Here is a 72,089-nt window from a genome sequence, read left to right as displayed (position 1 = left end):
CTTGGACCGTAGCTTGAGCTAGCAATAAAGGGGCCTTGCATTTGTGCCCTCGCGTCCAATCTAGTCAATGTGCGAGCGAAACTCCCTTCCCAGGACATAACACCTTCTGGCTCTGTGCTCAGGGTTCATTCCTAGCAGTGTTTATAGGATCATAAGGGATGCCAGGGATTAAACCGGGTTTGAGTGGCACCCTCCCTGATGTGCTCTCACTTTGGTCCCAGAAGAGTTACCTGAGTCATAGACAGAGCCTAACAAAAATTAATTGTGACTGTGAAAAAATAGGGTGGTTGCTAAAGTAAAAATACAGAGGCTGGGAGATATTGATGAGAGTCATCATTTTAGTACTATGAGAACTGGAACACTGCTGCTGGTTCATGTGGTGAGACATTGAAATGGAAAGGGTTCTTGCAAGTACGTGAGTCTGGAAATGTTTATATGATAATGGTCATCTGGCCATAAAATCCTATTAATTATGGAAATAGTTCTCAATATTAATATTAATTAATTAATTAATATTATTAATTAATTATATTAATATTCTAATATTAAGAACTATTTCATAGTTCTAATTTCCTAGAGTTGTCTCAAAAAGTATTTCCTCACTATTTTAAAATATCTTAAACTTGATGGTAATTATGATTAATTTTTTAAAAATATATCTGTTAGATAGCCAAATACTGGAAATCATGTCTTCAAATTAAAAACACTTTCTCTTTCGGGGCCAGAAAGTTAGGGCTTAAGATGCTTGTCTTGTATGTGGCTGACCCAAGTTTGATCTCCAGCAACACACATGTCCCAGAGCACCACCAGCAGTGACCCCTGAGCACAGAGCTACAGTGAACTCTGAGCACTGCTAACTGTTACCCACGCCTCCCTTCCCTCACCATCTAGAAGAACAAAAAATTGTGTCCTCCACTTACGAATCCATGATGTTTTCAAATAGATCTTTTATCATTTCTAATTTAGTCAATTAAAAATGATAATTAGACTTAAGATTTGTGCTTCCTCATTTTACTGGAACTCAAGATGAAAGATGCAGGGATATTAATGGCTAAGGAATGTGTCTATGTATGAAAATCTCTACAAGATATACTTAATAACCTAGAACTTCCAGTGATTTATATTTTGGATGGTTGAACACATAGAGACAAACAATATTTTATGTGATCCAGAAACATAAGTAGAAAGAAACTGAGGACACTTTGATGATTCTTACAGTAAACATTTGTTAAGTATAGTATCTTTCTCATTTTTTAGATAAGAAAATAAACAAAATCAGACACATATAGTACTCTATTCCTGTAACAGCCCTGATGGTTTTGCATGCCTCCTGTACATCAGAGGCTACTGAGTAGACATACAGTCAGGATATATAAGCAGAAGATATTGATTTTTCAGATTAATCCATCAGCATATTAGAGTCATAGGAGTAGAGAAGATAAGCAAAGTGTGTTGAAGAAAGTGAGAACCCCACAGGCTTCTCTCATAATATAAACATTGAAATAGGAAGGAAAGGAAAGCTCTTGAGAGAAATGCCACCCTAAAAGGGTGGCAAATGATGTTGGTGTAATCAGTTATGTAACAAGAAAATGTCTTAGATATTTATTGGTAGTTCTAGGAATCAAAACAATGACTTCACACAAGGTTCTACTATTACTTATTCTGAAGTAAAAATATATTTTATAATAAAAAACAAGTAAACATAAATACTAAAATATTCAAAAAGAAAAAAGATGGCTAGAGCGATAGCACAGCGGTAGGGCGTTTGCCTTGCACACAGCCAACATGGCCGACCCGAGTTCGATTCCTCCGCCCCTATCGGAGAGCCCGGTAAGCTACCGAGAGTATCTTGCCCACACGGTAGAGCCTGGCAAGCTCCCCGTGACGTATTCGATATGCCAAACACAGTCACAACAAAGTCTCCAATGGAGACGTTACTGGGCCCGCTTGAGCAAATCCATGAACAACGGGAGGGCCTTTACCTTTTACCTTTATGCTATCCTTAGTCATTTGTATTAAAAATGCTTTGTAGATCATTATTTTCCTGAAAGGAAATGTGGAGAGATTTAGTATGTCTGGGAGAAGTTGGAAAACCATAAGACAATAGATTTTATTTATCAATTGTTCAGGATTTTGTCACTTGAAACTACAGTCCATGACAGAATAATAAAATAGCTGTTTTAATAGCAATTAATGAGAAGTTAGACGTTAGACATCTGTCTATCCTCCAGTGCCCAATTCTAAAATTTTCCTTTTACGTTTTCATTTCAGTTTGGTATGGTATACAGATAGAAGCATCCCTTTAACCACCATGGGGAGAGATGACTATAATAGTAGCAAGGATAGTGCTTCTTTCAATCCCTATATTTTACATGTATATGAAGTCTTAAAATAGTTGTTTTTCTTTCTGAGTTATTTAGTTCTGACTCATCCTGGTTATTGCAATGAATAAACATTTTATCTTTTATTAGCAGGACATCATTGCATTACATATTATGTCACTTTCAATCTAATTATTTATCAATAGAATTTGCTAATTGTGTCAATATTTATTGGAATAGTTAGAACTTTGTTTTAATGTTTTGTGTTGTTTTTTGATGCAAACAATATTCAGGGAGAGATGTGGTATCTCTAGTGAGGAACTGGGGTGCAAGCACTTGTATATTTGGTAAAGATCCATCATACATTATTGATGATTGTTATTGGACATGAAAATTGATAATCACAGTTAAATAATTAATACTCAATCCCCACTATTATTTACAAGTTCTTGATTTTTTGTTTTATTCATATACTTATTCATTATTCAAAGGTGTGCATTGCATGTTTAATATTTATAATAGAATTAACCTACTAATTTTATTATTTTAACTCATAATAATTTTATTTCTGTTACTCAATTATTTTATTGCTTATTAATTTATGATTGTGGGTTGTATGAAAAAAGCAGGGTGCCAGGTGTATTATGGTCAGAGATGTTCATTGTGTTTTACGTACACTAGGGTTACTATAAGTGGAACCTTGGAGTCAAGTGTACTAATATCCCCTGAAAGCATCTACAGCCAAAAAGAATCACCCATCACAGAATCAGAAAGATTCTGACAGGCCTTTCTAATTTTGTGAGGCAAGAACCTCAATCACTTGACTCAACGAATTTATAAAAGAGAACATAAAACAGCCACTACGCAAGATAATGGAAAACTTGAAAGACTTTAAGACCATCATGGACAATAACAAAATACCAGGCAGATTTGACAAATCAACATAAGGCTTTTTAATAAAAGAAAAATATGGCCAACAAAAACCTTCAACGTAAAGGTAAAATAGCAATCAAGTTTAGCTGATGAGACAACAGTGAGTTGAATGTAAACTAGGAGACACGTGGCAGATTACAGTGGAGAGAGAAAAGTGAAAATATGACAAAAGTTAGGGGGATTAGGGAGGTTAAAGTGCTTCTCCCCATTCTCTTCAATTTACTTTTTTTCTTGTTATCATGGTCACACACTTTTGGAAATAATGCTGACACCCTTTGTTGTGGAGCTCTCACAAGGGTTCACACTCTCTTATGGTATGAGCATTCCTGTGGTGTTGCTCACAGTAATCCCAGGGGACTGCACACTTTGGGACAGCTCTGAGAATTTCAAATGACTCTGCTGCCAGAATCACACTCAATTGGGATTGAAGGGGTGGAACTGACAGACTCATGCTCTGTGGCTCTCTGCCTGAGCCATCACTGGGTACTTTTAATGTGCTTTGTTAAGTTGGGACTCCATACAATTTTTCTTCTTAATACACTATTAGAAAGCAGGGTTGGGGTACGGGGGGAGATCTTTTTCCTTTACCTAAATTATCTTGAGATTGAGGTTGCTGTAAGGTAAGGGCATGAGCCTGTAAGAAAATCTGTTGGAGCACTAGAATTACTAGCAAGTAGGATCAAAGGTGAGGAGATTTTTCTGGAAAGCTTGTGGTTAGGACAATATGAGAACACTGTGGTATCCAAATTGTAAATGGAATTTAATTGTCCTGTTTTGTTTCAGTATTTTGTTTGGCACAATATGGTTTATAACACTGTTAATGTTTGTGGGTTTTGTGTACAAAATTGCGGCTAACACCACCAAAGGACCAAAGACCCTCCACTACTATGCTTGTCACTCCTAGTCTATCCCATCTTATCTCATCTGCTGCCCCTATGTTGATACCTCAGTTCTGTTATCAGAGTCCAAGGGGTTTTTTTTCTTTCACTGGCCCTTGTCTATTCTCTTATTATTTATATAGTACATATGAATGAGGTTATTGGCATATTTTCCTTCTCCCTCTGATTTACTTCACTTACCATGACAACCTTAGTTACATCAAACGTCAAAAGACAAGGTTTCATCTTATAGCTGGATAGTATTTTATTGTGTTTGTCATTGATTGCCTCGAGCAGGCCCCAGGAACGTCTCCTTCGTCCTAGCCCTGAGATTTTAAAAAGTGTCATATTCAAGACTCTTTTGGGGTTAGGAGAATAAGACCCATCATTGTTACTGGTATTTGGCATATTGGGTACGCCACGGGGAGTTTGCCAGACTCTGCCGTGTGGGCAGGTAACATTAGGTAGCCTGCCAGGTTGCCCAAAGTAAGAATGAGATAATAAGATATGGCGTGACCACATTTGCTTCCAGGAGCTGGGTTTTTATAATCTCTGGGTCTTGGCTGTTGATGGGATTACACAGCGGCAGGGGGCCAGTTGGTAGGTGTGATCCCTGCCTATTGGAGGATGGAGCATCTGGGTGGAGGATGCTCAGCTCCGATATGAGCAGGCTTGAAGATCTCAGCCCCAGGACCCGCATGCCTTTGTTTCTCTGCCGCAACCTTCATGCTTATGGAGAGTGGTCTCAGAATGGTGGTGGCTGGTTCTGGGGGTCTTCAGCTGCTGGAGCTCTGCTGGGGGCAAGGAGGGAAACTCAACCCAGCCCCTGCAAGGAGCCCTGGCGAGGACAGTCAGGCGCGGGGGCAGGAGACTCTTATTGTGTATATTTCCTTTTCTATTCATTTGCTCCTGGGACTCGGATTGCTTCCACATCTTTGCTACATGAATAGTCTTGGAATGAAAACAGGTATACATATTTCTTCTCGATATGGTGTTCTTGATATAGATACCAAGGAATGGAATTTCTGAGAAGATGAAAGTTTTATTCTTAATTTTTGAGAAGTTTCCTGTTGTTTTTCAAAGAGACTGAATTTCGTGATAATCCCAACAGGGAGTGAGGTTTCCTTTTTCATTGTATCCTGACTAAGGCTCATTGTTTCTGGCCATTCTCACTGGTGTGAGGTAATATGTCATTGTCATTTTGATTTGCATTTCCCTAATAATCAGTGATGTTGAATACTTTTTTAATATACCTGCAGACCAGCTGTATGTCTTCTTTGAGGAACTGTTAGCTCAGCTCTTCTCCCCAATTTTGTTAGGGTTGTTTGTTTTCATTGTGGTTCAGTAAATTTATATTTACAGGATATAATATGAGATATGTTACCAATATAGCAAATGTATTGTGTGTAATTTTTCTCCTCATATTCCTTATTGTATTCTTATTCAAGCCAATGTTTCTATAACAGTGTCAAATAGTTTAATTTGATATAGCCCTATTTGGGTTTTACCTTTTATTTTTGCCAATATAATTGAATCACTTGAAGACACCTTTGAAATTAATAATAATATGAATGATTCCTGTGTATATTTTCCTGGATCTATTTTATGGACTCTTGACTGTTATTAAGGTCTTTAATACATTCTGAATTGACTTTGTGTAGGTGTGATAAGAATCCAGTTTCCCTTGGGGATGGGGACGGAGTGGCTAACTATTTTTTCCACCATCTGTTGCAGAGATTTTACTTCCTTCAGTAAATTAATTTTTTTTAATTTTTTAAAGAATAATAGTTAAATGATGATGAAACTTGCCATGGAGCTTATTGTAAACAGAGAATCTCTCTGTGACACTTGTCAGACTTCTAGGTAAGTATATTAAGTCGATTTCAAATGTTTACTTACATTATGTAGATCATGTGGTGGGAGAGAATATGGATGTTATACTGATATGCTTGCTTTTTGCTGTTTAAATATTCCTTTGGGTGAGCATGATAAAACTTTATTTGGAGCAAGTTTACCCTTGGGCATGCTACCAACTGAGAATTATCCAACTCCTTCACATCGCTTAGAATCACAGCCTAATGTCAGAAAGAAAATCATAAGTCTTTTTAGAGCTGACCTATACTTTCAATCAATATAGTACAAGGATCTCATCAAAATGTCCTTTTAGAAATGATATCAATTACTGGTTAACAGAGGAAGAGAAAAGATTGAATGGACAAGTCTGAGGACTGGTTCTGTTATCCAGTAATAACGTAGTCACAAAATAGGTCTCGGCTCTTCTTGGAAGTCATCAGTCCACAAAGGTCTTCAATCAATCTTTCTTATAATAAAATAGGGATGGGGAAACAATTTAAAATTTTATAAGAGCCTGGTAAACTTATAGCTTTGTAGATTGTGACAAAACTGTTTTCTCTCTTCCTCTTCAGATCTGCTAATCTGAATTTAGAATTTACCAAGTTGCTGGGTAAACAAGAATGTGGGTCTAAGATGATTTCCTCTTAAAGGAATTTAGTTTAGAAATAGGGATCAAGGGAGTGGAAGGGGAATCTTAATTTTACAAACATGGACTTGAAAATCAGTACTTAGATTTGACATGTCTGGATTCTTTTCCTGGCACTAGCACTTCTCCAGGAAAGTTGAGGGACGTTTAAAATGAAGCTAACTGGTTAATCTAGGGCTAGCTGTGCACTTTCTTTGATAGAGCTCAGATGAAAAAACATCCCACGGTAGGATCTAGCTACTTAGGTGTAGGAGACTGTAAACCAGGACAATAGAAACTGGGCCTGGACTATGGAGTGGGGATTCATGGATTTTGCTCCTTTGATAAAGCTTATGCTCCCCATGCATAAGGTCCTGGCTTCCATTTTAGGTACCAAAAAATAGAAAGGAAATATAAAAACTTCTTAGGGCTGGGGATGTACCATGCTTGGTGTGGTACATACCTCACATGTATGTGTGAGGACCTGATTTGACCTTGACAGTACATGACCCCAACCACCTCCTTTTTAAATTTTTTTAAATTTTTTTTTTCTTTTTGGGTCATATCCGGCAATGCTCAGGGGTTACTCCTGGCTCTGTACTCAGGAATTACTCCTGGCAGTTCTCAGGGGACTATATAGGATGCTGGGAATCGAAACCACGTTGGCTATGTGCAAGGCAAACGCCCTACCCAATGTGCTATCGCTCCAGCCCCACCACCTCCTTTTTAAAAAGAAAAAAAAAAAAAGACTTGGGTAAAAACATGGTAGTGTTTATAACAAGTTAAAGCTTCAGGAATCCAGGGAGAAAACTGAAATTATTTCAAGGAAATAAACAAAAGGAAAGTGTTTCACTGACTAAATTACATAGAAGGACAAGTACTTTACAGAGTGAAAATGCAGATTTTTTTTTTTTTTTTTGCTTATTATTGCTGTTGGCGAAGCTTATTTAGAAGAGATGATTTAAACTTTTTTCTTTCCAGTTCTCCTTCACAACACAGAGGAAGCCCTGGGCTCAAGCACAAGAAGGTTACCAAAAAAAAGAGTTTTATCCTAATGGATAATGAACAGTTTCATTTCCATACAGGTCAGCAAGAAGGAGGAAAAGGGTAAATTTGGAAAGCATTATTTTCCGAGTTTTCTTTCAGTAGAAGCCCTTGTTTATTGAGTTTGCTGCTTTTTAAAATTTTAACTTTTTATAACAGTGTAGTCTTTTAAATGCTTGGAACTTAGACTTTTTTGCTGTTTAATTTATGAAGATTACATAGGACTTTGGTTCGTTTAAAATACACTCAGACTTTTTCATAAAATATCTAGTAAATAGTATCATATCTTCCTGTACTTCATCACCTAAAAATTGGTTTGTTCTGCTCCATTATCTCTTGCACTCACAGGTTAAATTTGAAATATATACATGTATGTATAAATATATGTTTGTATCCACACACATTAACTCTAGAATACATTTTGGAGAAATTATTTTTATACTTCTTAGATTATTATATCTATCCAAAAATGGACCTCTTTCTACCATCTTGCCATGTGGAATAATATGCTATACTTGCATGCCTCAAAAATCATCTTTCTAGGGCTGGAGCAATAACACAGCTGGGAAGGCATTTGCCTTGCATGCGGCTAACCCGGGTTCAATTCCCAGCATCCCACATGCTCCCCCAAGCATGGCCAGGAGTTATTTCTGAGTGCAGAGCCAGGAGAATACCCTGAGCATCACTCAGTATCACCAACTGTCTGTCACACTGTCCTCCTGTTATTCATCAATTGCTCTAGCTGATAGCACAGCAGGTAGGGTGTTTACCTTGCATGCGACCGACCCTGGTTCAATTCCCTCGTCCCACTCAGAGAGCCTGGAAAGCTACCGAGAGTATCCTGCCCGCACAGCAGAGCCTGGCAAGCTCCCCGTAGCCTGGCAAGCTCCCCGTGGCATATTTGGTATGCCAAAAACAGTAACAACAAGTGTCACAATGGAGAAGATGCTGCTGCCCTCTCGAGCAAATCAGTGAACAATGAGAGGACAGTGCTATAGAATGTAACCCAAAAATTCAAAAATAAATAAAATTTCTTTTAAAAATCATCTTTCTAGTTATAAATACATAGCATAATCTAAAAATAAGTGCCATCCAGTGTATTCAAAATCACATTTGGTTGGGAGGGATTATATCCAGAATGTGATTTGGGCATACTATTTTACCATTATCTATAAATAAGGTCATTATCTTAAATAAGGTCACACAACAGAAGATTTGTGTGTATTACTCGAAAATCCTATTAATAATTGTAACACACTGAAAGTGTAATAATGAATGGACAGTGAGTGAGGAGCTATAATAAAAATCCAGAAGAGGGGCTGGAGAGATAGCACAGCGGGTAGGGCATTTGCCTTGCACGCGGCCGACCCGGGTTCGATTCCCAGCATCCCATATGGTCCCCTGAGCACCACCAGGACTAACTCCTGAGTGCAGAGCCAGGAGTAACCCCTGTGCATCGACAGGTGTGACCCAAAAAGCAAAAAAAAAAAAAATCCAGAAGAAATTATCTAGATTCTCAGGGTAGAAGAAACACACATATTTTGATTAACCCAAAATCAAGTAAACCTAAAATATATTTTTAACACTAGTTTTAGTTTATAGTGTTTCAGGCATATAGGTAGGGGGCCGTAGGAAAGTGAAATATATTTTATTTTTCTTTTGGGAAACAATAAAACTTCAAAAGTGATTTCCCAGCCCTGAAGTAGCCCACAGTCATGAAAAAGACTTCCCTTTTTTTCAAATCCTAAACTCTTTTGAGAGTTTCCACCCAGAGGCGGAATTCCAAACTGTACTACAAAGCAGTAATAATTAAAACAGCATGGTACTGGAACAAAGGCAGAACTGCAGACCAATGGAACAGGGTTGAATACACTGACATCTCCCCTCAATCATATGCTCATCTAATCTTTGATAAAGGTGCAAGTAATGTGAAGTGGAGTAAGGAAAGCCTCTTTAATAAATTGTGTTGGCATCACTGGACGGCTACATGCAAAAAAATAGGCTCAGAACTCTGCCTAACACCATGTACAAAAGTAAGATCAAAATGGATTAAAGACCTCAACATCAGACCAGAAACCATAAGGTACATTGAAGATAAAGTTGGCAAAACCCTCCATGACATTGAAGCTAATGGTATCTTCAAAGATGCCACGCCACTGGCCGAGCAAGTGAAAACAGAGATAGATAAATGGGACTATCTTAAACTAAGAAGCTTCTGCACCTCCAAAGAAACAGTGACCAAAATACAAAGACAGTCTACAGAATGGGAAAGGATATTCACCGAATACACATCTGACAAGGGGTTGATATCCAGGATATACAAAATACTGGTTAAACTCCACAAGAAGAAAACATCCAACCCCATCCAAAAATGGGGCAATAAAATGAACAGAAACTTTCTCAAAGAAGAAATCCGAATGGCAAAAAAGCACATGAGAAAATGCTCTGCATCATTAATCATCAGGGAGATGCAGATCAAAACCACAATGAGATACCATCTCACACCTCAGAGACTGGCCCACATTCAAAAGAACAAAAGCAACCTATGCTGGCGTGGATGTGGCGAGAAAGGGGCACTCCTTCACTGTTGGTGGGAATGTCCACTGGTTCAGCCCTTCTGGACAACAGTATGGACGATTCTCAAAAAATTAGAAATTGAGCTCCCATTTGACCCAGCAATACCACTCCTGGGAATATATCCAGAGAGGCAAAAATGTATAGTCGAAGTGACATCTGCACTTGTTTGTTCATTGCAGCACTCTTTACAATAGCCAGAAACTGGAAGAAACCTGAATGTCCAAGAACAGATGACTGGTTAAAGAAACTTTGGTACATCTACACAATGGAGTACTATGTAGCTGTTAGAAAAGATGAAGTCATGAAATTTACATACAAGTGGTACAATATGGAAAGTATCATGCTAAGCGAAATGAGTCAGAAAGAGAGGGATAGACATAGAAAGATTGCATTCATCTGGGGGATATAAAGTAACAAAGTATGAGATTAATACCCAAGAATAGCTGAGATCAGCACAGGGAGGATTACTCCATAACTTAGAGGCCAGCCGGGTATCCTAGAGGAAAGGGCAGTTCAGATAGATAAGGGAGCACCAAATAAAGGATGTTTGGAGGATCCTCCCAGGACGGGAGATGCATGTCGAAAGTAGACTATGGACTGAACATGTTTGCCACTCAATGCCTCTTTTGCAGACCACAACACCCAAAAGGAGAGAGAGAACACAGAGGATTGCCCTGCCACAGAGACAGGGGAGGATAGGGGCATGGGGGTGGGGGGATATTATCCATGGTGGTGGAAAATGGGCACTGTTGGAGGGATGGATATCTGATCATTGTATAATCGAAACCCAAGCACAAAAAATTGTAAATCTACAACTGTAAAAAAAAAATGCTGACCTCTTAATTCTGTACATGAAGCTATCCACTAAAATATATGTATATTAAGTGTGAAAAAAAAAATAAAAACAGGAAAAATATAAAATAAAAATAAAAATAAAAATAGAAAGCCCCAGGCTTATACAGACATTATAAAATACAGGAAAAAGAAAAGCAATGAGTACTTATATTGAGCAACTGAACAAAGTCTATATTTACTCCTACATTTTAAAGTTAAATGGACTTTACTGTTAAAAAAAAAAAGAAAGAAATACTCCTTCACCTACCTTTGTTTAAAAGGTGTATAAGGAGAAGGGCTTCTGCTTTTCTCTGGAATCCTTCTTTAGGAGAACCCTCCCATAATCTGGAAGCTTCCCTCCATTTCTTTTCCTTTCTTTCAATAAACTCTTTTATGAATTTGGTAAAAAAAAATAATTTTTTTAAAACAAAATCCACACTAATTGTGGATACTCATAAGGCCTAGAAACAATACTGAACCTACTCATTCTTGAAGATGGTACCAATGAGATGGTGGTTCCCAAATGTCATTTCCCTCTAGAAGAGACCAGGGCTCCTTGCAGAAATGGCTGGTGCAGGGTCTGGGGCCACAGACCAATGAGACAGACCTTGTTACACTGAAAAGCCTGGATGTCTGCGGGGCTGGCTCTAAAGGTTCTACAGTCCACAGAGTAGAAAGGCCGCTGGGCGGCTCCACAGTTCCCGGAGAATGCACCAGTTCCCCAAAAGAGCAGAGCTTACGCGGCCACACAACATCTCCGTATATACAAAGTGATCAATGGAAAGTAAATCATGCAACGTTTCTCCCTGAAAATCAGGCTTAACTCTTATACAAACCACAACACCCAATAGGAGAGAGAAAACAAAAGGGAATGCCCTGCCACAAAGGCAGAGTGGGATGGGGAGGGTGCGGGTGGGAGGGATACTGCGATCCGTGGTGGTGGGAAATGGGCACTGGTGGAGGGATGGGTATTCAAAATAAATAAATTAATTAATTAAAAAAAATAAAGGTTCTACAGTCACCCTGCAGAGGCTCTTGGTGACAGGCACGGCTCATTTTAGCACTGACAGAGAGACACGAAATGAAATACTTTCTTTCATGAGCATAATACTTCTTTAAAAAAATTTCATGAGCATCTCTGAGTTTGTCATGAGACTGAAAGAAATTCTTATGTATTGGTGACCTGGGGGTAAACACAAAATAATTCAATATTTTGGAAACGAGGTTTAGAAAAAGGAGGAAGAAATCAAGCTTGGCCTTCTCGAAGTCATCTAAGCCAACAGCTGACGAAGAGGAATTGTGTCTATAGAAGTTATTTGAACTTCTGAATAGAAGAAACACTAGAATTTCAAAGCTACTGTTTCTCAGCCATGAATGAATCAATGAACTTAGGGCTGGGCAGTGTTCATGGAAGATTGCTAGGCAGACAGGGATGTGGAAGTAAGTCACTGTAAAGCACTCAACAAACAGAATATATATATTCCCCTCTGGGGAATATATATATGTGTGTGTGTATGTATATTATTTTGGGCTGGAGTGCTAGCACAGCAGGCAGGGCGTTTGCTTTGCATGCGGCCAACCCCACTGACCCAGGTTCGATTCCTCCACCCCTCTTGGAGAGCCTGGCAAGCTACCGAGAGTATTTCGCCCGCACGGCAATGCCTGGCAAGCTACCCGTGACATATTCAATATGTCAAACACAGTAACAAGTGTCACAATGGAGATGTTACTGGGCCTGCTCGAGCAAAAAGATGAATAACGGGAGGACAATGACAGTGATGTATATGTTATATATATGACATAACTTCACTTAATCACTTAAGTGAAGGGAGCCCGGAATATGGCGAACGGTAGTTCATGAAGCAAAACAAAGAAAGAAACGCCAAGGATGGCAGGTCGCTCAGGAGAGGCACCACCCTCCCTCTGCTGAGCAGACCACAGTCACTCACCTGACATGCAGCGGGATCTCGGGGATATTCTTAGAGACCTTGAACCGGCCCGTGTCCCCGTAGGTGTCGGTGAAGTACACTCCAGCCACGCAAGTCACCTGGTTCCCAGGGAACGCGGACAGCACCTGGTGGACACCGTGCTGGCTTGCCCAGTACCAGGCCTGGCCCCCGATGAGCAAGCCCCTTCCGCGCTTCACAAACTGCACCAGCTCCTCACTCAGGCCGTCGCTGCAGGCGTCCATGCAGTAAACCCCCAGGGCCGCTCCTGGTTCCGACTCCAGCTGAGCCTGGGTACCAGCACCCTGAAGGATGCTGGTGAGCGCTTCCAGGGACGGGTGCACGCCCACGGGAGCGCCGGGCGTGGGACAGAGCCAATCCACGGCATTGCGGAGGAAAGGGGACAGGCTGGCGGCCACCAGGTAGACCTCGTGGGCCACCACCACCAGGCGTCCACGGCCGTACGTGGAGGCAGCGATGATCACCTGGCCCTTGTCGTTCACCATCACCGGGAAGGCGGCCTCGCCGATGAGCAGCAGCTCGCAGGGGACGGGGTCTTTGGGGACATCCTAGTGGGTTACACCGTGCATGAGAGCCTCGAAAGCAGCGGCAGGAGTTGTCGTCGCTGCCATGGCTGGAGCAGCTGCAGGAGAGCAGGGAAGAGACTCAGAGACCACAAAGAACAATTACAACACGCCCAGCACTGGTCGGGTCCCTAGTGCACAAGGAACACCCCAGGCCACGCCCCCTTTCACATGGCAATGTGCGAGTCATAGCTTGTATGTGCTGTTAACTACAAAACCACAGGACCAGAGCGATAGCACAGTGGAGAGGGTGTTTGCCTTACATGCAGCCAACCCGGGTTCGATCTCCAGCATCCCATATGGTCCCCCAAGCACCGGCAAGAGTAATTCCTGAATGCAGAGCCAGGAGTAACCCCTGAGCATCACTGGGTGTGCCCCCAAAAGGAACCTAGCAAACAGACAAAATCAATAAAAGCACACGACCCCCTACTGTTTTCAGGGGATTTCCCCTCCCCCCCTTTTTTTGCATTTTGGGTCACACCCAGCGATGCACAGGGGACAGTCCTGGATCTGCACTCAGGAATTATCCCTGGCAGTGCTCAGGGGACCAGATGGGATGCTGGGAATCAAACCTGGGTCGGCCGCGTGCAAGCTGAACACCCTACCTGCTGTGCTATCACTCCAGCCCCATCCTCCCTTTTTCTTACTGTGAATGACTTTGCCTGACCTCCCTGGACGTGATCGTAGCCCCTTATCTAAGATGTCCTTGCTGCCCAGGAGTCCCGGTGTCATTGCCACCACAATTGAAGTGTATCCGCAGTGTTACTGAGGCATAATACTGAGTGTGAATCCAAAGAGCGAGTTTGCAGAAACGCGCCATAAAGCTGTTTGGGAGACCACCACTCATGGATGATGCTCTCTGACCCCTTTGCTGTCTGGACTTAGCCCTCTGGGGAATAAAGGTTCCTTTGTGAGGCTCAAAAGCAGGCTCCTCAGAAGCCATGACAGGATGCAGCTAACATCAAATCACAACTAGGCCCCAGTTCCTGTTTCCCCGAAGCAGGACTCGCAGTTTCTGGTAAACTCCCAGTTGAGTAATTCACCTAGATAAGAAACTGGGCAGTTGGATCTGGTCAGTCATGAGGGGTGGCCGCACCCTTCTTGCAAAGAACCCCAAACCGTTACTGGTGCCTATTGTCTAAGTGCTGATCACTGTTGTAATAGGCCAATGTTAAAAATAGACCAGCATATAAACCGCTTCTTGACTGAACCCTATATAAGCTGCTTGTGATTCAGAGTCGGGGTCCTTGTCAAGACTCCACTGTGTCGGATGAGACTTGGACCCTAGCTCGGGCTAGCGCTGGCTCGGGCTAGTGATAAAGTTCCATTGCTTTTGCATTATCATCTGTGGAACTGGGTCTCTCTGTAATTGGGGATCTGAAACTTGGGCACAACACCTTGTTCTCTTGCCACAGACTTCGTCAAGGTGTGCTGGATGGAGCAATCTTCCGGTATAACACACGGACCTAAACTTTCAGGAAGGGAAGGACCCTCTGTAAGGAGGCCGATGGATGGGCTCGTGATATGTGGCAATTCATGCTTGCAGGAGTGAATATCAAGTCGAGACTGGCTATAGAAAAAAACAGTCTTAGTTGGGCGACACCTAAGGGAGGTCCTCTCTGAGAAAGGGTCACAACCGCTACCACCTGCTCAAGCTGAGTGAGACCTTCAAGGCTCAGGGGAGGACAACCAGGCCCAGGGCCAGGTCCAGGGGCCTGGACACAGATGCTGAGCACAGAATAAGCCCTGACCATGACCCCAGAGACTCAGAAACAAATCTTGAAATCCAGCGGCTTCTGGCAGAAGTGAGTGTGGACCCCGCAGTAGGTTATTGTTGCCGGGCCACTCCAGGGGTGAAAAGGTGCTGTTCCTACGCCTGCTCCCCCTAGGCGGCTCCGTGGCTGCCATTCTCCAGAGGCCACTGGACAGTCAGGTTTAGGCCCTCAGTGATGAGACACGGGGCCTCATGGGATGGGGGTGGAGCTGGCCCTTTCCTCCCCATCCCAATGAGGCCCAGAGTTGCCGCCCATGAATGGCCTTTCTGGCTCCTGATCGAGCTCCTTAACAGCCATGATCCCAGAGACTCAGTAACAAATCTCAGAACCCAGCAGGTTTTGGCAGAAATCCCTCCAGATTCAATTGTTGAAATTTCGGAATTTCAAAATCGCGCGGCCACTACTGCAGCCACCCCACATCATATGTTATTCTTAACCAGCAATAGAAAACAAATTGTCTACTGTTCCTTTTTCAGCAGATCTGAGTGTTGGGGTAAAATCCCAAATAATAATGGTGGGTCTGGTGTCAAAATACTGAATGTGATCAAAATAGAGAGAGAGAGTAATGTGGAAATCACCTGCCCTACAGGTAGGGGGAAGGTGTGGGATGGGGGCATACTGGGGTTTTTGGGGGTGGAGAATGAGCACTGGTGAAGGTACGGGTGTTTCATTCTATGAACGAGACTTAAACCCAAAAGCTTTGTAACTGCTCTCATGGTGATTCAATAAATAATATTATAAAAAATGAATATTATAAAAAGTAAGTTGGAGTTCATGCCCAATTCAATCAGCCTAATCAGTGGCTGAATAAATAGCAGTACTCCTACATAAAAAAAAAAAAAAATAAGCCCTGAGCACCTCCAGGTGTGTAATCCAAAACCAAGGTAAAATGATTAAATAACAACAATAAATCCAGATCCTATGCTTTCTCTCCCTGAAGGAAGGATAACACGAAGCTTGCCATAATCATGTGGCCGGACCCCATGTCAGCCTGTTTCACTTGGGGCTGGGTGAAACCCCTCCATGCCCCAAGGGACCCAGCCCAGGCAGCCAAAAACCTCCAGAACTCAATTGCCACAATGTTCAAAGCTGCTCTCCACATGCTTAGGCCAAGATTCATCCATGAGTGAACCTATTCCTGGACCACATGTTCCAGGAATATATTTTTTTACATATATATAGATATTTACACACACATATACATATATGTAAAGCAAACAAAGGCTCAACCTGTAACAACATGTTAGTGATCTCTTATAGAAGGTCTTAATGGGCCCTGTTGAAATAGAACAATCTTCACACTCTTTCCTCTAAGGATACTTTTACTCACAGGTGTTTAATAACAAACAATCCAAAATATTTTATTTCAGTTCTGCTTTGGGGCAGGGATTGGGGTTCTGGATGGAAACATCCGAAATATGGTGGTGGAATGGTGTAATGGTGGTGGGACTGGCGTTTGAATATTAAATGTAATCAAATATTGTGGACTATCTTATGAAAAAAAACAACCTAAAATACCCTTTCTCCACTTCTTCCTTAGTAACTGCTCCTGGGAACTAGCCTTCAGAAGCGGGCTTATTCTGGAGGGGGTTAAGGGATGGAGGAGGGTGGGACAAGTGTCTGGAACTCGCAGGCAGGGCCCAGCCAACGCCTGGCTGCCAGGGTTTGATTCCTCTGAACAAGAAGCGACGCTGGCCTTTCACACGACTGCCCGTGCAGCTGGTCTGCAGCCGCTGGAAATGCCCTCTGTTTCCCAGGGCTGTGCCTGTCCAGGGGGCTGTCTCTTGGCCCGGGTGTGTCCTGAGCTTAACTATTCTGTGTGTCTAACGCTGACCTCTCTGCCCTGGGTGAACCCAGGGTGTAGGCCCGGTGGGCCCCTCTGCAGAAACAAAAGAATGTGCATCTCAGGTGCTGGCTTTGGAGGCTCAAAGGCTGCCTCCTAAGACTCTCCCTGGGTGGGTGGGCGCTGGAGCAGCTGTGGGTCTGGCTGTGCCCTTTCCTTCTTCCCTAAGGGGCAAAGCGTCAGTGGCCAGTGCGATAGCACAGCGGGTAGGGCATTTGCCTTGCACGCGGCCATCCCGGGGTTTGATTCTCAGCATCCCATATGGTCCCCTGAGCATCGCCAGGAGTAATTCCTGAGTGCATGAGCCAGGAGTAAACTCTGTACATCGCCGGGTGTGACCCCCTCAAAAAGAGGGGGGTACAAAGTGGTGCAGGACGGTGGGTTTGGGCACCCCATGAAACCCCCTACCCCAAGGCCGGCCTCTGAGTGAGCCCCTCTATGTTGGGTGCTCACCTCCATCCACAGATCACCCCCAGGTGGCAGCTGTACTGTGGGGGTGAGCTGACATCCACAGAGGGGATCAAGGTTACCTCCAGGGAGGAGGTGAACGCCCGTCACCCAGGGTGGCAAAAAGCCCCCTCCTGCCTTCCTCATCCTCCCCAGGTCTCACTCTGGGGGTGTAAGTGTGGGTTCCCTGCCCCACTAAACTACCTGCACTTCAGGCCCATCAAGGACAGAGACCGCTGTCCTCTCAGGGGTCTGCTCCCTCCAGCCTCCGGAAACCCACCCACTGTGACAGCCCACCAAACACCACTGGGGGCAGTTCATATTTAGTCGGGGAAGGACCCAGTCTGGCTTTAAACCCAGGGTCTAGCCCCACCCACAAACGAGAGAGTAGACCACTGCAGTCTTCCCTTGGGGTTTCCAAACTCCCAGCCGGCCTGTCCCTCCATCCCTGCGCTATCTGGACTTCCAACATAATGCCCCCAATTCCTCCCCACCACTTTCAGGGGCTTGGGGGAACACAGCTGGCGGCAATATGGAATGCAGGTTGGCAGCAGGCAAGGCAAGCGCCCGACCAGCTATACTACCTCTCCCAGCCCTAATGCAACTCTCCTTATCCCTTTAAAAACTAATTTTATTGAGGCATCCCATATGGTCCCCACTGCCCCCCAACCCCAGCCGGCCAGGAGTGACTCTTGTGCACAGAGTCAGCCCTGAGAACTGCCGGGTGTGTGACCCCAAATCAAAGGAAAATAAAACGCATTAAAAAAAAAAACCTAGAAAATTCCTTTTCCCAACTTCTGCCTTAGCAGTTCCCGGGAAACTGCCCAGGAGCGGGCTGAAGTGGAGGAAAGGGGAAGCGCGCTGGGTGAGCCAGGCTATGGGCTTTGGGTTTTTTGCTCCACGTCGCACTCAACACCCCCGAGGCCAGGGAACGCCTCAGGCACTCGGACCTCTTGGGCGTTACAGGAAAAACCACGCGAAGCCCAGACGCGCCTCCCTCCCAGGGCGCCTCCTCGCTCCTCTGCTCGGACCCTCGTGCGCGCACACCTGGGAACCGGATCCCAGGAGCGAAAGCGTCTAGGGAAAAACGCACGAAAGGAAACGGAGAAACCCCGAAGAAATGCACCAAAGGGACCCGAAAGGAAACGCAGAGCCGGATCCCTCCAGCTGGGGCCTCCCGCCCGCCCTCGGCGTCCCGGGGCGCAGCTGCGCGTAGGTGCGCGGGGTCCCCCCTGCCCCCCGGGCGCGCCCGCGGCAAACACTCACGCTCGGATTCCGGGTGCGCCCGGCCGGTTCCGGGAGCCGCGGCCTGTGCCGGGTGCTGCCCGCGGGACCGTGGGGCGGGGCGGGGCGGGCCTGCGCGCGGCTCCTCCCCGGGCAGCGTCGCGCCTCCTGTCCCTGCGGTCCCTCACCTCCCTGCCGTCCCTGCCGGTCCTCCCATCCCTGTCCCTGCCGGTCCTTCCATCCCTGCCGTCCCTGCCGGTCCTCCCATCCCTGCCATCCCCGCCGGTCCTCCCATCCCTGTCCCTGGTGGTCCCAACATCCCTGCTGTCGCTGCTGGTCCTCCCATCTCTGTCTCTGCTGATCCTCCCATCCCTGATCCTGCTGATCCTCCCATTCTTGTCCCTGCTGGTCCTCCCATCCCTGCTGGTCCTTCTGTTCCTACTGTCCCTGGTGGTCCTAACATCCCTACGGTCCCTGCCGGTGCTCCCATCCCTGTCCCTGCCGGTTCTCCCATCCCTGCCGTCCCTGCTGGCCCTCCCCCCTTGACCCTCTTCTCTCTGCCCGCTCTGCCTTCCCTCCTCTCCCCGCTGGCCCTGTCCCTAAGTCGCCACCGGAATCTGGGTGTCCGCACCCTCCGAGGATCCCGGGGGAGACGGTGCCCAGGCGCTGCGATTCCGCGGGCAGGAGCGAACTCGACGTCCCCGGGAAACCGGGCGTGCGGCCACCGGCTCCTGTCCCCGGGAGCCCAGTGCGCGGGGACCCGCTGGGACTCGGTCCTACCCGGTGCTTCACCGCCGTCCGCGCTCCTGCGGCGCTGGCTGCCCCCCAGCGGCGAAGACCGGCCTGGCACAAGGCTCGACTGAGAAGGATGAGTGTTCCTAAGGATTAATTAAAAATTGCTAAGGGGACTTTGGGGTACAGCCTCTGTCTTGAGCCCTTCTTCAGCCAGATTCCGAGGGGCTTTGGTTGACGCGCTCAGAACTAAAACATTTTCTTCTACAGCCAGGAACAAGAGCTTTAAAAAGTTGCATGCAGGGAGTACCAAGCTTCCTTTCCCAACATCCCTCCCCACCGTGTCTCCATTGCCCTTTCTTAGTTCTAAAACTCCAGTTTAGAACATTTAGGTGAGGCACTGCCTGCAAGATTCAGGAGAAAATGTCATTACCGAATTTCACAGGTCAATGGGCATGGTCTTAAACCAAGAACACTAATCCCTACTTTTTGCATTGCAGTGACTACAGTTGGCGTTGCAATTAACTGTCTCTTTTGGAGTTGTACCTACTAAATATTCATAAACAGCAAAATAATTGATGGCCCAGCATGCATATGCAAGTAGAACTGTTATTGTTATGTGTGGTACACCATCCATTTTTGTCCAATAAAGTCTCTGCAGTACTCTAGTTTCTCATTAAGTCAATGCAGGCTCTACTTCATAGATCTGCTTCCTGGTGACTGGCTGGGGTTTAGTAATCCCTGACCTCCTTCAACTATTTTTAACCACGAGCTACACTGAATGAGGCCCCGAATATCTCTTCTCTGAGAGGCCTCAAGAATCTAGAGAGGATTAGTTGCACGCTAATTTAGTAGTAGAGACGGATGAGTGACTCCACTCTGCATTTATCGGCATGAGTCACTGCAGAGGCTTACGAAGTCGTTAAGATGATACGGAGCAGGTGCCCATGGCTGCTTGAAGAATCAGGACTCTGGTGGTCTTGGAAACGCTCCTCTGGGTTCTCCGACTGCAGAAGTTACAGCCCAGCCTCAGCTGGTGTACTCTGCATTCCTCAATGCAAACGCCATGCGTCCCAGGGGTGTCTCCTATCAATGATGAAGTGTGGCAGGAATACCAAGGTGGACCAATTCTGGGGAAACAGGGAATTCTTCTGATGGGGGGGGGTTGACTTGAGGATTGAATCTCTTGATTGGTCTCACTTTCAAAGACCCACACTCCAGTACAAGCCTTTTCAAACTTTCTGTTTCTCCTCTTCTTCTCTTCTGATAATTTCCCCAGTCTCCTCTGTACCCAGTTCCATTTTCTCTCACATGTGTTTCCTTCAAAAAAAAGCCTTCTCTTGCATCTCTGGTTTTAGTTTGGTTTCTGGCACTTGGGGGTATCCAGGCTAATACGAGTACTGTCATAATTATATCTCTAACTGGAGTGTTTTTTAAAAATTTTTATTAGTGAAACATCATGAGGTGCAGTTGTAGACTTACACATTTTGGTGCTTGGGTTTCAGTTATACAATGATCGAGTACCCATCCCTCCACCAGTGCCCATTCTCTACCACCACTGCTCCCAGTATCCCTCCCACTCTCTGATCCCCCCCATTCCACCCTGCGTCTGTGGCAGGGCATTCCCTTTTGTTCTCTCTCTCCCTTTGGGTGCTGTGGTTTGCAAAAGAGGCATTGAGTGGCAATCATGTTTGGTCTATAGTCTACTTTCAGCATGCATCTCCCAACTGGAGTGTTTTTAATTCAGATTATATTACAGTAGGAGAAAAGAACAAAGCCATCAACATGAGTTTTTATGAAAGATTTACCCATGATGTCATTCATTCTGCAGGACATTTATGCTAACCTTTATTCAGCAGTAGCTTGATCTATACTTAGGGGCAAGCTCTGGCCTGCTTGTTTATTTACAGCTTGAAACTGGACCTTTCTCTGTCTCCTGACAGGTGGCCAGCCCTTATTGAGAGTTCTTAAAGCATCTATATTCTCCTGTGGTGTTTGTGTGAATCCACCCTGGGCCTGTCTAGAGCCTTTTGGGTACCAGATGTGTGAAGCACATGTGGCAGAAGTCGATTATTTCTAATGAAAAAGACATCCTGGAAAACCTCTTTCACGGTCACTGCGGAGATACATAGGTTGAAACTTCCTTGTTCCAGTAAGAAACAAGAGAAGGATCTTCATATACTGCTACACTCCTTCCATCTCTAGGTTGGACATATACAAATTTGTCTTATACTAAAGACTGTGGCCATCCAGGGCAATGATTTATTTATTTTTTTATTTTTCACTTTTTTTACTGAATCACTGTCAGACACAGTTACAAAGCTTTTGTGATCAGGTTTCAGTCAAACAATATTTCAAAACCCATCTCTCCATCAATGTACATTTCTCACCACCAATATCCCTCAATATCCCATGTTTCTATGTAGGGCCCTTTTATTCTTTGGGGGACATTGATTTAAGGTCTTATCAATGTCCCCTAGAGACTAATATTATGAAGAGGCAATGGGAAGGATTTCCAATAAGCACCATTTTTGAGAGTTAGACAATGGAATAAAGAGAACTAATATATTTTAGGTTCACTATATAGAAATTCAGGCAGAGTGGTGTTTTGGTGGACCAAAGAATTATTTCAGTGATCGTACAGCTAATCTGGGAACCCTTCTCATTTTTCAGACTCTATCTCCATGTACAAACTCAATACATCAGGATCCTTCGTGAGCTCTATTACAGATTCACTACCAGGATCTCACCATTCTGCAAAGAAGTAATCATCCATGTCAAGAGAGGGGTTCGGTAGGGTGATACCATTTCACCAAAACTCTTCAGTGCCACCCTCGAGAACATCATGCGACAACTGGAATGGAAAAGAATGGGAGTGAAGATAGATGGTCGGCAACTATACCACCTCCGCTTTGCTGATGACATCGTACTAATAACATCAAACATCAGCCAAACAGCACAAAAGCTGACCGACTTCGACCTTGAGTGTGGAAAGGTCGGGCTACAGATGAATTTACGGAGACAATGTTTATGAGAAACAGCCTCGTTCATGACACTCCATTTAATCTCAACGGAACCACCATCTCCGAATGCAACAGTTATATATACCTAGGTCGAGAAATCAACATGATGAATGACCCGGCACCTGAGTTACACAGGAGGAAGAGAGCGGCTTGGAATGCCTTCAAGAGCATTGAAGAAATAACTAAGAGGACAAAGAACCTCCAGCTACTAGCACATCTCTTTGATTTCACTGTTCTTCCTGCATTAACATATGCCTCAGAGACCTGGGCCCTATGAAAACAGGATGAGAACGCTATTTGGGTCACTCAAAGAGGAATTGAAAGAGCTATGCTTGGAATATCACGCCTAAGTCAAATGAGAGGTAGAATCCGGAGTTCTGATCTCTGTCAATGCTCAAGAATCAGGGACGCTGTCTCATTTGCCAAGGCATCAAAAATCAGATGGGCTGGACACATAAAGAGGTTTACAGACAACCGCTGGACTAGAGCCATTACTGACTGGATTCCTCGGGACATCAAAAGATCGCATGGACGCCCACCTACAAGATGGTCAGACGTCTTCGTCAAGACCCTGAATGATTGGTTTGAGGCTCTGCATGTTCCTAGAATGAACAGATTCCATTGGGGTATGCTAGCACGCAACAGGGATGAATGGAGACATTACTGGCACCAGCTTGAGTAAATCGATGAATAACGGGGGATCAAGTGATCAAGTGATCTCCCATTTTAGAATATAATGATAAACGTAGATCATAGAGAAGCTAATGCAGATAAGAAAGGTCTAGAGAACTAATATATTTTAGGTTCACTATATAGAAATTCAGGCAGAGTGGTGTGGTGGTGGACAAAAGAATTATTTCAGTGATTGTACAGCTAATCAGGGAACCCTTCTCATTTTTCGGGCTTTATCTCCATTTTAGAATCTAATGATAAACATAGAACATAGAGATGCTAATGCAGATAAGAAAGGTCTTTAAACTGGAGCCAGAGTGCTAGTATATCAGGTCGGGTACTTGCCTCACACATGGTTGACTTGGTTTCATCCCTGGATCTTCTACCTGGTCTCCTGAGGCCCACGATGAGTGATCCCTCAGCACAAGGTGAGGAGTAGGCCTGAACATAGCCAGGTGTGCTCCCCAAATAAACAAAGAACAAAAAAACAAACAAAAAATCTATAAATATATTTTCATTTATAAATGTTAGAGATGATTGAGAAGAAACAGCTTTCTAGAGATCAGGCATGTGAGGAAATAAGAAACTTGGAAGTCTGAGATTTCCAGTAAAAGGCCCTCCCGTTGATCATGATTTGCTCAAGCGGGCCCAGTAATGTCTCCATTGGGGACTTTGTTGTTACTGTGTTTGGCATATCGAATACGTCACGGGGAGCTTGCCAGGCTCTGCCAGGCTCTGCAGTGCGGGCGAGATACTCTCAGTAGCTTGCCGGGCTCTCCGAGAGGGCGGAGGAATCGAACTCGGGTCGGCCATGTTGGCTGCGTGCAAGGCAAATGCCCTACCGCTGTGCTATCGCTCCAACCCAGAAATAGGACTATAGGAAAGTACCATTTTGATCTATAATCTTAAAATGCTTTCAGACATAAGAACAAAAATAATGGAAAAAACAAAAACAGAACAGAAAAAAAAAAACCCACTGGTTGGCCAATCTTGGAACACCGTTTTGGATATTCATCCATTCAACAAATATTGAAAACCTGTTAGCAGTTATCATAGTCACTAGTTGCATGGGCATATTTTGTTTTACTTTTCTGTGGAACGTCCACAGAGATCAAGACCAGGTTCTGTGCGTTGAAGTCATTGGAAGATATTTGATGTGGTTCCAGCTAGAGTGGAATGGAAAGACAAGAGTTTTGACACTCTTTGGGATGGTCTTAGTCAACATGAAGCCACTGAGACATTTTAGCAGAGTTTATTAAAAACTTTCAAAGTAATACATGCACAGGATAAAAAAATGAAATAGTACAGAAGGATTTAAAAGGAAAAAAAAAACCAAGATTTCTGACCCCATCCATTTAAACTCTAGTCTTATCTCTAGAAGCAAGGTGGTTTATTTTTCTTTTAAAAATTTTTATTTTTCAGATTTTCTGGTAAATGACTTCCTAGCATTAAATAATGTTTGAACAATAATTTCTTGACTAATTAACTTCAGACAATTTTTAACAATTCCCCCATTACAAAAGATAAGAATTTAACTACCCCTAGCTTTCCATATGCTCTCGGTGTGACTTTTTTAATGCTTCCATTGGTTTAATTTATCATTTTGGAAAGTACACTTTTTCAAGTGTACTTTTTCACTTGAAAAAGTGATACAAAGTCTCATTACTGTAGACTTTGCTTTTGATTCCTACTTCATTTTTATATAAATTCGCCCTACTCTTCCTTCTCTCTCATCTCTACAGAGTCTCAACATCTTTCTGTTCTTCTCCCTTAATTTGTCAGGATTCATTTTGATCTTTTCTGAATAAACTAAGTCTTTTATAATTTGCGTCTAGGCTGATCATACAGAACACAGAGTACCATCTTCATTATTGTGTCCATGTAAATATTGTTTACTGAGAGCTAAGCAGAGTTTTATCATACACACCCAATGTCGTGATGCCTGTACCACTGAAAAAGAAACATACCCACCACTAATGTTAAATGGAGACTTTTTACAATATATGGATATTTTGTTGCTGCCTCATGGGTATGAATTTCTTGATCTCTTATTGTTCTGTTTTATTTTTTGTTGACTAAAGAATGCTTATTCTCTATATTCTCAAACACTCCAGCTTCTCAATGGTACTATCTATGATACTCAAGGTAGATTTCTCCCTGACAGCCTCAGACTTACATTCTTAACTGAAACAGGTGTGCTTCATACCCATCACTCCAGTGGAGGTATCTTATTGGACAACTATCACTCCAGACTGAAGAATCCTGGCAGGTAGGTAACTCACTCTAATGATGCGTCCTGTCAAGTAACAGTCATTTGAATGAGGTATCCTGGTGGGTCATCACTCCAGAGTGAATCACCCTCTTTGAAAACTGTGATTCTTGAGTGTGGTGTCTGTTGGATACCCATCCCTATAGAGTGAGGTATCCTCTTGTAATTGCCACTTAGGAGTTGTGTCCTGTTGGATACCGTCACTCTGGGGGTGCACTGTTGTTAATTGTTATCCAGTAGTGATGTCCTGCTGGTAACTGTCACTCTGGAGTGAGGTGTCATGTTGGATTGTCATTACTCTAGAGTGAGGTATTCATCAGGGATAACCTACACTGGAGTGAGGTGTTCTGTGGAAATAACTGCAGCTCTAAAGTGAGGTGTCCTGTTGATAATTGTCACTCTGGAGTGAGGTCTATCTTGTGGGTAACCATTACTCTAGAGTGAGATGTACTTGGGAGTAATTCTTACTCAGGACGCGTTCTGTGGGGATAATTTTTACTCTAGAATGAGGTGTTCTGTGGAAATAACTGCCAATCTGAAAGGCAATGCCTTATCGGTAAATGTCACTCTAAGGTGAGGTGTTCTGCTGGATAACCATTACTCAAATGTGATGCCTCTTTGTTGGTAACTGTCACTCTGGAGTGAGGTGTTCTGTGAAGGTAACTGTTACTCTGCAGTAAAGTGTCCTCTTGGTAACTATCACTCTGGAGTGAGGTATTTTGTGTGGTTAACTGTTACTTTGTAGTGAGGCAACATTTTGCTATCACTCTGAAGTGTCCTGTTGATAACCCACTCTGGAGTGAAATGCCTTGTTGGTAACTGTCACCGTAGAGTGAGATGTCTTGTTGTTACTCACTGTGGAGATGTCCTTTTGTGTGACTGTCACTCTGAAGTGAGGTATTCTGTTGGTAGCTGTCACTGTGGATTGAGGTATCCTGGTGGTAAGTGTCACTTTGGAGTGAGGTATCTTGTTGGTAATTGTCACTCTGGAGCGAGGTATCTTGATGGTAACCATTACTTTGGAGTGAGGTATTCTGTTGGTAAATGTCACTCTCAAGTGTCCTGTTGGTGACTATTTTTCTGGAGTGAGGTGTTCTGTGGGGGGTAACTGTTGGGTATTCTGTGTGGAAATTGTTACTCTAGAGTGAGGTATTCTGTGGGGAAACTCTTAGTCTGGAGTGAGGTATTCTTTGGGAATAAACATTATTCTGGAGTGAGGCATCCTGCTGGAGAGCTGTGAATCTAGAGTTATATCTAATGGGTGAGAGCCCCTGGCTCTTTTTCTGGATTCCATGCCTTTCCTCTTGGACTTCCATTAGTTTTCTATTTCACTTCTGGGGTTCCATTTCAGTTTTGCTAGAGAACTTCCTCAAGGTACCCACTCATTAGGGGTTCAGAGGGGGAGAGACTTTGAAAACTTACATATCAGAAAATGTCTTCCTTTTTAGGTGACTCGAAGGGTTGGAACTCTAGGAATGGTGGGGGAAAATACTTTCCATTTCTGAAGATGTTGCTTCACTGATTTCTCACCTTCAGTGGCCCTGATGAAAAATCTGCCAGTTCCTCATCCCTTGTTTATTGTAATAATTATAAAAAACTAAATTTAATTTCTCTCCAGGCACTTTTAATGTCTTCCCTCCTTTCCCAATATTCCACAGAGACACAAAATTTGTACAGATCTAAGTAGAATGGGGGCCACCTCAATCTGAAGACTGTTCTCTCCATCAATTCTTTCCTTCTTTTCATTCGTTTTTACTTCCAGAAGCTCCAGCAGTTAGATACTGACTCTGTGTCTTTCCTTTATTCATGCTTTCTGCTCTGCTCTTTCTTTTGGGCTCTGTATCTGTGAGTATTATTTTTCTCTTCGAGTCTACTATGTTTGAAAGTCTATTTTAATTTCAAAAGGACTTTGAAAAAATTCTTTTATTTTCCCTGTATTTTCACCTTATAAAAATACCCCAGATCTTTCTGCAGCTAAAATTTCTAAGTTACTTATTTTTTTTTCCAAAAATTTTCTTCCAGGTGTGTGTGTGTGCGTTTAATTTCAAATCTCCTAACTCAAATTGGTTATTTTCCTTACATTGTCTCACTTGATTCTTCCTCCCTCTGACTCCCCTTTCTCTGCTCAATGTCTGGGAATTCCTGGCTGGCATTGAGGAATCAATATAACTGTTGACTTTTCTAGGAGTTGGCATGGATTTTCTGCTGCCCTTACCAATTGGGTTTCAAGCCTTCTTTCTACTAAGACTCTGGAAGCACTTAGGCACTAGAGAAGGAGTGATAATGGGATGAGTCTCATTCTAATTCTAACTAGAGAATTAGCTAGTAGGCTAAGGGGTTATTTATTTGCACTCAAAAAAAAAAAAGAAAGAAAGATTTTTATTCTGGAGCACCAACTCCTACCTCTCCTCAGGCAGTTTATTCAGTTCCTTTATACAAACAACAACAGCAAAAACACCATGACAATAACAGTGACAAGGGACTTGAAACCGGTAGCAATACACTGCCTGTGTTCTGAGCATGAAAGTGGGGTCGAGGGGTTCAGTGGGGTTCAGCTTCACAACTCGTATGACTCGCTAACAGATAAGCCTCTTCGCGTTCCCAGGTCTCTTGGGGGTCGTGTGATTCGGATCAGCTTATGTCCTGCCTGGAAGATGCTTTCCCGCATGTCCACTATCCTGCTCCGCCTGGCCTGGGTTGAGTTCTTCTTCGCTTAGAACCAAATCTTGTCCGTTTGCTTGGCTGAGAGGTGTCAGTTGGCTTTTGCATGTCTTGACTTCAATTTCAGTGGGGCCTGGGGAGGGAGGGGAGGTAAAATTATATGTTCAGTTCATCATCTTAAGTTCCAAGTCCCGCTTGAGGCTTGCACACAGGGCACTGACCTGGATTAGCTTTCCAGTTTTTAAAGGTCCCCCTAGGGCGATGAGAATGGAATCGAGAGGGGTGGGGATGGATGAGAATCTAATATTCTTGCTGAAAACATGCAGAGTCTGGGACTTCCGGGGTGTGAGTTTTTTACCGAAGGGACCCATCATTTTGAAACCCAGTAAACTAGTGAACTAGAAAGACTGAAATCCCAACAGCCCAGAAGTTGAGCCTTTGAATGATGATAAAGGGGTCATCCCAGCTCTAACTAGTGGGGAACACCTCAGACGTTCCCTTTAAACCGGCACCCGGGATGATCAGAGGAACTGTTTGTTCTAATGAAATCAGATGAGGAACCAGTATAGGAGGCGAGAGCAACAGGAGGTGAGTGAGGACAGACAGATCCTACGGCTGGATGGCTGGGTCTGTCATATACTCTTTTCACTTGGGTGTTCAAAGAACTGCGGTTGTTAACACCCATTCTGCAACCAGGAGGCCTGGTTCAGAATAGATCCATCTCGTATTAGCACTGTAGCTGAGGCAATTTACCGCTGCTCATCTCATCTGTTCTGCTCATACCTGACAGGGAGCAATGAGTTTCCATCTTCTAAGATTATTGTGAAGATTAACTGAGACCATCGCTAGCAGAGACTTTGCCAAGACTCCACAACTCACTTCCTGCCCGGTGTTATTTTCCAAGGTGACTGAAAAGTCAACTTCTACATTCAAAGCAATAGATGACATAGTCATGAGATAAGGGGAAATAATTCCCTTTTTATTATTCAATTTTTTAAAAAATCATATTAATGATAGAGAAATGATAAAGGCATCCAAAGAAAATCACAATTTACGTCAAGTGCTTCTCTCTACCAAAACTCCCCCAAAGCAGAGAGAACTGTAAAACAATGAAATAAATAGAAGGGAGCCAAAGAAAAGCTGTCGAGATTAATGAACTAACTTTAATTATAGACCCTCAATTATAGTTAAAGCTACAAAGTAATGAGAGGTTCTGAAAAATATCAGAGGAAATTTCAGAAAATCTTTATATGTTTTGTTTTAAAAAAAGGAAATTTTTATCAATTGTTCTGAGTTATCTTGCTCTCAAGGAAAGATTTCTCTCTGGGTGCACTTTCCTGCTTGGGGGCCACACCTAGTGATGCTCTGGGCTTATTCCTGGCTCTGCAGCCTGGGCTCACTCTTGGTGGGGTCGGAGGACCATATGGGACACTGGAAATTGAACCCAGGTTGGCTGCATGCCAGGCAAATGCCCTACCCGTTCTACTATCACCCCTGTCTGCACTTTATCTGCCAAAGTGGTAACTCCGGACAGTGATTGGAACCTGTCTCAACTGTGGAAACATAAGCACCTGCCCCAGGCCCTGAGCCAGAAGTCCATTGTTGGTTAAAGACAAACATTTAATTAAGGCCTTCCCGTTGATCGTCGATTTGCTCGAGCGGGCCCAGTAACGTCTCCATTGGAGACTTTGTTGTTACTGTGTCTGGCATATCGAATACTCTCGGTAGCTTGCCGGGCTCTCCGAGAGGGGCGGAGGAATCGAACTCGGGTCGGTCATGTTGGCCACTTGTAAGGCGAACGCCCTACCCGCTGTGCTATCGCTCCAGCCTTGTCCTGGTTTTTCAAGAGCTTTACTTCCAGGCTTCGTTTATTCAAAGGCAGGATATTGTTTTTTTGCTTGAGAGACAGAACTGAATAAAGAGGCTGATCCTCAAGCAACACTGAAAACCCCATTGTGATTTTTAAATTCATAAAGCATTGTACCACAGTCTTTTCAGGGTCTGGCAGACCAAGCACAGGACGGAAGAGAATTAATTATACCGCATCTGTAAATGCCAGCTGAATGTGAAACCTTGTTTTAAAATGAGTGAATTGAAAATTGAGTGAGTTAGGTATAGAACAGTGGTGGTCGATATTTCTCTCTCCCTCCCTTCCTCCCTCTCTGCCTCCCTCTCTCTCTTTTTCATTCATTTCCTCCCTCCTATTCATTGCTAGGTTCTTTTCAAATCAAAGGACTTTTCAAAGGACTACCATCGAATCTTCACAATAATCCTACAAAATAGATCCCATTTTCGAGATGAGAAAGGGCAAGAATTTGCCTGGAATCACACAGCTAGCCACGAAGAAGCCCACACTTGCTACTCCAGAGCTCGGCCTAGGTATAGCCCTTCCTAGCAGCTTCTGGAGAAAACGCCTCGCATCACCGGGGCACTGGCTGGTGCTCCTGGCACATTCCGGTATGCGCTAGGTTCTAATGGAGCCTTGGGGGAGAACTGATCAGATATACAAGCCCAGAGAGACCCCAGGATGTCAGGAGGAGGGGGCTCCCTTTGGAGACCCAGTCCAGGAGGTGACACTCTCAGAACAAGGCCTGGAAACAGGCAAGGACCGAAATCTGAGAGCAAAGACACGGGCCTTGCAAGTCCCAAGACCTTGCTTCTGCAGAGCTCCGATTCCACCTCTCTTTGTGCTCTGAGCCTACTTCCTCCAGACAGAACTGGGGCTGCGGATCAGGGGGGATCAGGGGGTTACGGGGCTAATGGGAGCAGAAGACCAGGCTCGCGCTCTGAGTGACAGAGGTGGCGGAGCGAAGACCCATTCTCTGCCTGCCTCCCGGGACCTCTCTAACCTGCCACCTCGCTGGGCACTCCTTACATCTGTGTGAGGAGGTACAGTTTCATTATATTTTCCTTCCACTCAGGTAGGTAGGCCAGGCTGGTTGCCACTTCCTTCTGGATGGGCCAGGCCCAGGCCTCAAAGAACGGCGCCAGGTTCTTCTGCACTTGGTGAGAGAACATCTTCACCCACAGGTTCATTTTGTCAACGTTGTCTGTGGGCAGGTTGGTCTGGTTGCGGTACTCGGTGAAGAGGCGGATAAAAGGCTCACACCCAAAGGCCTCACACCCGAGCTGCGCAGCAGGAAGAGAGTGGCTTGGAACATCTTCAAGAGCGTCAAAGAAATAGCTAAGAGGATGAAGAACCCCTGGTTCGGGGCACATCTCTTTGATTCCACTGTTTTTTCTGCATTAACATACGCCTCAGAAACCTGGACCCTACGCAAACAGGATGAGAATGCTATTCGGGTCTCCCAAAGAGGAATTGCAAGAGTTATGCTTGGAATATCACGTTTCACTTAAAAGAGAGAAAGAATCAGGAGTTCCGACATCTGTCGACGATCAAGAATCAGGGACGCTGTCTCATTTACCAAGGCATCAAAAATCAGATGATCTGGTCACGTAATGAGATTTAAAGACAACTGCTGGACTAAAGCAGTTACCGACTGGATTCCATGGGATGTCAAAAGACTGACCATTGGGCTCCACTAGCACGCAACAGGGACAAATGGAGACATTACTGGTGACCACTCGAGGAAATCGACGATTAACAGGAAGTCAAGTGATCAAGTGATCAAAGAGGATTCAGTCTAGCCCCGGGCTTCATTGCTTTATTAATCACCTACTTTATGAGATTCATACATTTAATAAAAGATATGATTAGAATTTTATTTCTCCATATGCCACCGAAAATGGAATTTAAAGATGATTATGGTTATGCTGTAGGCACAGAATATATATATACGTATATATATATATATATACATATATATGACAATATTATGAGTGAAGGTGAATTTGCAGGTGAATTTGCTTTTCTGTCAGGAAAAGATTTGGATTTTATAGCTGGGAAGAATGAAGAATGTGTTGACCTTTGGTGGATTCATAGGAAGGATATCTCATGTAAACTAAGACTAGAACATAGATGGAATTCTCCAGAGTGGGCGCAATGCCACAGTTAAGAGTTCGTGGTCTTGACTGTATGGTGCCGCCAGCAGGTCAATCTGTACCTGCGAGGCGGTGTATCAGCAGCCTGAAGGCACCGTCAGGCCTTCAGATATCCCAAAATTGCTGCTGTGCCTTTGGCCATACCCCCAAAACTTTGGGCAAAGTTTAACAAGAAAGTAAACGGCCAAAAGTTAGGTATGTGGGAGACACACCCACAAACCACCTCCGGCTCAGCTATATAAGTGGAGGTATGGCCTCTCTGAGTCCTGATCGAACTGCTTAATGACCATGATCCCAGAGACTCAGAAACAAATCTCAGAACCCAAGGGCTTTTGGCAGAAATGAGTTCTGTTCCTGAAGTAGGTTACTGGGGCTGGGCCACTCTAGGTGAGAATAGGTTTCGTGCCTTGGCCTGTTCTCCTTGGTGGCCCGGTGACCGCCATCCTCTAGAGGCCACTAGACAGCCAGATTTGGGCCTGCAGTGATGAGACTCACGGGGTCTCACCAGATGAGGGTGGAACCAGCCCTTTTCTCCCCATCCCAGCGAGACCCCAAGTCGTCGCCTACAAACGGCCTCTCTGGCTCCTGATCAAGCTGATTGATGGCCATGCTCCCAGAGACTCAGAAACAAATATCGAAACCCAGCAGCTTTTGGCAGAAATGTATCTGGACCGCATACACGGCCATGGCTCCAGAGGCAAAAGGACTTAATCCAGAGCCCAAAAGCTTGCAACAGAAAAGTGAATGGACCGTGCGTTAAAATACGGCACCATGCCTCCCCAGGAGGGAAAGGGTGTTGCTCCATTCTGCCTTTCTCCCCCTGGCAGCAAGATGGCTGCCCCACCTCAGAGCTTATTGGAAATCCAGGTATGAGCCAGTGGTGATGGGGCAACTGCAGTCTCGTGGGAAGGAGGACTGTACCGGCTCGTTTTTCATGCCTACCAACGTCATAAGTTGCCCCAATGAGTAGCTCTCCAGCACAGGCATGGCTCCAGAGGCAATGGCTCCAGGGGCAAAAGGACATAATCCAGAGCCCGGCAGCTTGCGGCAGAAAAGTAAATGGACCATGCGTTAAACTACAGCGCCATGACTCCCCAGGAGGGAAAGGGTGTTGCTCCTTTCCCCCCTTTTCCCCTCTGGGAGCAAGGTGGCCACCTCCTCAGAGCTTATTGGAAAGCCAGGTATGAGCCGGCAGTGATAGGGCAACTGCAGTCTCATGGGAAGGGGGGAGGCACTGGCTCGTCCTTCACACCCTACTGAGGTCATGAGTTGCCTCCCACCAGCGGCTCTCTGGCATAGCTATGTCTCCAGAGACAAAAGGACTTAATCCAGAGCCTGGCAGCTTGCGGCAGAAAAGTGAATGGACCATGCGTTAAACTATTTCGCCATACCTCCCCGGGAGGGAAAGGGTGTTGCACCCTTCAGCCTTTTCTCCCCCCTCCCCCGCTCCCCCCTCCACTGCTCCGGCAGCAAAGTGGCCGCCGCCTCAGAGCTTATAGGAAAGCCAGGTATGAGATGGCGGTGATGGGGCAACTGCAGTCTCATGGGAAGTGGTGGCGGTACCGGCTCATCCTTCATGCACTACCGACGTCCTGAGTTACCCCCCAAGAGCAGCTCTCCGGGAAACCGTAACACCATATGCACAAAAACCAATCTCTTAATTATCTGGCTCTTTGCAGAAATCCAAAATTGCGTGGCCACAATAGCTGCCGCGCAAGATTATATGATTCTCATAACCAGCTATAGAAAACAAAGTATTTCACAATGCCTTTTCAGCAATTCTGATGGGGGGATTCTAAACAATAATGGTGCATCTTTTGTCAAAATGATGAATGTAATCAATGTAGAGAAGAGTTAAGTAGAAATCATCTGCCTCACAGGCATTGGGTGGGGTGGGAATGGGGGTACATTGGGGTTCTTGGTGGGGAAATGTGAGTACTGGTGAAAGAAAAGGTGTTTGATCATTGTATGACTGAGACTTAAATCTGAAAGCTTAGTAACTTTTCCCACAGAGATTCAATAAATAAATATAAGACGAAAAATAAATAAATAAAACTGTGAAAAAAAAGTAAGGTGGAGTTCATGCCCAATTCAATCAGCTAATCAGTGGCTGAATAAATGGCAGTACTCCTACATAAAAAAAAAGAGTCAGCGGTCTCCTGTTCACAATAGCCAGAATCTGGCAACAACTGGAGTGCCCAAGAACAGATAACTGGTTAAAGAAACTATGGTTCATCTACACAATGGAAATCCATGCAGCTGTTAGGAGAAATGAAGTCATAAAATTTGCTTATAAGTGGACGGGCATAGAGAGTATCTTGCTAAGTGAAGAGAGTCAGAAAGAGAGGGACAGACATAGAATGACTGCACTCATTTGTGGGATATAAAAACACATAGCAAAAAAAAACACATAGCGTGGGACTAATACCAAAGGTCAGTAGACACAAAGGTCAGGAAAATTGGTTCATGGTCGGAAGCCTGCTAAAGAGGAATGGAAGGAAGGCACCCAAGGATGGCCAACCTTGGCATGGATGAAGGAAGGAGAATGCTAAGAAAGGAGAAGTGGGCGTGGGGAGGAGACAGTGAGAAGTCGGGAGAGGAGGGGAGAAGGCAGTTGAGATAGAGAAGGGACCACTATGACAATGATGGTTGAAAGCTATCACTCTAGGTAAGAATTGCATGCTGCAGGTGAGTAAGGAACCAAATATGATGGCCTCTCAGTATCTGTATTGCAAACCATAATGCCCAAAAGGGGTAGGGGAGAGGAGGAGAAGGGGAGAGGAGGGATTTAGAGAGAGAGAGAGAAGAGGAGGATGAGGAGGAGGAGGAGGAGGAAGAGGAGAAGAAGAAGAAGAGGAGGAGGACGAGAAGGAGAAGGAGGAGGAGGAAGAGGAAGAGGAGGAGGAAGAGGAAGAAGCAGAGGAAGAGGAGGAAGAATAAGAAGAAGAGGAAGAGGAAGAAGAAGAAGGAGAAGAAGAAGAAGAAGAAGAGGAGGAGGAGGAGGAGGAGGAAGAGGAAGAAGAAGAGGAAGAAGAGGAGGAAGAAGAGGAGGAGGAAGAAGAAGAGGAAGAGGAAGAAGAAGAAGAAGAAGAAGAGGAGGAGGAGGAGCAAGAGGAAGAAGAGGAGGAAGAATAAGAGGAAGAGGAAGAAGAAGAAGAAGAGAAGGAGGATGAAGAAGAAGAGGAGCAGGAAGCAGAAGAGGAAGAGGAGGAAGAATAAGAGGAAGAGGAAGAGGAAGAGGAAGAAGAAGAAGAAGAAGAGGAAGAAGAGGAGGAGGAGGAAGAGTAAGAAGAAGAGGAAGAAGAGGAGGAAGAAGATGAAGAAGAGGAGGAGGAAGAAGAAGAGGAAGAAGAAGAAGAAGAAGAAGAGGAGGAGGAGGAAGAGGAAGAAGAGGAGGAAGAATAAGAGGAAGAGGAATAAGAAGAAGCGGAGGAGGAAGAAGAGGAAGAAGAGGAGGAAGAAGAGGAAGAGGAAGAATAGGAGGAGGAAGAAGAAGAGAAAGGAAGAAGAAGAAGAAGTAGAAGAAGAAGAAAGGAGGAGGAAGAGGAGAAAGAGGAGGAGGAGGAGGAGGAGGAGGAAAAGTGCTTGCCATATGCCATAGAGGCAGTCTGGGAGGGACACTTCAGACACTGGTGGAATGAAATGCACACTGGTGGAGGGATGGGTGTTGGAACATTATTGCAACTGTGTATCTCACAGTGATTCAAAACCAAAACAAAACAGAAAGTCTGTGGTCTCTAAAAGGTGAATTCACAGAAGTCCACTGTAATTAGGATTGAACTGGAGGGAATCATGCCTAGTGCAGGAATTTAGAGGGACGAAGACAGATAGCATATGTTCTTACTAATCTGTGGAGTACAGAGAAACAAGACAAATGACTGGAAGGCACCCAAGGATGGCCAACCTTGGCATGGATGAAGGAAGGAGGATGCTAAGAAAGAAGAAGGGGGAGTGGGGAGGAGACAGTGAGGAGGTGGGAAGGTGATAACATAGGGGCAGCGGTCAAGGGTCTTGGGCAGCTTTATGGTTTAGAGATGATTTGACTTTGTACATCAAATCCCTGAGTCAACACTATTACAAGTCACTCAAGTCTTAATAAGTAAAAACATCTTTAAACAATGATTTTTCTAAGTATGTGTGGGGAGGAAAGGGACGGAAATTGGGTTATTGATGGGGGGACCCTGACATAGTTGGTGGACTTTGTAAATTAGGAGCTCAAGTTAAAAAAAAAAAAAAAAGTAAGTGAATGGTTTCCTAAGACGTTTTCCAAGTGACCTGAAGGGGGAGGCCAAGAGCACCATGTGTGACCATAGACTGCAATGCTTGAGTCACTGGCTCAAAACTGGAATGGCATGTTTGGCTTGGGTGGCCTCGATAGAGAAGAGAGCACCAAATAAAGGGTGTTGTGAGGATCCTCCCCGGGTGAGAGAAGCATGCTGAAAGTAGACTATAGACTGAACAAGATTGCCACTCAATGTCTCTTTTGCAAACCACAGCACTCAAAAGGAGAGAGATAACAAAAGGGAATGCCCTGCCACAGAGGTAGGGTGGGATTGGGGGGATGGGGGGTGGGAGGGATACTGGGACTGGTGGTGGTGGAGAATGGGCACTGGTGCAGGGATGGATATTAGATCATTGTATAACTGAAACCCAAGCACAAAAATTTGTAAGTCTATAACTGTGCCTCATGGTGTTTCACTAATAAAAAAATAAATTGAAAAAAAACTGGAATGGCTTTGAATTCCCTTTAAGTTCTTCTTATCTCATTTTAACAGTATGTGTCAGATATAGGAGGACACACAATTGTACTTAATGCTATCAACCATGAATACTTAATTTTTATTTATTTTTATTTATTGCTTTTTGGGTCACACTCGGCTATGCTCAGGGGTCACTCCTGGCTCTGCACTTAGGAATCACTCCTGGCAGTGCTCAGGGGACCGTATGGGATGCTGGGAATCGAAGCCGGGTTGGCCACGTGCAAGGCAAACGCCCTACCTGCTGTGCGATTGCTCCAGCCCCAACCATGAATACTTTAATAAGTGTCTTTTTAATGAGTGGGTCATTGCTCTCACAAGTCAGCAGCTGTATTTTGCTTAGGAAAGGTAAGAAATAGAAGACCGGGTCCTTTCCATCTCCTTGAAGACTTTAAGAAGTTGCTATTTCTGCTTCCATATGAAATAATTTCTTTCAATTTTGTCAAACTTATCTAGAAGCAGAGCTGATAACCTGGGTTTGCTAACTGGCATTTGAAATACTTGGGCTTGCTACTGGCATCTGAAATGCAGTGTGTGTGTGTGTGTTTGTGTGTGTGTGTGAGGGAGAGATAGAGAGAGATGTAGAGGAAAGAGGGAGAGAGGGAGAGAGAGAAAGAGAGAGGTTGAGAGGGGAGAGAAGAAGAGACGGAGAGAGAGGGAGTGAAAGAGAGGGAGGGAGAGAGAAGGCGAGAGAGGAGAGAGAGAAGGAGAGAGTGAGAGGAAGAGAGGGAGAGAGACAGACAGAGACAGAGAGATTTACGTGGTGGGACTGGGTCATTTACCTGTAGCTCTGTATCTGTGGGAAGATAGTTGTAGTTGGTTACACTGGAGGACCTCAGTTGGCGTTGCACAGAACTGGAGCACCATCTGTGCACATTTGGTGCCTAGATGCCCTTTCTCTGAGCAGTGGGGGATGGGCACAGAGAAGAATTGCAGGAAGAACTGGGGATTTCCGCACCGAAAAATAAACACGTAGATATAGCCAAAGAGAAGGGCCACATGGAGAGCGGGGATCCACAGCTTCCGAAGGGAAAAAAAAAAAGGTTCCAAAAAGAGCCGAGATCATCGGGAAGTCCCAGATGGGGTAGGTACCGCATCCCACCTCCCCCAGATGGAACCCCGGTGACCAGAAGCCTCTACAAGCACAGCTTGAGTATGCGGGAACTAGAACTTTTCCTCAAATCTGCCGGAACTACAACTCCCAGATAAGCTCTGATTCCGGAAGTCATGCCCACAGCCTGCCCCCAGCACCATCTTTTCAGCATACAGCCAAAGAGAAGGGCCACATGGAGGGCGGGGATCCACAGCTCCCGAAGAAAAAAAAAAAAGGTTCCAAAAAGAGCCGAGATCATTGGGAAGTCCCAGATGGGGTAGGTACCGCATCCCGCCTCCCCCAGATGGAACCCCGGATACCAGAAGCCTCTACAAGCACAGCTCGAGTATGGGGGAACTAGGACTTTTCCTCCAAACCGCGCGGCCGCTTACATGGCCACGCAACATCTCTCTATATACAAAGTGATCCATGGGAAGTAAACCACCCAACGTTTCTCCCTGAAAATCAGAGTTAAGTTTGGAGCAGGGCCACAGCCCCAGAAACACAAGGACTTAATGCATAACCCAGCAGCTTGGAGCAGAAAAGTGAACGGACTATGCGTTAATCCAGGCCATCATGTCTGCCCGGAGAGGAAAGGGTGTTGCCCCATTCGCCCTCTCTTCTCTGGAAAGAAGGATGGCGGCCGCATGGGAGCCTTGTGGACAGCACGTATGAGCCGGGGGTGCTGGGGCAACTAAAACCTCATGGGAAGGGGGACGTTCCGGTCCATCCTTCATGCCCTACCGAGGTCACCAGTTTTCCCCCACGAGCGGCTCTCCAGCACGGCCAGAGCCCCAGAAGCACAAGGACTTAATGCAGAACCCAGCAGCTTGGAGCAGAAAAGTGAATGGACTATGCGTTAATCCAGGCCATCATGTCTGCCCAGAGGGGAAAGGGTGTTGCCCCAGTCGCCCTCTCTTCTCTGGAAAGAAAGATGGCGGCCGCATGGGAGCCTTGTGGACAGCAGGTATGAGCTGGGGGTGTGGGGGCGACTAAAACCTCATGGGAAGGGGGGGCGTTCCAGTCCGTCCTTCACGCCCTACCGAGGTCACCAGTTGCCCCCGCAAGCAGTTCTCCAGCACAGCCACGGCCCCAGAAGCACAAGGACTTAATGCAGAACCCAGTAGCTTGGAGCAGAAAAGTGCATGGACTATGCGTTAATCCAGGCCATCATGTCTGTCCGGAGGGGAAAGGGTGTTGCCCCAGTCGCCCTCTCCTCTCTGTAAAGAAAGACGGCGGCCGCATGGGAGCCTTGTGGACAACAAGTATGAGACGGGGGTGTGGGGGCAACTAAAACCTCATGGGAAGGGGGGCGTTCCGGTCCGTCCTTCACGCCCTACCGAGGCCATCAGTTGCCCCCCACTAGCGGCTCTCCAGCATGGCCACGACTCCAGAGCACAGAAACCAATTTCTGAACTATCTGACTTTCAGTAGAAATACTTCCAGGGTCAATAAGTAAAATAGCAGAAATCCAAAACCAACATTTAATTCTTGAACCCAGCTGTAGAAAGCAAATCACTTCACAATGCTTTTTCAGCATGTCTGATTTGGGGGGGGGGTAAACTCTAAATAATAGTGGTGAATCTTTTATTGAAACAATGAATCTAATCAAAGCAGATAGAGTGTTAACTAGAATTCATCTGCCTCACAGGGACTGGGAGTGGTTGGGGGTGGGGTTTTATTGGGGTTCTTCATGGTAAAAAATAAGTATTGGTAAAGGGAAATGTGTTTGATATTTGCATGACTGAGACCTAAACCTGAAAGCTTTGTAACCTTTCCCACAGTGATTCAATAAATAAATAAATAAATAAAAATAAAGATACAAATACATTTTGAGAAAAAAAATATTCATATCTAATTGTTTAAAATATTTTGCTTAGTTTTTTTACCAGATTAATAAACATTTTATAAAATGGAGAAAAAAAAAGAAAAAGAAACACATAGACCGATTCTGTGTCATGAGTTCTTCAAAACTTCCCAGATAAGACACAGCAGATTCTTGGTTAAAAAGGAATGGGGACTTTAGATGAATCACACGTCTTGCCTTGCTAAGGCAGTCATTGGAAAGAACCTCATTTTTTAATTATTTTTCTTTTTGGGTCACACTCGGCGATGCACAGGGCTTACTCCAGGCTCATACACTCAGAAATTACTCCTGGCAGTGCTTGGGGGACCATATGGATGTTGGGAATCAAACCCAGGTTGGCCACGTGCAAGGCAAACACCCTACCTGCTGTGCTATTGCTCTAGCCCCATAAAATGTTTTTAAAAATATATATTTTTTTCTGCAGTTTGGGTCTGTTAGTCTGGGGACATAATAGACACATCATTTCTCGTATGTAGAACTGCAGTTGGTGACAGATGAACCCACGATAGGGGATCGCTTGTTGTCTAAGTGTCTGCTCAGTCCAACTTCCCCCACTGGAAATGTGGGCAAGTTCCTTGCAAGCCCCGTATTTATATGTTTTCTCCGCAACGGGGTGTAGCGGTAGCACTGACTCTCTAGCATGGCTCTGAGCAGAACAAACTAAAAACTGTCCCTGGCAGATTATGGATGATTTGCTAGACCAACGTTGACATCCTTAAAAGCAAATGTACTCTGGAATATAGATTTTTAGGCTCTTGTCTTTGGGCTGGATTCTAAGAGCACGGGGACTGTTTATTACAGCTTCCCCTTTGTCACAGTTCACTGACCCTTCCCCTGGAGCACATCGAGAATTCAATCAGCGGTTCCTCATGGACATGCCTGCTAGACTTGTCTTATCCAGGACAACTAAACCATGTGGTCGAGAGCAGACAACGCGATTCTGTTTAAAAGGGGCCATTTGTGAGCTTCTCTGTGTGCACCTTGCCCTTATCTGTGGCAGGATGCAGCTTGTGTGGCCTAGTCCCTGCAGGTCCAGGAGATACTGTTTTGTCTCTGTGATGTATTCATCGCTGTTGTGATTTGTGAGTGTCTTTGCTGCGGCTTGACTTTTCCTTGGCGAGGAGAATTATGTAGGATTTGAATCTCCCATTTTCCACGGACATTTTGTGATTTCACTATCATGGTCTTAGCGCCATAAAGACTGGGACAGTTAGTAGAGACCCCCTCATGGATTTTCTTTTCCTTCCTTCCTTCCTTCCTTCCTTCCTTCCTTCCTTCCTTCCTTCCTTCCTTCTTTCCTTCCTTTCTTTCTTTCTTTCTTTCTTTCTTTCTTTCTTTCTTTCTCTCTTCTGTTCTCTTTCTTTCTTTCTTTCTTTCTTTCTTTCCTCTTTTTATTGTTCTTTCTCTTTTCTCCTTCCTTCCTTCCTTCCTTCCTTCCTTCCTTCCTTCCTTCCTTCCTTCCTTCCTCTTTCTTTCTTTCTTTCTTTCTTTCTTTCTCTCTTCTTTTCTCTTTCTTTCTTTCTTTCTTTCTTTCTGTCTTTCCTCTTTTTATCGTTCTTTCTCCTTCCTTCCTTCTTTCTTTCTTTCTTTCTTTCTTTCTTTCTTTCTTTCTTTCTTACTTTCTTTATTTCTTTATGCTTTAATTATCTCCTTCCACCTGTACCCCTCAACCAAAAGAACTGGCTCTCTTCAGATAATTGCACATAAAGGGAGAGTGAACAGGTAGCCATCATGGGGGAAGAATTGTCTCACCCCAGCTGACCCTCCCCCCACAAGGGTCCTTCTTAGTGAATTGAGATGGAAAATATTCACCAGTGGACTCCATCCGGGCTGGCTCTACACCTCATCCTCTTGATATGAGGAGCATGACCCATGGAGACAGCACCCTCAGCCGAAGCCCTGGGCTGCTCTCAAGGGGCCAACATCTTTGTCTTCGGTAGTCTGTTGGTGGTGCCCACCTTCAGCCACTCCTCTTGAGAAGGACCCGACATACTGCTGTGTGTCCTTCCATTCATTATCTCCAGGAATGATCTACGGGGGGCCAGGGGCTCCATGATGTTCTCATGCTGGGCTTCCTATTTTCCTTAGCTTTATGGCTTCGGAAGTTAGCTTATCTCGGAGCTTCATTTCTCGTCTATGGGTTGAATCCCAGTACCTGCTCCAGAAGTCTGTGGTAAAGATTCCAGGACACAGTTAAAGAAACTCCCTCACACAGTGTCTGGTTCATCTGGACATGTATGTATGTGTTAAGTAACGATGTTGCTTGATTAACAAGTGATTCCCGAATCCCCAACCTGACCACAGATGCTCATGAAAGGAAAGGGAACTTTCTGGAATGGAGAGAAGGGTGTTCCTAAATCAGTTTTTCTGAGGATCCATTCGATCTCCACACAACCAGGGGAGTGGGAGTCAAAAACAACAGAAAAGTGGTTTTAGATTGAGTAGGAGGGACGGTTAGTGGGTATCTCCTCATGCTAGAGGCAAAGCCTGAATTTAAATCCCACCGAGTCAAAGAACTGGGATGGCCTGGAAGGAGACTGGGCGAGCTCAGAGCGTGGTGGGTTGAGGATAAAGTGACGGTCTTGGTTCACTGTTCTCAGTATCCTAGCGGATCCCCACACCTCTCAGCATTGGGCAGCTGATAGGGATCATATGCCAAGGCAGACAAAGAGATCTATCACCTCCCTTGTGCTAAGAAAAAACAGGATATGGATTCTGTCCAGGTAACTAGGTGACTCTTGTCTTTAGTCGACACAAAAGTACTACAGTCTGCATTTGAAGTTAGTAAGGATCTTGGGCCCTCTCAGACCCCTTCCCCTTTCAGGGAGAAAGTGAGAATCAACTGAATTCAGTAGTGTGGGAGCAGCCAATCTGAGCTGTCAACACCATTCTTTGGTTCCGGTTATGAGCAAGACTCTTTGGGATGGGCGAGAATCCCAATTACTGTTAACAAACATGTCGGCAAATAGCACTGATGTTTATTGGACATTATCACCCAAGTACCCGAAGTGATTCTCTGAGTGAGACATTTTGCAAACTGTCCCCATAAACTGGATAGGAAGGCCATGTGGGGCCACGCCGAGGACAAAGAAAACCCATGTGTAGGAGATACCGGGACTGTCATCCCCATGTAATAAGAATATGGACCCAGTGAGAAGTGATTTTTCTACAGAACCAGAGCTGGTTCCGGGCTCGCGGTTACACCAGCCTGGCTCTTGTTCTCAGACATCTCCAAGAGGAAGAAATGAAGAGCTTGTTCAGAGAGGCAGAATTGGCTGGAGGAACAGCAGGTCCCTAAGGCATCCGAGTGCTTCAGAGCATCATTGCTAGAAAAGAGAAGGCGAGAGCCTGTAGACTTCAAGAGGCCACGGCAAAAAATTCACTGCGGGGAGCCGGACTGATAATCCAGTAGGGAGGTCGCTGCCTTTGCATCCGGCCTACCTGGGTTCGATCCCTGGCTTCCCATATGCTCCCCCAAGCACCCCCGGAGTGATTCCTGAGTGCAGAGCTAGGAGTAGTCCCTGAGCACTGCCAAGTATGCTCCCACCACCCATAAAAAAAGAAAAAAATCTCGGAGGTTGAGAAGGAGGAGGAAGAGCAGGAGGAGGAGGAGGAGGAGGAGGAAGAGCAGGAGGAGGAGGAAGAGCAGGAGGAGAAGGAGGAGGAGGAGGAGGAGGAGGAGGAAGAGCAGGAGGAGGAGGAGGAGGAGAAGGAGGAGGAAGTGTCTTGCTGAGAGCTGGAGCAAGAAGAAATAGCACCAAGGGTCATCTTCCTGCGAGGGCTGGTTTCATTTTGTCTCTGGCCCCTGGCTGCCATCCAGAAAACACGCTAGGGTGCAGGGTCCCGGCTCAAGAACAAAAGGCCACGGACGTGGGGCTGCTGCTGGCCACTGCGCTCTGCAGCACATCCTGCATGGCCTTTACTTCTCAGCACACACGTAGGTCCGCATGGGGTGGTCCTGCCACGGAGGCAGATGGGCCAGGCTCTTGGCCACATCCGGCTGCATGGGCCAGCCCCAGGTCTCAAAGAAAGGGACCAGGTTCTTCTGCACTTTCTCAGAGAACTTCTTCACCCACAGATTCATCCGGCCAGTGTTGGTGTTGGGGAGGCCTGAGAGGGTCTGGTACTCCGCGAAGAGCTGAGTGAACGGCTCCCACCCAAAGGCCTCCTGGAGCTGGGGAGACAAACAGGAAAGTGAGGAAGGGGATGCAGAAGTTGTGGTAGTGACTGCAGTGTGCATGCATACGTGTGTGTGTATATATGTGTCTAGATGGTTTTCACTTCCCTTCCTTCTTTTCCTCCTCCCTCCCTCCTCCCTCCCTCCTTCCTTCTCCTCCACCTTTCTTTCTTTCTTTCTTTCTTTCTTTCTTTCTTTCTTTCTTTCTTTCTTTCTCTCTCTCTCTCTCTCTCTCTTTCTTTCTTTCCTTCTTTCTTTCTCAGTTTCTGGGTCTCACCTAGCAATGCTCAGGGCTAAGTCCTAGCTCTCTACTCAAGAATTACCCTTGACAGAGCTCAGGGGACCATATAGGGTGTGGGTATCGAACCTGGGTCTACTGCATGCAAGGCAAGCGCCCTCCTACTATACTATCACTCCAGCTCCCATCCTTTCTTTCCTTGGGGTGGGGGTGGGGCGCTTGGTCATATGTGGTGGGACTTGAGCACTACTCCCAATGTGGCACTGGGGCTCCCCATGAAGCGGCAGCAACCGATCCCAGGGTCCTCACACATACAAGGCAAGTGCCGACCCCCATTGGCAGGGCTGACTTCGAGTTTCCCCTCCTGCCTTATCACAGCCCTCGGTTCTCCCAGTGAGGTTTTCCCCTGTAACACTTCTCATTTCCTCTGTGCACCATCAGAAAACCGGGGAGCAAACGGAACGGGAGCTCCTTTCCGCACCTTATAGCATTGGCATCCCGAGTCCAGGGAGATGGGATGAGGGGTTTATGCTGGCAGGGCCCATGAAGGGGCTCCTGGTCTCTGGGGTGCTACCGGGTAGAGGATGCCCCCCGCAAGTCTGTGCGGTACCTGCAGGTAGGTCTCCAGAGCTGTCCACATGCTCCAGTTCTCCAGGGGCGCCCCCTTGCCCAGGTGCTCTCTGATCCTCTTGTCTCGTTCCACAGCACTCAGGTCAGGGTGGGCCTGAGCCCGGGGGATGCTCAGCACCGTCTCGTGCACGTAGACTGACCAGAGGTTGCATGTGGCTTCCGTGGTGTGCGGTGGGAACTCCCACCCGTCCTGTTGCTGGTTGTGACCCAGCTCGTGGATGAGCCCCCAGAGGCCCTGGCTACGGATGCTCTCGATACTCAGCAGGTCCTGCACCGACTCCACGTGGCACATGATGGGGTACCCGGAGTGCATCCAGCCTGGGGTGCGGTGGGGAAAGTGGAGGTCAACCTTAATCCCAATTCCGGCTCCCTCTCTGAGACCTTCCACAATCCCAGAATCTCCAAGGAGAGGAGAGAACCATGGTCCCCCACTTGGTGGGGCCCACACCCACATGCCAGGGAGTGGACCCCTGCCCACTGTGCTTCTTCTCCTGGTCTCCAGCACTGTCGCCTAAGCCCAGCGCTCCTCCCTGTATCACTGGACACAAGTTCTATGGGTTTCTCTTGTGTGCAGGTCTTCCCCGGATGTCCCAGGCTGGGACCTGACTCCCTCCAGGCTAGAAGAACCTCTTGCCTTCTCCCATGACTGCTGTCCTGATTTATATTCTCCCTGTGTTTCACAAGGAGAATGAACCTCCTCCTTTCTTTCTTTTTTCTTTCTTTCTTTTTTTTGATCACACCCAGTGATGCATAGGAATTACTCCTGGCTCTACACTCAGGAATTACTCCTCGTGATACTTAGGGGACCTCTTTGGCCGCCTTCGAGGCAAACATCCTACCTGCTATACTGTAGCTCCAGCTGTGAACCTCATCCTTTATTAAGCATAAGGAAACAGGTTTAGGGACAGAGACACAGTACAGTGCTTGCTTTATAGGTGGCCACCCTACGTTTTATACCTGGCATCCCGGGCTGGAGCGATAGCACAGGGGGTAGGGCGTTTGCCTTGCACGCAGCCAACATGGCCCACCTGAGTTCGATTCCTCCACCCCTCTTGGAGAGCCCGGCAAACTACCGAGAGTATCTCGTCCACATGGCAAGCTACCCATGATGTATTTGATATGCCAAACACAGTAACAACAAGTCTCACGATGGAGACATTACTGGGCCTGCTCGAGCAAATCGATGAACAATGGGAGGACCATAACCGTGATCCCGTGTGGTTCCCTAAGCCCCACCAGGAGTGATGCTTGACTGCAGAACCAGGAGTAAGCCCTCAGCACCAGCAGGTGTGGTTCAAAAGCCAGAAGGTAAAACAACAACCACCAAGCAAACAGGTCTGGAGGAATTTTCCAGAGTCCTTACACCTCTCTAGATGTTCTCTCCCCCAAAACACTCAACAGAAACCTCTTTACTCCCTTGCCACTAATGCCTGTGATGTGTGCTAGGAAAAAATAGTTCACTGAGAAATTTCAAGAAAATATTAAGGCACCATGATTAACAAATTCATATTGAGTTTCAGGCACACAATGATCCAGCATTAGGCCTGTCCCAGGGTTCCCGGGATCCCTCCGAGGCCCAACCTGTCTCTGTGACAGGCACATTTTGAAGTCTGGTTGCTGTCTTCTGGATTGAGTGCTTGCAGAAAGGTTGGTTGTGGCTCAGACTTAAACACATACAATTCCTCCACACCCCTAGCTGTGCCCAAGGCTTCTGCCCCCTCCTGTTACCCCCTGTTTATCTCTTTTTACAGCCCCCCTTCTTTCCCTATCATTCTCATTTCTACATTTTAGGGTCAAGGGTAATCATAGGTAATCTCTGCCACCCCCAACGCTGATATCTCGCATTCTCTCCTCAATATTCGTCCACATACCACAGATAGCCCAGCGGGTAGGGCGTTTGTCTTGCATGAAGCCAACCTGACCAACCCAGGTTCGATTTCTCCGCCACTCTCGGAGAGCCCGGCAAGGTAGCGAGAATATTTCGTCTGCATTGCAAAGCCTGGCAAGCTCCCTGTGACGTATTCGATATGCCAAACACAGTAACAAGTGGAATGGAAATGTTACTGGGCCTGCTCGAGCAAATCGATGAACAACAGGAGGACAGTGACAGTGACCACAGACAAGCAACATCACCCGGAAGGAAATATTTCTGTTTCAGCCTCTCCTGGAAGCAATGCCCCTTGCCTCTGAGAACTCCCAAGGCCAACATTCCTTTTGTTTGCTTTTCATAAAAATAATTTTGTAATTAATGAAAGAACTGCGACTAGGTGAATTTTCGGCATATATTTCAACACCAATCCCACCATCAGTGTCAACTTCCCTCCACCTGTGTTCCCTTACTTCATCCCCCTCCCCCACTCCCACCTGCCCCCTGCTCTCCACTCCCACCACCTTGACAAGCACTTTACAAAGTTCGGTAGCTGCAGCTTGCTCTCATGGTTTCAGTGTTGTAGAGTCTGTGCTCTGGTTGTGGAACTATCCACATCATCAGGTAACCAATGCCCTGACCTGTTTCCTCCCACCCCCTTCCCCCTTTTCATCTTCTTCCTCCCCCATTGATTGCCTCTGTCCTTCCCTATGCTCTGGGGTCAAGAATGGTCTAGGCATCCCCCCCTTTATGACATTTCGTTTCCTCATCCGGATCAGTGCGAGCCTCCTTGTGTTTGCTCAGGCCACTGATTCTGAGATGTCCCTGCCCATCCCTACCCATGAGCTCACCCGACTCTCCTCACCACGCACATGGGAACACATTGTCATCCCCATCAAGGCTGTGTCTCTCCCCTGTCTCCTCCCACACCACATGGCTTTACTGCCACCTTGACTACCGCACACAGTGAACCTTGGGGCTGGAGTGACAGCACAGTGGGTAGAGAATTTGCCTTGCATGTGGCTGACTCGGGTTTGATCCCTAGCATCCCACATGATCCCTTGAGCACTGCCAGGAGTAATTCCTGAGTGAAGAGCCAGAAGGAACCCCTGTGCATTGCCAGGTGTGACCCAAAAAGCGCACCGTGGGCCTTAAGAGGCAACCCTTCCCACTCTGCCCCAGGCAGCCCCCTGTCCCAGTCACATACCTGCCGAGATCTGCACGTCGGCCACGATCCGCTCGGGGCAGTGGAAAGGGAAGGGCTGGGCAGCCAGCTAGGCGATGGCCAGCATTATCTCGTCCCAGAGGCGCAGCAGGGGCTCAGGGTCCTCCAGGGTCCGGAGGTCCGCGGTGGGCACCGTCAGGATGATGTTGTCCGTGGCCAGCTCCCCCCAGGGGCCCGGGCTGTGCTGGACACTGTGCCGCCACTCCGCCAGGGACGTTTTACCTGGGAACAGTGACCAGAGCGGGGCCGGGGGCCAATAGCACCGGGAGGGAGCCTTGACTGAGCGAGCACCCGCCCTAAGTTATGCCCTGAATTGCACGCCCCCGGCACCCCGGCACCGAGAGCACTGCAGCCCCAGCAATAAACCCACACTACTGCCAGGCAGACTGTGCATGGTGGACAGCGACCTGTGCGCCCTGGGGGAGTCAAGAAACAAGATGGAAAATGTCTCTCTATATCCACAGCTCCCTGGTGGCAGAAAATGCTGGGGGCTGCGAGGGGCGGGCAAACACAGAATGAACAACTATCAACAAGGGTCTCAGGTCTTCCCTCTTTGGTCCCCAAGTCTCCACTGGACACAGGATGCAGGATGCAGGGAGAAGACACTGGACATGAGGCACAGGGGATGGGGCATGGGGTCTCCCATCTCCTGCGGGCCCCACCCCACAGTCCTCCCCATCCTCTCCAGCCGTAGCTCACACAGCCCCTCGGTCCCCACACTCACCCAGCCTGTAGTAGGGAGCAGGCACGGAGCCGGTGATGGTGAGGGACACGGGCCCCAGTTGGCTGCCCTTGGGCACGATGACATAGATCAGACCCCCCCAGAGACAGAACACGGACTCCGTGGCTTGGTCCACGCAGCACTGGTGAGTGACCACCGGGGCCCGGGCTAGCTGGTGGGCATCGCTCAGGTCGTCCGTGTGGCAGCCGATGAGAACCTGGAGGGAAAGTTCCCGGGGTCCCCCTGTGTGTGGGAGAACAGAGCCCTGCAGGTCTGAGGGGCTGAGGGTGGGAATGTGTGGATGGAGGCTGAGACAAAGTCCAGGCTCCCCCCGTGGGAGCAAGGCCAGGCACCCTCAGAGACCTGAGCGGGGGGCCACGCTGTGATGAGCCACAGGGGTGCCACGGGGTGCCCGGAGGAGGGAGTGGGTCCAAGCCAAGGTGAGAGGATGCCTCCCCGTGTGTTTGGGGAGTCCCTGGGCTGTCTGGCTGGGGTCCTGCAATTCTCAGGGAAGACGCTAGGGGGCAGGAAAGAGACCCCAGTGAGTAGGAAGTGAACCCCCAGGACAAGGGAGGAGGAAACGGACTTCTGGCCCAATTTGGGGGATGACAGGAGGAGGTATGGCTACAGGGACCTGGGGGCAGGTGTGGGTGTCCCTGGGTGCCCCTGGGTGCCCCAGCTCCCAGCCAGGAACATCACCGCTCCCTACCCCAAAGGCTTGGGCCTGGCTAGTTCATAGGAGCCCCGAGACTCAGCTGCTTCCTCCAAGGCAGTAACCCCTTTCATTCAGACGCCGGGATAGAGGTCCCTATTCCCAGGCATACCTGGTTCCCACTGCCAGGCTCTCCAGCACTCAGCCCACAATCCCTTCCAGCCACCAGCCGGACTCCCTGACAGTTAGTTTGAAGTTGAACTGTTTGGGCCACAGTGCACAGACATGTCACCTCTACACTACAGAGGAGCCGAGACCCCTGTTCTCTGCCCATGACTTCCTCTTCTCCTTCCTATCCCTCCTTTCCTTAGCATGTTTTTTTTCCTTTTCTGCAAGGGGGGGGTCACACCCACTGATGCTCAGGAGCTCCTCCTGGCCACACTCAAGAATTACTCCTGCCAATGCTTGGGGGACCATATGGGATGCCGGGGATCAAATCGGGTCGGCCGCATGCATGGTAAACAGTCTACCGGCTGTACTATTGCTCCAGTCCCTCCTTGGCATCTTTGTTTCTGCGTTCTTCTGCCTTGGCCCCCTCCCACACCCCACACATGCCACTGGACCTCGCACAGGGCACTGAGAATGGCCAGTGTTAGGCCTCATCACCCACTTCACAGAAAACCCTCCAGCACCCCATCCAGGGGGCCGCGGACCCATCCTATGCTGCTGGGGGCCAGCGAGTGGCTCTGAGCCTGGAGGGGGCTGAGCACGGGGCTGGGGCCTCACCTTCAGCCCAGCAGAACTAGCGGAGTCCGGCAGCGAGAACTCCGCGTTCTTCCCGTTCAGCAGGTAGCGGCCGGTGCTCATCCAGCGTTCCCCTGGGCCTGGAAATCAGCACAGGGAGGCTCAGTCCCTCATTCCCCCTCCCCCCAAACACACCTGCTCCCAATCCCCTTCCCTGTACACTCACTTCTGGCCATCCAAGCTGACCCTCCACCCCAACTTCCTTCTTTGTTTGGTTTTGGGGCCACACCTTGGGATTCAGGTACTTTCTTTCTTCCTTCCTTCCTTCCTTCCTTCCTTCCTTCCTTCCTTCCTTCCTTCCTTCCTTTCCCTGATTTTTGGGCCACACCCAGCGATGCACAGGGGTTACTCCTGGCTCAGGAATTACTCCTGGCGGTGTTTAGGGGACCATATGGGATGCTGGGAATCGAACCTGGGTGGGCCGCATGCAAGGCAAACATTCTACCCGCTGTGCTATCATTCCAGCTCTGGGTCTCAAGCTTACTCCTGGTTCTGCCCTCCGGGGACTCCTCCTGATGGCCTTGGGGTAGCCCCTAGGTCAGATGCTGGACACTGCACCCAGGTGGGCCGTGTGCAAGGCGAGAGGGAGCCCTCCCTGCCTCACCCTCTCTCTGGCCCCTACCCCTACTGCCTGGGGCGTGGGGACACCCCACCCAGTGGGACCCCGTCAGCCCCTCTGCGCGCTGCACACCTGGGTTGCAGGCGTCCACCTGCACGGTGATGGTCCGCTCTGCGGGGTCTGCGCAAGCACAGCCGCCCAGCCCCGCGGCCAGCTGGGTGCAGTCAGTCCCCGATCGCGCCAGCTCGGTGGCCAGGCTGAGCATGGCAGCCTCCAGGGAGCCAGCGGCCACCGGGTTCTTCTTGCTGACGGCCGGGAGGCCGGCCAGAGGCAAAGTCTTGAGCAGGAGGCGGTGCACGGAGGCGTAGGCGGGGATGCCCTGCGCTGGGATGCTCAGGAAGGCGGTCCCGTCTCTGCCCAGCTTGGCCAGCCTCCTCTGGTCCACGCAGCCGCGGCCCTGTTTCAGCTGCTGCAGAAAGGCCGCCAGGGCCTGGCGGAAGTGGTACCCGAGCATCTCAGGGGTGGCCGCAGGGTAACAGTCTGGTTGTAGGGTCCGGGCTGTGATGCTGAGGCCCAAGCCATTGAGGAGGCGGTTTCCCGGGAAACGAGCCAGGGCGGGGCGACCCGGGTTCTGTGAGGCCCACCACCAGGCCTGGCCCCCCATCAGCAGGCCACCGCCCTCGGCCACGAACTCGCGCAAGGGCCCGGCCTCCGCGTCGCTGTAGGCCTCACAGCAGTAGACCTGCAGCTGGTCGGTCAGCTGGGACTCCAGGCTGCACTGCAGGCCACTGCCGTCCAGCAGGGCACACAGGCCCTTCAGGTTGGGGTTCACCCCCACTCGGCCCGCGGGGCCCCCGGCCAGCCAGTGCACGGCATTGAGCAGGAAGGTCCCCAACTTGGGGGCGGAGAGGAGGCTCTCGTGGGCAGCCAGGACCACCCGGCCCTTGCCGTAGCGGGCGCCTGCCAGGAAGCAGCCCAGCGAGGGGTCCATGCCCAGGGGGAAGGCCAGCGCCCCGTGCACCAGCAGCCTGGACGGCAACTCCCCGGTCTTGATGTCCAGTTCCGAGATCCCTTTCAGGAGCTGCTGCTGGTCCTGCCTCGTGTCCTCCCCACACCTGCAAGGGACACAAGGGACAAAAGGGGTCACAGTCGGTTAGCAAAGAGCCAGGGGTCTCCAGCCTGAGGGCTGAAATTGCGCAGGGCCTGCCTGGTCCATGGTCTTCCCGACCCCAGGGTGAGGTGAAAAGGTGTTGATGCCACTGCCCACACCGGAGTTCAATTCCTCCACCCCTCTCAGAGAGCCCGACAAGCTACTGAGAGTATCTCACTTGCCTGGAAAAGCTTGGCAAGCTACCCGTGAGGAATTCGATGTGCCAAACACAGTAACAAGTCTCACAATGTTACTGGGCCAATCAATGAAGAACAGGAGGACAGTGCAGTGCTACAGTGCCACTGCCCACAGCACCTTCCGGTAATTATGGGGCTCTGTGTGTACCCCAGGAGGCCTTGGATGGATTTGGAAAAAAGAAAACCACCACCACCACCTAAGAGTGAGCTGGCTGGTTTGTCACACCTCAAAACCTACATTCTCCAAAGGCTCAGTCTGGGAATTACTCTCAGACAGGAATGCCCAAGTGTCTGATTCAATCCATGTCATCTCTCCATCCATCAATCGTGATGGGTCCTGCCCTGAGCGGTGCCAGGGTCAACCATGGGGCCTCATACACGCCAAGGATGTGCTAACCTCCTTTGGCTACAGCTCTGGCCCCAACCCCTGTGTCTTTTTATTTTTTATTTATTTCATTTTTTAAAAATGTTTTTGGTTTTTGGGTCACACCTGGCAATGCACAGAGGTTACTCCTGGCTCTGCACTCAGGAATTACTCCTGGCGGTGCTCAGGGGATGATATGGGATGCTAGAAATTGAACCCGGATTGGTCGCGTGCAAGGCAAATGCCCTACCCTAGGTGCTATCGCTCCAACACCCTCTATGTCTTTTTAAATAATACAACATACCACTGGTTTAAATGACATAGCCTTCAACTCTGGAAGTCTTCATTGTACTCATACTAGATTTAAGACGAAATTTATTGATGAGTTCAAGAGAGTGAAGGTTACATGGGTCCCACACCAGCCGGGAGCCAGTAACCAACCACATTCTATAGGTGCCTTCCTTCCTTCCTCCTCTCATTCTTAGGTTGTCTCAGCTGAACTCTGACCCTAACAACGAGTTTTCACTAGACACCGTCTGTTCCCTGGCTTGGTTCCTTTATATACTATCTCTGAGTGGGATCGGCTGGTATACTTGCCCTTCTTCTACTGACTCATTTCACTCAGCTTGATTCCATCTAATTCCATCCACGCTGCAGTGAGATACTCTGTTTTTCCATCGCTGAGTAATATCTCACTATATAAATATACCACACATTGATCCACTCATTTGCTGTTGGGACACCTGGGTTGTTTCCAGATCTTGCCTGTTGGAACACTGCATGGAACACAGGAGTTTGCAGATCTTGTTGACATCCTTAGTTATCATCCTGTTGTGAAAATGCAGTGTATGTCTTTTGGTTTCAACACGGTTTCTTTAGAAGATTGTGTTGTTATCACTCCTACCAGCCAAGGGCCAATAACCCACAAACTTAGAGAACTCAGGCGTTTTGATGTTATCTCTTTGATTTATTTGCTCCTCTTCTGAAACATGGTCACCCTTTAACGGCTGTGAAGACTAATGTTCAAGGTCTTGAAGGCTGCACTCCCACATCTATGTGGAAGGAGATAATAATTTGAGGTTAATGCTTTCTGCGGGCACGTCTGAACTGTGAAGGAGATAATAATTTGAGGTTAATGCTTTCTGCGGGCATGTCTGAACTGTGGTCAGAGGGCAGCAGGAGCCTTGCAGTTGGATTTTACATCCCAGTTACCGCAATGCCTCCGTGGGGTGCACAAACACAGGTGTGCTTCTCCTTGGGGATAAGACATCCCTTGAGGCCCTTCTGCTGATTTTTATTTATTTTTTATTTTTTTATTTTTTGCTTTTTGGGTCACACCCGGCGTTGCACAGGGGTTATTCCTGGCTCATGCACTCAGGAATTACTCCTGGCGGTGATCGGGGGAACATATGGGATGCTAGGAATCGAACCCGGGTCGGCTGCGTGCAAGGCAAACACCCTACCAGCTGTGCTATCACTCCAGCCCCCTTCTGGTGATTTTTAGAGGTGGCCTCTCCCCTAGCCAGATGGGGCAGTTCCTCCCTCCAGGAACTGCAGAGCCTTCCACAGCAATTTGAAAGAACAGAACCTGCTCAGTGGGTCCAGGAGCTTTTGACCAAGATGGGTTGACAGGACACTTTGTACCCAAGCTGAGTGAAGGGACAGCATTGAGGGCATTGGCTGCATGTCAGCACATTCCTGGAGCTGAGACCTGACAATGCTGGTCAGCCCCAGCTCAGACTAGGCAGGAGACATCTGAGACCAGCCCTTCTGTGAGTCTCGTCACGAAGTTGTCTGTTGGGCGATTCATCATAATACTAGGTCACCCTTTGTCTTGGAATGGGTCTGGATGTTTTCTACTCAGCTCTATACTCCAGGTGTTTTGATCAGTGTTACTCAGGCACTGGTGCTGCCCACAGAAATTCCTTGTCAGTGCATGAAAAGTCATTGCCTTGGAACACATGATACCCACGCGTGTCCATATAGCAGTATTATCATCACAATCACGATCACGATCATCCTGTTGTTCGTCGATTTCCTCGAGCAGGCACCAGTAATGTCTCCTTCCTAGCCCTGAGATTTTAAAAGAGCAATTTCAATGCTCTTTCAGGATTAGGAGAATGAGACCCATCATTGTTACTGGTATTTGCCATATTGAATACGACACAGGAAGTTTGCCAGACTCTGCCGTGCGGGCAGGATACTTTTGGTGGCCTGCCAGGTTCTCCAAAGGAAAAATAAGATAATAAGATGTCGGGAGCTGGGTTTTATAGTCTCTGCGTCTTGGCCGTTGATGGGACCACCCTGGCATTGGTGACAGCTGGTGGGTGTGACGCCTACCTACTGGAAGATGGGGGGTCTGGGTCGAGAAGGCCCAGTCCCAATCCGAGTAGGCTTGGAGACCTCAGCCCCGGGCCCCGCATGCCTGGGTTCCCGCCTGGGCTCCTCTGACAGTTCTTTCATGCGTGAGGCCCGTCTGGACGTGTGGAGAGTAGTCCCAGCATGGCCGTGGCTGGCTCCAGAGGTCCTCAGCTGCTGGGGCTCTGCTCGAGGGTGGGCGGGGGAGAAACTCAACCCTTCCCCCTCCAAGGGGCCCTGGTGAGGACAGCCAAGCGCGGGGACAGGAGACTAGTACTATCATATGTTGGTAAATATTCTTATTACAGAGAATGGCTTGGAGTGATTGTACAGCAGGTAGGGGGCTTGCCTTGCACACAGCTCACTGGTTTTGAAATCCAGCATCCTATAGAGTCCCCTGAGCCCCACCAAGAGTGATCCCTGAACACAGAGCCTAGAGAAAGCTCTGAGCACAGCCAGGTGAGGCAGCAAAACAAAACAAAACCAAAACCAAAACCAAAAAAAAAAAAAAAAAACAGAAGGTTTTGTTTTACTTTAATAGTTTCGAAGTGGTTCTGCAGGTATAAGGTTGGAAGCCACAGATCTAGAGAGGCACTAGAGTGAGCATGTGGGGAGGTGGTAACAGGACATAATCACTGGGGCTTTCCCTGGAGAGTCATGGGGGGAGTTTCCAGCCAGGGACAGTGGCAGTGGAAAGGGGATCCTTGTTTCCAGGGGTCCCTACAGGAGAAGCATCCAGGAGGCTGTTTTGAGTTGAAACTGAATAAGGGGAATAAACTGGTTTTTCAAGTCCTGAGGAAAAACTCAAGGGTTCTTATTTTTCCAAGCGCTTTATAGTCCACCTATATGGACATAGGGCTGGAGCGATAGCACAGCGGGTAGGGCGTTCGCCTTACAAGCGGCCAACATGGCCGACCCGAGTTCGATTCCTCCGCCCCTCTCAGAGAGCCCGGCAAGCTACCGAGAGTATTCGATATGCCAGACACAGTAACAACAAAGTCTCCAATGGAGACGTCACTGGGCCCGCTTGAGCAAATCGACGATCAACGTGAGGGCCTTTACCTTTACCTTTACCTATATGGACATTATTTTCATAAGCTCAGTAGCACTGTAGTCGAGTTGTTCATCGATTTGCTTGAGCGGGCACCAGGAATGTCTCCATTGTGAGACTTGTTGTTACTGTTTTTGGCATGTCAAGTACGCCACGGGAAGCTTGCCAGGCTTTGCTGTGCGAGCAGGGTACTCTCAGTAGCTTGCCGGGCTCTCTGAGTGGGGCGGAGGAATAGAACCTGGGTTGGCCATGTGGAAGGCAAACGCTTTACTCGCCGTGCTATCACTCTAGCCCATAAGCTCGGTATTATTTATTTATTTATTATTAGTGAAACACTATGAGGTACAGTTATAGACTTAATAAATTTTTGTACTTGGTTTTCAGTTATGCAAGGGGACATGAAGAAATGGAAAAATGTCCCCTGTTCATGGATCGGGAGAATTAACATTGTCAAAATGGCAATACATCCCAAAGCACGGTACAAATTCAATGTGATCCCTATAAGGATATCCATGACATTCTTCAAAGAAATGGAGCAAACGCTCCTGAAATTTATATGGAACAATAATCCCCCACGAATTGCAAAAGCAATTCTTGGGAAAAAGAAAATGGGAGGAATCAACCTCCCTAACTTCAAGCTCTACTACAAAGCAGTAATACTTAAAACAGCATGGTACTGGAACAAAGGCAGAGCTGTAGACCAATGGAACAGGACTGAATATAATGACATCTCCCCCTAAGCATATGATCATCGGTATCATTTAGAACAGAGTTTTATTTCTCAACTTTTGTCTATTAGATCATGATCATTTTCCTATTTCCTGTAAGTACCTCTTGAATATGTGATTTTTAATGGTTGAAAAATTGTTCTTCAGTCTAAACTGTGTAATACAACCTAATCACCAAAGCAATGTTGATAAATATGTAGCTTCTTCCCAGTATATCACTTAAGAGTGAAAAATCCTATTAAAATGCCTCTTGCTAAATGTTTGCCTTCGAGCCCATTTTTCCCAATTCCTCATGTCTGAGGGTCTTCTGGAAGAAGATGCCATAGTGGCCAGGGAGATATGCAAGAAGGACGGATAGTGTAAACCCATCCAGAGAGCATCCTTCAGAGGCTAATTGCCCTTCAGTCATTTCCCAGGAACTGACTCTAAAACAGGTGAATTTAACCATCTTTATCAGGGCACTGTTTCCATTCCCCCTATGAGCTGTCAATTTCATGACTAGAAATTCAGTACAAACAAGCACTCGGGTACTTAGTGCAGTATATATGCAATAGACCACTGAAAATTTTCAAACTATTAGAAATGTACAGTGACTAAAGATCTAACTTAATGGATTATACTGCATCTACACGCTAAAATTTAATAGAATATATTATATATTATTTTATATAATAATATAGTGCTATAGTGAAGGAATAATATCACATTGAAAAGGTGAAGGAAAAAATCGTATAGTATGTCACTTCCCTATGCAAAAAGCAAACTGATAGATGTGTATGTCTTTCTATATAAATGAATAATAGAATAAGAAATTTTTTGAACAGAGAAAGGAAGAAACTTCATAAAGCAGACAAAAACAGAGGGCAGACTTCTTAATCTTTGGTTTTGGATCCACATAATCACTTTATATAATTATGAAATAAATTAATTTATGAAAGCAATTCCAACAAAGCAAAAGTGAAACATCCAAATGAACATCATGTTGGTGGTATTGCCACAAAGATAAGTATTATTCTATTATAAGGCAATTTGACTGAAGATATCAAACAAAATATAACACAAGGATAAAGAGAACTGAAGGCATCTTTGATTGTTCTGAGGGTAAACAGTTTCTTGTATTTTACAACCATCTTGTGTGCATTATGAGTAAAAGCAAATGAATCACCGAGCTGTGCACTTTAGAATTGGGACTTTTCATCCTGGGAAGAAAGTAGGCGCAGATGGACGAGCATTGAAATGAAGCACAAGCTTGGAGCGGTCCATCTGTCTGAAGTATCAGTCAAACTCAGGAACCCGAGAGATAGTGAAAGGCCTGGCATGATATATGGTCCTGGCATGTGGCCTGCCAGGTTTGACCCTTGGCACCACACATGGTCCCCTGATCATCCCGAGGAGTGATTCCTTAGCACAGAACTAGAAGTAAGCCCTGAGCACCACTGGCTGTGGTCCCTAAACCAGATAAATAACAAATTCAGAGCAAACCACTGTATAGCACCGTCTTCCTGTTGTTCATTGATTTGCTTAAGCCAGCACCAGTAGCGTCTCCATTGTGAGACTTGTTGTTACTGTTTTTGGCATATCAAATATTCCACGGGGAGCTTTCCAGGCTCTGCCACAACAAAAATTCGTCGATTGCCTCGAGCAGGACCCAGTAACGTCTCCTTCATCCTAGCCCTGAGATTATATTCAAGGTTCTTTAAGAGAATGAGACCCATCATTGCTACTGGTATATGGCATATTGGGTACGCCACGGGGAGTTTGCCAGACTCTGCCGGAGGGCAGGTTACATTCGGTAGCCTGCCAGTTTGTCCAAAGTAAGAATGAGATAATAAGATGTCATAATAAGATGTCGCACAGCTGTGAATGCGACCACGCTGTTCCGGGAGGTGGATTTTATAGTCTCTGGGTCTTGGCCGTTGATGGGATTACACAGCGCCAGGGGGCCAGTTGGTGGGTGTGACCCCCACCTACTGGAATTTGGAGGATCTGGGTGGAGGATGCCCGGCCCCAATCTGAGTAGGCTTGGAGATCTCGGCCCTGGAACACGCGTGGCTTTGTCTCTCTGCCAGTACCTTCATGTGTGCGGAGAGTGGTCTGAGCATGGTGGTGGCTGGTCCTGGAGGTCTTCGGCTGCCGGAGCCCTGGTCGGGATGGGGAGGAAAGCTTAACCCGCTCCCCTCCAAGGGGCCCCGGCGAGGGCAGCGAGGCGCGGGGGCAGGAATTACAACAAAAATAATTTTTTTAAAACAAAATCCACACTAATTGTGGATACTCATAAGGCTTAGAAACAATACGGAACCTACTCATTCTCGAAGATGGTACCAATGAGATGGTGGTTCCCAAATGTCATTTCCCTCTAGAAGAGACCAGGGCTCCTTGCAGAAATGGCTGGTGCAGGGTCTGGGGCCACAGACCAATGAGACAGACCTTGTTACACTGAAAAGCCTGGATGTCTGCGGGGCTGGCTCTAAAGGTTCTACAGTCCACAGAGAAGAAAGGCTGCTGGGCGGCTCCACAGCTCCCGGAGAATGCACCAGGTCCCAAAAAGAGCAGAGCTTACACGGCCACACAACATCTCCGTATATACAAAGTGATCAATGGAAAGTAAATCATGCAACGTTTCTCCCTGAAAATCAGGCTTAACTCTTATACAAATCACAACACCCAATAGGAGAGAGAAAACAAAAGGGAATGCCCTGCCACAAAGGCAGAGTGGGATGGGGAGGATGAGGGTGGGAGGGATACTGCGATCCGTGGTGGTTGGAAATGGGCACTGGTGGAGGGATGGGTATTCAAAATAAATAAATTAATTAATTAAAAAAATAAAGGTTCTACAGTCACCCTGCAGAAGCTCTTGGTGACAGGCAAGGCTCATTTTAGCACTGACAGAGAGACACGAAATGAAATACTTTCCTTCATGAGCATAATACTTCTTTAAAAAAATTTCATGAGCATCTCTGAGTTTGTCATGAGACTGAAAGAAATTCTTATGTATTGGTGACCTGGGGGTAAACACAAAATAATTCAATATTTTGGAAACGAGGTTTAGAAAAAGGAGGAAGAAGTCAAGCTTGGCCTTCTCGAAGTCATCTAAGCCAATAGCTGACGAAGAGGAATTGTGTCTATAGAAGTTATTTGAACTTCTGAATAGAAGAAACACTAGAATTTCAAAGCTACTGTTTCTCAGCCATGAATGAATCAATGAAGTTAGGGCTGGGCAGTGTTCATGGAAGATTGCTAGACAGACAGGGATGTGGAAGTAAGTCACTGTAAAGCACTCAACAAACAGAAAATCTATCTATTTATCTCTCTATCTCTCTATCTATCTATCTCTCTATCTATCTATCTATGCATATGTTGGGCTGGAGCGATAGCACAGCGGGTAGGGCATTTGCCTTGCACGCGGCCAACCCCACTGACCAAGGTTCGATTCCTCTGCCCTTCTCAGAGAGCCCTGCAAGCTACCGAGAGTATCTCGCCTGCACGGCAAAGCCTGGCAAGCTACCCGTGACATATTCGATATGTCAAACACAGTCACAAGTTCACAAGGGAGATGTTACTGGGGCTGCTCGAGCAAACTGATGAATAATGGGAGGACAATGACAGTGATGTATATGTTATATATAGTATATAACATATATGTAAAATATATGTATGTGTAAAATATATTTTAAAATAAATGTACATATGTACATATATTTTACAATATATGTACCTATGTACGGCAAAGCCTGGCAAAATCCCCGTGACGTATTTGATATGCCAAACACAGTAACAAGTCTCACAATGTTACTGGGCCCGCTAGAGCAAATCGATGAACAATGGGAGGACAGTGACAGTGACAGTGACATATGTACATATATATTAAACCATAAAAATGAATGATGAAGTTAAGAAATTATTAATTTTTTCTTAGGTGTGACAATGGTGCTTGGGTTCTACTTGCAAGAGAGAGGGTCCATATGTTTAGAAGGAAAAAGTGCTACCATTTTTCCAGGGACCACCCATTCTCAGAAACCTCCTCCTGGTCCCTACTCCATCCCTGTTACTCCAAGCAATCGCATCTTAGAAACTCTGGAAGGCCCCACACAGACATCAGCTTCAGGCGGTCCCTTAGCTCACTGCCCTGGGCGCCTCTTTTACACATGTCCATCACTCTGGTTTCTTGTTTCAATTCCTTTCAGCTTCTTAAAGGTCAGAGAAGCCTTCCACGCTGGTGGTCATCTCTAAACCCATTTTTCTGTGATGCTGTATGGCTGCGTCTACACTGCTGGATCTGTGAGTGTGGGTCTACACCCCTGGATTCCCTCTCCCCCAGGCTGCTGGTGGATTCAAATGGAGGAGGTAAAATCCAGACAGCAGGAAAAGAAGGAACTGATATGGTGTCTCTCGCTCTGTCCAAGTCCCTGGCACACTGTGTCTTCTGCAAAACTTCAGATGCCGGCAATAACTTTCCACAGGAGCCGTCAAGGCCCTGCTGAACCAGCCTCAGAGGCCACAAGCGTCACCCACGCCACCCCCAAGGCCACCTCAGTGTCCCTCCCTCCCACAACCTGCAACTCGGAACTATGGTATCTCTACCCTCTCTCCTGGGGGCGGGGGGTTCCAGCTCCGGGGTCCCCTGCTTAGGGTTTTTTGTTTGTTTCTTGGCTCACACCTGACGATGCTCAGAGGTTACTCTTGACTCTGCGCTCAGCAATTATTCCTGGTGGAGCTCAGGAGGCCATATGGGATGCCGGGGATCAAACCCACACTGGCTGCATGCAAGGTCAGCATCCTACGTGCTGGACTAGCTCTCTAGCCCACCCCCCCGCCCCGAGTTAAACTCCTGGTGTTTGACTGCTGGTGGGAATGCTGACTGGTTCAGCCCTTTTGGAAAACAGTATGAACGATTCTCAAAAAATTAGAAATTGAGCTCCCATTTGACCCAGCAATACCACTCCTGGGAATATATCCCGGAGAGGCAAAAAAAGTATAGTCGAAATGACATCTGCACTTCGATGTTCATTGCTGCACTGTTCACAATAGTCAAAATCTGGAAAAAACCCGAGTGCCCAAGAACAGTTGACAGGTTAAAGAAACTTTGGTACATCTATACAATGGAGTACTATGTAGCTGTTAGGAAAGATGAAGTCATGAAATTTACACACAAATGGCACTACATGGAAAGTATCATGCTAAGTGAAATGAGTCAGAGAGAGAGGGACCGAAAGATTGTATTCATCTGGGGAATATAAAGTAACAAAATAGGAGATTAACATCCAAGAATAGTCGAGATAAGTACAAGGAGTTTCACTCCATGGCTTGAAGGCCAGCCGCACATGCGAGGGGAAAAGGCAGCTCAGAAAGAGAAGGGAACACCAAGTGAAGGGTGTTGTGAGGATCCTCCCAGGATGGGAGAAGCATGCTGAAAGTAGACTATAAGAACAAACATGATTGCCACTCAATGCCTCTTTTGCAAACCTCAGCAACCAAGAGGAGAGAGAGAACAAAAGGGAATACCCTGCCACAGAGGCAGGATGGGATGGGGGGCGGGAGGGATACTGGGATCATAGGTGGTGGAGAATGGGCACTGGTAGAGGGATGGGTACTCAATCATTGTATAACTGAAATCCAAGCACAAAAACCTGTAATGTCTATAAATGGACTTTCTGGTGTTTCATTGATAAAAATTTAAAAAATAAAATAAAATTGAAATGCCATGAGATTAAGATAGAAATAAATAAATAAATAAATAAATAAAATAAACTCCTGGTGTTTGAAATGCCAGCGTTCAACCTGCATGCATTCCCTCAACTCTGAGCCTTCCCGGAACTCTCTCAGTGAGAGTCCTCTCCTGCCCCCACACCCCTCCAGCTGCTGTTCCTGTTTAGCTGGCCTGACTTTTCCTTGTTAGAACAGGAAACCGTTTGTTTCCTTGACTGCCTAAATCTCCCCTGGAATACAAGTGTGGGCACAGTACGACTTGGCCACGTGGAGTCTGGCCTGCGGAACATCTCACACAAACATTCCTGTTGGCCCAAGAGGACTGGACATCCTCTCTCCATGTCACCGGCATGAGACATGGGGCGCAGGCTGGTGACTGAGCTCGTTTCCAGCCTGACTGCTGCTTGGGGCCTGCGGCTGAGCAGGGAGGATGCAGTGCCGCCTGGAACCCAGTGAATCCCAAACGGCCTGATTTTGATGCGAGGTGGGTCCTAATACCACATGTTAGAACTGCAGGGTTTTTTTTTTTTGGCCTTTTTTTGGGTCACACCCAACGATGCACAGGGGTTATTCCTGGCGGTACTCAGGGGACCATATGGGATGCTGGGAATCGAAAACGGGTCGGCTGCTTGCAAGGCAAACGCCCTGCCCGCTGTGCTATCTCTCCAGCCCCTAGAACTGCAGTTTGGACCAGAGAGACAGTACGGGGTCACCTGCCTTGCACACAAAGCCCAGCGTTGATCCCTGTCACCACAGCGGATGCCCTGAGCACCGGCAGGAGTGATTCCTGAGCACAGAGCCAAGAGGGAGCCCGGAACATGCCGAACGGTAGTTCATGAAGCAAAACAAAGAAAGAAACGCCAAGGATGGCAGGTCGCTCAGGAGAGGCACCACCCTCCCTCTGCTGAGCAGACCACAGCCACTCACCTGACATGCAGCGGGATCTTGGGGATATTCTTAGAGACCTTAAACCGGCCCGTGTCCCCGTAGGTGTCGGTGAAGTACACTCCAGCCACGCAAGTCACCTGGTTCCCCGGGAACGAGGACAGCACCTGGTGGGCACCGTGCTGGCTTGCCCAGTACCAGGCCTGGCCCCCGATGAGCAAGCCCCCTCCGCGCTTCACAAACTGCACCAGCTCCTCACTCAGGCCGTCGCTGTAGGCGTCTATGCAGTAAACCCCCAGGGCCGCTCCTGGTTCCGACTCCAGCTGAGCCTGGGTACCAGCACCCTGAAGGATGCTGGTGAGCGCTTCCAGGGATGGGTGGACGCCAACGGGAGCGCCGGGCGTGGGACAGAGCCATTCCACGGCGTTGCGGAGGAAAGGGGACAGGCTGGCGGCCACCAGGTAGCCCTCGTGGGCCACCACCACTAGGCATCCACGGCCGTACGTGGAGGCGGCGATGATCACCTGGCCCTTGTCGTTCACCATCACCGGGAAGGCGGCCTCGCCGATGAGCAGCAGCTCGCAGGGGACGGGGTCTTTGGGGACATCCCAGTGGGTTACGCCGTGCATGAGAGCCTCGAAAGCAGCGGCAGGAGTTGTCGTCGCTGCCATGGCTGGAGCAGCTGCAGGAGAGCAGGGAAGAGACTCAGAGACCACAAAGAACAATTGCAACATGCCCAGCACTGGTCGGGTCCCTAGTGCACAAGGAACACCCCAGGCCACGCCCCCTTTCACATGGCAATGTGCGAGTCATAACTTGTATGTGCTGTTAACTACAAAACCACAGGGCCAGAGCGACAGCACAGTGGAGAGGGTGTTTGCCTTGCATGCAGCCAACCCGGGTTCGATCTCCAGCATCCCATATGGTCCCCCAAGCACCGGCAGGAGTAATTCCTGAATGCAGAGCCAGGAGTAATCCCTGAGCATCACTGGGTGTGCCCCCAAAAGGAACCTAGCAAACAGACAAAATCAATAAAAGCACAGGAACCACTGCTAATTTCAAGGGATTTCCCCTCCCCCCTTTTTTGCATTTTGGGTCACACCCAGCGATGCACAGGGGTCACTCCTGGCTCTGCACTCAGGAATTATCCCTGGCAGTGCTCAGGAGACCATATGTGATGCTGGGAATCAAACCTGGGTCGGCCGCATGCAAGGTAAACACCATACCCGCTGTGCTATCACTCCAGCCCCATCCCCCCTTTTTCTTACTGTGAATGGCGTTGCCTGACCTCCCTGGACGTGATCGTAGCCCCTTATCTAAGATGTCCCTACTGCCCAGGAGTCCCGGTGTCATTGCCACCACAATTGAAGTGTGTCCCCAGTGTTACTGAGGCATAATACTGCGTGTGAATCTGAAGAGGGAGTTTGCAGAAACGCACCATAAAGCAGTTTGGGAGACCACCACTCATGGATGATGCTCTCTGACCCCTTTGCTGTCTGGACTTAGCCCTCTGGGGAATAAAGGTTCCTTTGTGAGGCTCAAAAGCAGGCTCCTCAGAAGCCATGACAGGATGCAGCTAACATCAAATCTCAACTAGGCCCCAGTTCCTGTTTCCCCGAAGCAGGACTTGCAGTTTCTGGTAAACTCCCAGTTGAGTAATTCACCTAGATAAGAAACTGGGCAGTTGGATCTGGTCAGACATGAGGGGTGGCCGCACCCTTCTTGCAAAGAACACCAAACCATTACTGGTGCCTATTGTCTAATTGCTGACCACTGTTGTAATAGGCCAATGTTAAAAATAGACCAGCATATAAACCGCTGCTTGACTGAACCCTATATAAGCTGCTTGTGATTCAGAGTCGGGGTCCTTGTCAAGACTCCACTGTGTCGGATGAGACTTGGACCCCAGCTCGGGCTAGCGCTGGCTCGGGCTAGTGATAAAGAATAAGCCCTGACCATGACCCCAGAGACTCAGAAACAAATCTTGAAATCCAGCGGCTTTTGGCAGAAGTGAGTGTGGACCCCGCAGTAGGTTATTGTTGCCGGGCCACTCCAGGGGTGAACAGGTGCTGTACCTACGCCTGGTCCCCCTAGGCGGCTCGGTGGCTGCCATTCTCCAGAGGCCACTGGACAGTCAGGTTTAGGCCCTCAGTGTGAGACACGGGGCCTCGTGGGATGGGGGTGGAGCCGGCCCTTTCCTCCCCATCCCAATGAGACCCTGAGTTGCCGCCCATGAATGGCCTTTCTGGCTCCTGATCGAGCTCCTTAACAGCCATGATCCCAGAGACTCAGTAACAAATCTCAGAACCCAGCAGGTTTTGGCAGAAATCCCTCCAGATTCAATTGTTGAAATTTTGGAATTTCAAAATCGCGCGGCCACTACTGCAGCCACGCCACATCATATTTTATTAATAACCAGCAATAGAAAAAAAATTGTCTACAGTTCCTTTTTCAGCAGATCTGAGTGTTGGGGTAAAATCCCAAATAATAATGGTGGGTCTGGTGTCAAAATATTGAATGTGATCAAAATAGAGAGAGAGAGTAATGTGGAAATCACCTGCCCTACAGGTAGGGGGAAGGTGTGGGATGGGGGCATACTGGGGTTTTTGGGGGTGGAGAATGAGCACTGGTGAAGGTACGGGTGTTTCATTCTATGAACGAAACTTAAACCCAAAAGTTTGTAACTGCTCTCATGGTGATTCAATAAATAATATTATAAAAAATGAATATTAAAAAAGTAAGGTGGAGTTCATGCCCAATTCAATCAGCCTAATCAGTGGCTGAATAAATAGCAGTACTCCTACATAAAAAAAAAAAAAGAATAAGCCCTGAGCACCTCCAGGTGTGTAATCCAAAACCAAGGTAAAATGATTAAATAACAACAACAAAACCAATCCCATGCTTTCTCTCCCTGAAGGAAGGATAACACGAAGCTTGCCATAATCATGTGGCCGGACCCCACGTCAGCCTGTTTCACTTGGGGATGGGTGAAACCCCTCTATGCCCCAAGGGACCCAGCCTGGGCAGCCAAAAACCTCTAGAACTCAACTGCCACAATGTTAAAGGCTGCTCTCCACACGCTTAGGCCAAGATTCACCCATGAGTGAACCTATTCCTGGACCGCGTGGTCCAGGAATATATTTTTTTACATATATATAGATATTTACACGCACATATACATATATGTGAAGCACACAAATGCTCAACCTGTAACAACATGTTAGTGATCTCTTATAGAAGGTCTTAATGGGCCCTGTTGAAATAGAACAATCTTCATACTCTTTCCTCTAAGGATACTTTTACTCACAGGTTTTTAAAAACAAACAATACAAAATATGTTATTTCAGTTCTGCTTTGGGACAGGGATTGGGGTTCTGGATGGAAACATCCGAAATATGGTGGTGGAATGGTGTAATGGTGTTGGGACTGGTGTTTGAATATTAAATGTAATCAAATTTTCTGAACTATCTTATGAAAAAAAAAAAACCTAAAATACCCTTTCTCCACTTCTTCCTTAATAACTGCTCCTGGGAACTCGCCTTCAGAAGTGGGCTGATTCTGGAGGGGGTTAAGGGATGGAGGAGGGTGGGACAAGTGTCTGGAACTCGCAGGCAGGGCCCAGCCAACGCCTGGCTGCCAGGGTTTGTTTCCTCTGAACAAGAAGCGACGCTGGCCTTTCACACGACTGCCCGTGCAGCTGGTCTGCAGCCGCTGGAAATGCCCTCTGTTTCTCAGGGCTGTGCCTGGCCAGGGGGCTGTCTCTTGGCCCGGGTGTGTCCTGAGCTTAACTATTCTGTGTGTCTAACGCTGACCTCTCTGCCCTGGGTGAACCCAGGGTGTAGGCCCGGTGGGCCCCTCTGCAGAAACAAAAGAATGTGCATCTCAGGTGCTGGCTTTGGAGGCTCAAAGGCTGCCTCCTAAGACTCTCCCTGGGTGGGTGGGCGCTGGAGCAGCTGTGGGTCTGGCTGTGCCCTTTCCTTCTTCCCTAAGGGGCAAAGCATCAGTGGCCAGTGCGATAGCACAGCGGGTAGGGTGTTTGTCTTGCACGCGGCCAACCCGGGGTTCGATTCTCAGCATCCCATATGGTCCCCTGAGCATCGCCAGGAGTAATTCCTGAGTGCATGAGCCAGGAGTAAACTCTGTACATCGCCGGGTGTGACCCCCTCAGAAAAGGGGGGTACAAAGTGGTGCGGGACGGTGGGGTTTGGGCACCCCCTGAAACCCCCTACCCCACGGCCGGCCTCTGAGTGAGCCCCTCTATGTTGGGTGCTCACCTCCATCCACAGATCACCCCCAGGTGACAGCTGTACTGTGGGGGTGAGCTGACATCCACAGAGGGGATCAAGGTTACCTCCAGGGAGGAGGTGAACGTCCGTCACCCAGGGTGGCAAAAATCCCCCTCCTGCCTTCCTCATCCTCCCCAGGTCTCACTCTGGGGGTGTAAGTGGGGGTTCCCTGCCCCACTAAACTACCTGCACTTCAGGCCCATCAAGGACAGAGACTGCTGTCCTCTCAGGGGTCTGCTCCCTCCAGCCTCCGGAAACCCACCCACTGTGACAGCCCACCAAACACCACTGGGGGCAGTTCATATTTAGTCGGGGAAGGACCCAGTCTGGCTTTAAACCCAGGGTCTAGCCCCACCCAGAAACGAGAGAGTAGACCACTGCAGTTTTCCCTCGGGGTTTCCAAACTCCCAGCCGGCCTGTCCCTCCATCCCTGCGCTGTCTGGACTTCCAACATAAAGCCCCCAATTCCTCCTCACCACTTTCAGGGGCTTGGGGGAACACAGCTGGCGGCAATATGGAATGCAGGTTGGCAGCAGGCAAGGCAAGCGCCCGACCAGCTATACTACCTCTCCCAGCCCTAATGCAACTCTCCTTATCCCTTTAAAAACTAATTTTATTGAGGCATCCCATATGGTCCCCACTGCCCCCCAACCCCAGCCGGCCAGGAGTGACTCTTGTGCACAGTCAGCCCTGAGAACTGCCGGGTGTGTGACCACAAATCAAAGGAAAATAAAACGCATTTTTAAAAAAAACCCAGAAAATTCCTTTTCCCAACTTCTGCCTTAGCAGTTCCCTGGTAACTGCCCAGGAGCGGGCTGAAGTGGAGGAAAGGGGAAGCATTGGGTGAGCCCTGCTCTGGGCTTTGGGTTTTTTGCTCAAAGTCGCACTCAACACCCCTGAGGCCAGGGAACGCCTCAGGCACTCGGACCTCCTGGGCGTTACAGGAAAAACCACCCAAAGCCTATACGTGCCTCCCTCCCAGGGCGCCTCCTCGCTCCTCTGCTCGGACCCGTGGGCACGCACACCTGGGAACAGGATCCAAGGACCGAGAGCATCTAGGGAAAATCGCACGAAAGGAACCGGAGAAACCCTGAAGAAACGCACCGACGGGACCCGAAAGGAGATGCAGAGCCGGATCCCTCCAGCTGGGGCCTCCTGCCGGCCCTCGGCGTCCCGGGGCGCAGCTGCGCGTAGGTGAGCGGGGTCCCCCCTGCCCCCTGGGCGCGCTCCTGGCAAACACTCACGCTCGTTTCAGGGTGCGCCGGGCCGGTTCTGGGAGCCGAGGCCTCTGATGGGTGCTGCCCCTGGGCATGTGGGGCGGGGCGGGGCGGGCCTGCGCCCAGCTCCTCCCAGGGCAGGGTTGAGAGTCCTGTCCCTGAGGTCCCTCACCTCCCTGCCATCCCTGCTGATGCTCCCACCCCTGCAATGCCTGCCGGTCCTCCCATCCCTGCTGTCCCTGGCGGTCCTCCCATGTCTGTCCCTGCCGGTTCTGCCATCCCTGCAGTCCCTGCCCGTGCTCCCATCCTTGTCCCTGGTGGTCTTAACATTCCTGAGTCCCTGCTGATCCTCCCATTGCTGTCTCTGCTGGTCCTCCCATCCCTGCTGGTCCTTCTGTTTCTGCTGTCCCTGGTGGTCCTAACATCCCTGCTGTCCCTGCCGGTCCACCCATCCCTGTCCCTGCCGGTCCTCCCATCCCTGCCGACCCTGCTGTCCCTCCCCTCCCTGCCGGCCCTGCTGTCCCTCCCCTCCCTGCTGGTCCTTCTGTCCCTGCCGTCCCTGCTGGCCCTCCCCTCCCTGACCCTCTTCTCTCTGCAGGCTCTTGAGCCCTTCTTCAGCCAGGTTCCGAGGGACTTTGGCTGACGTGCTCAGAACTAATGCATTTTCTTCTGCAGCCAGGAACAAGACCTTTTTTTTTAAAAATTTTTTTATTAGTGAAACACCATGAGGTACAGTTATACACTTACAAATTTTTGTGCTTGGGTTTCAGTTATACAATGAACAAATACCCATCCCTCCACCGGTGCCCAACCTCCACCAACACGGGTCCGAGCACCTCTCCCACCCCCCACCCCACTGCCAACCCACTCTGCCTCTGTGTCAGGGCATTCCCTCTTTTCTCTCTCTCTTCTTTTGGGTTGTGTGTTTTGCAAGAGAGGCATTGAATGGCAGTCATGTTTGGTCTATAGTCTACTTTCAGTATGCTTCTCCCACCCTGGGAGGATCCTCACAACACCCTTTATTTGGCGCTCCCTTCTCTTTCTGAACTTCCTTTTCCCCTAGCATGTGTGGCTGGCCTCCAAGTCATGGAGCAAAATTCCTGGTACTATTCTCAGTCACTCCTGGGTGTTAGTCTCCCATTTTGTTGCTTTATGTTCCCCAGATGAATGCAATCTTTCTGGGTCTATCCCGCTCTTTCTGACTCATTTCGCTTAACATGATACTTTCCATGTAGTACCACTTGTATGTAAATTTCATGCCTTCATCTTTCCTAACATCTACATAGTACTCCATTGTGTAAATGTACCAAAGTTTCTTTAACCAGTCATCTGTTCTCTAGCACTCAGGTTTTTTCCAGATTCTGGCTATTGTAAAGAGTGCTGCAATGAACAAACAAGTGCAGATGTGACTTCGACTATACTTTTTTGCCTCGCTGGGATATATTCCCAGGAGTGGTATTGCTGGGTCAAATGGGAGATCAAATTATAATTTTTTGAGAATCGTCCATACTGTTTTCCAAAAGGGTTGGACCAGTCGGCATTCCCACCAGCAGTGAAGGAGGGTCCCTTTCTCGCCACATCCACTCCCGCACCCGTTGCTTTGGAACCAGAGCTTTAAGAAGTTGCATGCGGGATCTGCGTGGGACAGATGGGGAACTGAGGCACATCTGCGGAAATAAAGCTGTATGGCTCCGGGCACTCTCTCCTCATTCAAACAGGTACTGCCGGCGCCCAGCGCCAGGGACCCTTTGAGCTAATGCAGCCGCGAATTATTCTCCCACTACATATCCCATACGAACCATACGTCACCCTCTTAGATGGAACTTTCTCTAGATTAGCTCAACCACTAGAAACACATTAGCCAATAACTCGTTAAGCCTGTCTCAACCCACTCTGCATATCAAGCAGAATAGTAACAGCGAACGTGAAGGACTAAACCACACTGGTTACAATGGTAAAGTAACGCAAAAGCCAACCAAACTTTCTTATTGAAGAGGCTAGCCCAGAAGACACCAACAGTACTGTAGTGTTAGACAGCGTCTCTGACAAGGAATTCAAAGGGAGGTACTTAGGAAATCCGAATAAAAACACCCCAAGATACATCCTGATCAAAATTACCAAAACTTTAGACAGAGACAAAATTCTGAAAGCAGCAAGATCGAAGAAAGAAATTTCTTACAAAGGAGCAACCTTAAAATTCAAAGCTGATTTTTCTGATGATACCCTCATGGCCCGAAAACAGTGGTGGGACATAGTGAAAAAATTCAATGAAATAAATGCCCATCCAAAAATACTTTACCCAGCAAGACTCTCATTCATAATAGAAGGAACAACACACAGTTTCACAGACAAACAACAGCTCAGGAACTTCATAGACTCAGAACCATGGTTACAAGAACAACTAAATGGGCTACTTTAAGGCAAGACAGGCCCCTCAAATACACCAAATTTCAACAGAAAAATGGGATAAAATCCCATAACAATAATCTCTCTCAATGTCAATGGGCTAAACGCACCAATTAAAAGACATAGAGTGGCAGGATGGATTAGAACATTGAACCCAACATTCTGCTGCCTGCAAGAAACACATCTCAATAGTCAAAGCAAACACAGACTCAGAGTCAAGGGCTGAAAAACAATCCTACAGGCAAACAGCTCCCATAAAAAAGCTGGGGTAGCCGACCTTATATCAGACCACATCAATTTCAGAGTGAAGAAGGTCACAAGAGACAGTGAAGGCCATTTCTTATTGATCAAAGGATCTGTACAACAGGAAGAACTTACAATACTAAATGTATATGCACCTAATGAGGGACCAGCAAAGTACTTAAAACAACTACTCATAGATCTGGAAAAAGACATCAATAGCAACACAATACTAGTGGGAGACTTCAACACCACTTTGTCACATCTTGATAGATCAACCAGACTCAAGCTTAGCAAGGACATACTTCATCTGAGGGAAACAATGGAAGAAAGGGACTTAGTAGACATATATAGGACACTTCATCCTCAAAAAGCAGAATACACATTCTTCTCAAGCGTACATGGAACATACTCCAAGATAGACCACATGCAGAGCCACAAAACATACCTCCATAAAATTAAGAAGATAGAGATTGTACCAACAATCTTCTCAGACCATAATGCGCTGAAATTAGAAGTAAATCACACACCAAAACAGAAAACTAAATCAAACACCTGGAAATTAAACAGTGCGCTATTGAACAACGAGTGGCTTAGAAAGGAAATCAAAGAGGAAATCAAAAGATTCCTAGAAACGAATGAAAATGAGGACACGAGTTACCAAAAC

At 47.4% G+C, this 72,089-nt stretch overlaps 2 pseudogenes; both read right to left on the bottom strand.

The window, feature by feature from the left end:
* Positions 1-13,011: 13,011 nt before the first annotated feature.
* LOC130032355 (TRPM8 channel-associated factor 2-like) lies at positions 13,012-13,644 on the bottom strand (annotated as a pseudogene).
* A 14,606-nt stretch (positions 13,645-28,250) lies between these two features.
* LOC130032354 (TRPM8 channel-associated factor 2-like) lies at positions 28,251-63,944 on the bottom strand (annotated as a pseudogene).
* Positions 63,945-72,089: the final 8,145 nt, after the last annotated feature.

This window comes from Sorex fumeus, unplaced genomic scaffold (assembly GCF_029834395.1).
Source record: "Sorex fumeus unplaced genomic scaffold, SorFum_2.1 ptg000048l, whole genome shotgun sequence".
NCBI classification, from domain to species: domain Eukaryota; kingdom Metazoa; phylum Chordata; class Mammalia; order Eulipotyphla; family Soricidae; genus Sorex; species Sorex fumeus.
The sequence above is the reverse complement of the archived record's forward strand: the minus strand, read 5'-3'. Positions and strand labels throughout refer to the sequence as shown.